The sequence below is a fragment of the Podarcis filfolensis genome (genome assembly GCF_964270895.1).
Source record: "Podarcis filfolensis genome assembly, chromosome: 13".
Taxonomy (NCBI): domain Eukaryota; kingdom Metazoa; phylum Chordata; class Lepidosauria; order Squamata; family Lacertidae; genus Podarcis; species Podarcis filfolensis.
Genome location: NC_139615.1, coordinates 32757318 through 32829406, shown reverse-complemented (window position 1 = coordinate 32829406; position 72089 = coordinate 32757318). Strand labels below are relative to the sequence as shown.

General features: G+C 44.1%; 1 protein-coding gene and 1 long non-coding RNA gene across 6 annotated transcripts; one reads left to right on the top strand and one right to left on the bottom strand.

The window, feature by feature from the left end:
- Positions 1-33363: 33363 nt before the first annotated feature.
- HOXB9 (homeobox B9) lies at positions 33364-70916 on the top strand. Of its 4 annotated transcripts, none has more exons than XM_083583501.1 (3): positions 33366-35045; positions 68423-68521; positions 70432-70916. In XM_083583501.1, the coding sequence occupies exons 1-3, from the start codon at positions 34481-34483 to the stop codon at positions 70665-70667; spliced, it is 900 nt and encodes a 299-aa protein (XP_083439627.1). In that variant the 5' UTR covers positions 33366-34480; the 3' UTR covers positions 70668-70916. The 4 variants fall into 4 exon arrangements, with proteins under 4 accessions (XP_083439629.1, XP_083439627.1, XP_083439630.1 ...); XM_083583502.1 differs by lacking the exon at positions 33366-35045 and adding an exon at positions 65849-66788; XM_083583503.1 differs by lacking the exon at positions 68423-68521 and having other exon boundaries at positions 33364-35045.
- On the bottom strand, positions 34768-58296 carry LOC310748187. Of its 2 annotated transcripts, XR_014541174.1 has the most exons (5): positions 57926-58296; positions 39737-39898; positions 37293-38186; positions 36160-36392; positions 34768-34887 (listed from the first exon to the last, which is right to left on the bottom strand). It is a non-coding gene; the product is annotated as an uncharacterized lncRNA (long non-coding RNA). The 2 variants fall into 2 exon arrangements; XR_014541175.1 differs by lacking the exons at positions 39737-39898; positions 57926-58296 and having other exon boundaries at positions 37293-39003.
- Positions 70917-72089: the final 1173 nt, after the last annotated feature.

Genomic DNA, 72089 nt, shown 5'->3' with positions numbered 1-72089 from the left:
ACCCGCCCCAGGAACCTGGGTCTGCTTGGCAGAATTTTTTTTTTAAATAATAATATAATATTTATTATTTTTTTTCTTTTTTCCTTTATAACAACCAAATAAAATGTCTTCATCACATATATCTTTGCTCAAATTGAGCTTTGACTTCCTCCCGCCCCCCTCCCTAACTTCCATATGTAATCACTTTTATCTTAGCATATCTAAATCACCCTATTTACCTTATCTCCAGATTTAAAAAAACTTCCTTCTAATATTTATAAACAGGTATCAAATCATAACCTAACAAAATATTTTACATCAATCCTGCAAATGTTTTCAAATGTTTACAGTGTTCCTTCATATATTGTACAAATTTACTCCAGTCCTTTTCAAACAGTTCGTCGCGCTGGTTTCGGATTTCCCCCGTCAGTCTTGCCAGCTCGGCATATTCAATCATCTTCATCTGCCGTTCTTCCAACGCTGGAAGTTCCTGCTGTTTCCATTTCTGGGCTAAAAGTATCCTTGCTGCAATGGTAGCATACATAAATATATTTATGTCTTTTTGGCAGAATTTGAGGAACAAACAAACAAAATGAAACATTACAGCCTCCTTTAATAATGTTGATGAATGGTTTTTTTTATAGTTTCTGATATTTCGAATTGCTATGACTTTGTTGAAATGTATTAATCATTTTGATGAATTAGCATACCCTCCAACATTTCTCCAATGAAAATAGGGATGTCCTATTCCATTATTATTATTATTATTATTATTATTATTACTCTTGCACTGCTCCCATTCATTTCAATGAGACAGGTGCAGGGAAATTTCCTAGGGACTCATGCTCCATAATAATGGGGAGGGGAAGAACTTAGATTTCTGGCTCAGATATCAAAATATCATGGACTAGCACCATAGGCGTAGTCAGGATTTATTTTACAGGGGGCAGGCATTATGTTGGGGGGGGGGGCAGAACAGAGTTATCTGAGACACAGTTGGTAAATTAGTTTAATTTTTCTTTTTACTTGATTTGGGGGGACAGTTGCCTCCCCCCCCCCCCCCGCTAAACACACGACTAGCACTGCCTATAGCTAAAGATTTGGCTTCCTTGCCCACAAGACTTCATAGCTTCTGTGCCCTGCCTCCTGAAGCTCCCATCTCACAGCCACCCATCCCAAAGAGGTTTGCTTGAGATAGGTTTTTCTCCCAGCTCAGGAAGTATTTTGCCTTGCCCCCAAAGCAGCTGCCTTTATTGGCAATATTCTATGACCACCCCATCCCTAGAATGTTTATGAGTACTCCCTAACATAGCAGCTCAGCAGCTGGTGATTGCCATGATAGTGGCAGGCAGGCAAGATCTCAGAGGGCCTAGACCTAGTCTATCATCCCATTTCAGTGAATTAAATCAATATGCAGGGGGGAAATTGTGTCTGCAGGTAGATCTGCTGTAATGGGCTCAGGGAAACCTTTTGCAAGGGGGTTGCGCTGGGAGGCAATTTCTAGGACAGGGATAATGTATGAAAAATTCAGTGCATTATTCCATATTAGGGTTTTCCATCAAGCATACCAAGTAGATATTCAGCTGCCTGCTGCTCCCATCAGACTCTGAACTGGAGCCTATGGGAGTATGTAAGGTTTCTTGTTTCTTGTCAAAATGACATAAAAGAATTTCATGTTTACAACTGTTAAAATAACATAGGAATATGTGGTAAGGTAAAGGTAAAGGGACCCCTGACCATTAGGTCCAGTCGAGGCCGACTCTGGGGTTGCGGCGCTCATCTCGCTTTATTGGCCAAGGGAGCTGGCATACAGCTTCCGGGTCATGTGGCCAGCATGACTAAGCCGCTTCTGGCCAACCAGAGCAGCGCACGGAAACGCCGTTTACCTTCCCACCAGAGTGGTACCTATTTCTCTACTTGAACTTTGATGTGCTTTCAAACTGCTAGGTTGGCAGGAGCAGGGACCGAGCAACAGGAGCTCATCCCGTCACGAGGATTTGAACCGCCAACCTTCTGATTGGCAAGTCCTAGGCTCTGTGGTTTAACCCACAGCGCCACCCACGTTCCTGGAATATGTGGTACCTTCATGTTATTGCATATTTAATTGACCACCACCTCCATGGCTCTGGGCAGCTAAAATGCATATTAAAACCACAAAACCCTTTAAAATATTGCAAGGAAGCCCTTATCCCTGCCCACCAAAACCAACTGCATTTTTAAAAAGTATAATATACAGATGATACACAAACCTTTGAAGAAACTCCTGGTGGATGAGTGTGAGAAACATGTGTCCTTTCCACCCTCCTGTCCTTTAATCCTTGGCTCTCTTGATTTATGACCCTCCTGCTGCTGATAGTGGTCAGTTTCTAAGGGCTACAGTTCCAGAGCTTACAACTACCTGCCAGCCACATTCTCTGGCATGGAAACCCCAGCTTTATCCTTAGCTGCAATGTCTTGGAGCAGAGGGAGAAGCAGCCCTAAACCCTGCCACTGGCTTCTCCAGGTTTGAGGGGGCCAAGACAAGGAAACAATATTTCTCAATATAGTTAGCAGTTCAATCATATCTATTCCAGTGGGAGTTATTCCAAAACAACTGCAGCATTCATTAATACAACTGAAAAGAAGGTGGCAATCATTCATTTAATCAAGAGGAATGCCCAGGATCTGGTGCAAGATGTAAGCATTATTGAACTCCTTCGAAACAGTGGTTACAACACTATCAAATTCAAAATGTATGTGGGTGGAAAATTGCCCCAAAATTCCAGCACCATCGTATTTAACTTCAAAGGAGGGGGGGATAAAGGGAGGGGATGGTGGGATTAGTTAAAAGGAAGTTAAAAGGAAGCTGAAAGGTACAATTAAGAGGACAAAATCCCTTTACGACGCTTGAAGGATACTTTATACAAATGCTGTAATAGAAACTCAAATAAACGTGTCACATATTTTTTAATGTGCAAATAAGTCCAAAAGGGTGACCACATTGTAAGATGACAAATGAAATAGCAGAGAGAAAAGAAGGCTATGCCATGCAAGGTAAAGGTAAAGGGACCCCTGACCATTAGGTCCAGTCGTGGCCGACTCTGGGGTTGTGGCGCTCATCTCGCTTTATTGGCCAAGGGAGCCGGCGCACAGCTTCCTGGTCATGTGGCCAGCATGACTAAGCCACTTCTGGCGAACCAGAGCAGTGCACGGAAACGCGATTTACCTTCCCGCCGGAGCGGTACCTATTTATCTACTTGCACTTTGACATGATTTCGAACTGCTAGGTTGGCAGGAGCAGGGACCGAGCAACGGGAGCACACCCCGTCATGGGGATTCGAACCGCCGACCTTCTGATCAGCAAGTCCTAGGCTCTGTGGTTTAACCCACAGCACCACCCACGTCCAAACGACCCCAAATGAGGGAAATATAAATGGCACTAGTTCTTACCATCCAAATGTGAAATAACGAGGAGGCATGCAAAGATGGAATTTGGGAGAAAAACTTTGCTGATTTTTAAAAAAAGTTTTTTTTTTTTTAATTCGAGGGTTGTATCCAGTGCTGGTCTTACTCAAAGCAGGCCCACTGAAATTAACTGATCTAAGTTAAAGGCGGCTGGGCTCAGTGGCAGAGCATCTCCTTCCCACGCAGAAGGGGCCAGATTTGATCCCTGGCATCTCCATGCTCCTGTCTTAAACACTAGAGAGCTGTTGCCAGTCAGTGTAGACAATACAGAGCTAGGTGGATCCTATGCAGTTGGTCGTGTCCATTAATTTTAATGGGTCTGCGCTGAGTAGGACTAGCATTGGCTACCAATCCCAGAGTCCCAGCACTGCACCCCCCTTCAAGTGTTAGTCAGAACATGGGATGCTGCCTTATATCCAGTCTATTTGTCTTCCCCAGTATTGTCTACTCTGGCTGGCAGCAGCTCTGCAGGGTCTTGAGTGGAAAAAGGTAATTCCAATCATCTGCTACCTGATTATCATCATCATCATTGTTGTTGTTTAGTCGTTTAGTCGTGTCCGACTCTTCATGCCCCCATGGACCAGAGCACGCCAGGCACTCCTGTCTTCCACTGCCTCCCGCAGTTTGGTCAAACTCATGCTGGTAGCTTCGAGAACACTGTCCAACCATCTCGCCTCTGTCATCCCCTTCTCCTTGTGCCCTCCATCTTTCCCAACATCAGGGTCTTTTCCAGGGAGTCTTCTCTTCTCATGAGGTGGCCAAAGTATTGGAGCCTCAGCTTCAGGATCTGTCCTTCCAGTGAGCACTCAGGGCTGATTTCCTTCAGAATAGATAGGTTTGATCTTCTTGCAGTCCATGGGACTCTCCAGAGTCTCCACCAGCACCAGAATTCAAAAGCATCAATTCTTCGGCGATCAGCCTTCTTTATGGTCCAGCTTTCACTTTCATACATCACTACTGGGAAAACCATAGCTTTTACTATATGGACCTTTGTTGGCAAGGTGATGTCTCTACTTTTTAAGATGCTGTCTATCAGCATCATTGTTGTTGTTTAGTCGTTTAGTCTTGTCCGACTCTTCGTGACCCCATGGACCAGAGCACGCCAGGCACCCCTATCTTCCACTGCCTCCCGCAGTTTGGTCAGAGTCATCATTAGTAAGAGGTAAAAAGGTAAAGGACCCCTGGACAGTTGAGTTCAGTCAAATGTGGCTATGGGGTTGCAGCGTTCATCTCGCTTTCAGGTCAAGGGAGCCGGTGTTTGTCCACAGACAGCTTTCCAGGTCATGTGGCCAGCATGACTAAACCGCTTCTGGTGCAACAGGACACTGTGACGGAAACCGAAGCGCACGGAAATGCCATTTACCTTCCCACCACAGTGGTACCTAATTATCTACTTGCACTGGCATGCTTTCAAACTGATAGGTTGGTAGTAGATGGGACAGAACAACAGAAGCTCACACCGTCACAGGAATTTTAACCACCGACCTTCTGATCGACAAGCCCAAGAAGCTCAGTGGTTTAGACCACAGCGCCACCTGCGTCCCTTTACCTTTATCATCATTAGTATTATAATATTTACTATTTATTAAATTGGCATACCGCCCTATACCAGTAGATCTCAGGCGGTTCACAACATAGAATCTCAATATTAAAAAAAACCAGAAAATACATAAAAAAACAAAGACAACCCAATAATCCCCCCTTCCACAACACATTTTAGAAGGGCATTGGTTGTCAATTAGCCAAAGGCCTGGTTAAAGGGAATGTTTTCGCTCGGTGCCTAAAGGTGCATAATGAAGGTGCCAGCTGAACCTCCCTGAGGAGCACATTCCACAAAATGGGAGCCACTGCAGAGAAGGCCCCTTCTTCCAGACCTCACCTAATCTTTCTAACTAGCAATTCAGAGGGATGAACCTGAGATATTCTGCATGCAAAGCATTGCTCCTCCCACAACTCCACTCCCCCCCAAAAAACCGCAGGGGGTCCCAACAGCCCATCTTGGAAACCTGAATTCTAGTCCCGCTTCCTGTCTCCAACTGTGGCCTGTCAGATTATCCTGAAGAGCCCACAAGCGGGGCATGAAGACCAGGATTGCTCCCTGTTGCTTCCCTGAGCCCTAGAGGGTTACTTTATTTGTTGTCTGTCCACTTCCACCTCCAATTTCGCATTAAACAGCATCAACACATTCCAGGCTAAAAGGTGTTCTGTGCATCATTCTGTGTAAACGCCCCTGTGCATTTTTCAGTCCGGGGAGGGAAGCTTTATGCCATAGTAAATAAATAAATATGGTTTGTTTTGAAGGTGCCGCCAGACTCTTTTGTTGATTTTGCTGCAATAGCGTTAGCCCTCTGGAAACTGAGTGCTAGGAAGGACGGGGGGGGGGGGCGGGGATTGCTTTTTCCAGTCGTTGTTAAAGCTCATCCTGGAAAAGAAAGATGAATTTCAATGGTTTCCCGCATAATGTTCTGCAAAAACAAGAAGCTACTTATTAAAACATGTGATCAGTCCACGTGCTCCTTTAAAAACTGGAAAAGAAGGGAGATTTTATTCAACTCGTACTGTACTGCCGCCCATCATTTTGTGTAACCTAAAAGTTTCGCTAAGAAGTCGTTTAAGATAGCATTTAGATGCGTCTGTCCCTCATTACCTATTTTCAGAAGAGGGAGGGAGGTGGAGTTTTGTTCGATTTCATGAATCCCTTTGTGGCCACAGAGGGAAGCCGAAGGAAGGGTGTGTGTGTGTGTGTGTGTGTGTGTGTGTGTGTGTGTGTGTGTGAGAGAGAGAGAGAGAGAGAGAGAGAGAGAGAGAGAGAGAGAGAGAAGCGTTTTAAAAGCTCTTTAAAATGTCAATTATTCCTTTTTGCATTGAACAAGTCTCGCCCTTGCCTTTGCCCTTCATTCCTGCCCGCCCGCCCCCACCAGCTGAAATTATGTTTGCAGAGAACATATGGAAAATCAAACCTACAATAATAAAGGAGAAAATTACAAATACAATCTTTCTTTCTTTCTTTCTTTCTTTCTTTCTTTCTTTCTTTCTTTCTTTCCTTTTCTCTTTTTCTTTCTTTCTTTCTTTCTTTCTTTCTTTCTTTCTTTCTTTCTGGTGTCAAAGTGTGACCAAAACTTAAATTATTAGACCCTAAATTCTTACAGCGCTCTCTCCAAAGATGCGGGTCATATTTCTCCTGCAAATCTATTTCTTGATTATGTTTTGAAGGACTTAAATCGTAAATTCAAACCTTCACACATAACATTTTTCCCCACCTTTTTCTGGGAGGAGGGTGGGGGGTAAGAAATGGAGCGCAGGAGATTTATGTTTCCTCGAATAGTTAAATTCCCTGGAAGTTAACTCTAGAAAATGAAATTTTTCAGTGCATGGATTTGGGTTATTAATGAGGGGGAAATCCTCTAGATCATAAATTCATAATTTCAGGCCGATTTACATCTCTCTCTCTTTTTCATTTTTATGGTTTGAAACCTAAGTAGAAGAGATTTCTACTGTAGTTGCACATCAAGAAAGCCTCAACACCATCATTCTCCCTGCCCCTTGGTACTTCTTGCAAAGTCTGCACTTTCTGGTCATTTAAATGCGTGAAAACACTGCATATAAATTGCTTATCTATTATAGAATAGGAAAGAGAAGCTTTTATTCATAGCACCAGACCTTCCCGGAACTCCGTGTTATTGTCCGTAATTCAGAAATAATTAAACTCCTGCTAACTGGTGCCACTTTTGAATTTACGAAGAAAAGAAGCCAGTTGCCGAAAACAGACCAGAAAAAACACCCCTAACAACCCTAGCCCTTCGGTTTTCCCCCACCCCAGCTAGTCATTGAATTAAATATAGTGCAAACCTATGGATGTCTACTCAGAAGTAAGTCTCATTGTGTTCGGCTGCACAGGACTGCAGCAGCTTCCATCTCTCCATATGCGCCTGTGTAAAGTTTGAAACAGTGGCGAATCCATTCCACAACCCATTTAAATCAAAATGTTTGCGTTTACGTCGAGTTAAAACGGTGGTTCAATTGATTTTGAGTCTAAAATCTCACTCCATCTATTGAGATTGGGCTGGAAACTGACCCCCCTTTCCTCCTCCTTTTCTACCCCAGTTTGAAATCCCACTTATTTTCTCTTCTCCCCTTTCCATGCTCCGATTTCTTCCTCTAGAAATGCGGGATTAAGGAACTGTAAATTACTTTACACACACAAAAAGGAACAATAAACTATGGTTTATATAATTTTGTATTTATGGAGAGGCAAGTAAAATGTTTTCCCGTTGTTGTAGTTTCGCTATGATATTTTTGCATGGGGTTTATGATTAATAATTTATTGCAATAAAGTGAGAGGGGAAGGGATAGTATATGGGAGGGGAACTTTTTTCTTTAAAAAGAGAGAGAGAGAGTACAGGCTGTGTGTTAGTATAGACTTAGTAAATGTTTCCGGTCTTTACTAAAAATCAAACTCGTATTCCGAACTTCAGTCTTTGTAACAAGATTAGGTTCTTGACTGTGAATTTATTGATTCTTAAAACGTTAAGGGTTTGTTTGACTAGATATTGGAAGCAAACAGGTTGATTGATGTTTGAGAGCAATATTAGACAGATGATAGATAGATAGATAGATAGATAGATAGATAGATAGATAGATAGATAGATGATGATAGATGATAGATGATAGATAGATATAGATATAGATAGATAGATAGATAGATGATAGATAGATGATAGATAGATGATAATGATAGATAGATAGATAGATAGATAGATAGATAGATAGATAGATAGATGATAGATAGATAGATGATAGACGATAGATAGATATTTGGCTGGTTATTTCTGGATAGACTAGATGAGACCACAAAAATAATTCATTTTCACTGCGGTACAGAAATTTAATAAGTAATAATAACACTTGCAAATAAAACGACAACAAGAGAGTAAAACTGACATGGGAACCCACTCCCCTCAAAAACTGTAAAGTCTGCCTCGTTACTCCGGTATTTAATTATTAAAGCAATATAATTATTATATTATTAAAGCAATATAATTATTAAAGCAATAATTCCTTCCAAGGACATTATTTGAACAAGTTACTTGTTGCCCAAGCCTGGCTTTCCTAAAGATCTCAAAAACATATCCACGCACTTGGAAGCTGTTTGTATCTTCTGGACCCATTTTCATCTCTTTTTAACGGAGGCGTTAAAAACAAATGCAGGGTAAGATAGCGAAGGTCCTCACTGGGATGGAAAAGGCATCTATCCCCTCGGTGTGCCGCGCTCACCTGCGCAGAATTACAAGCTCAGTAGTTTTCCTAAATTTGAACAACGTCGAATTTAAGGACGTGGCGAAATATTTTCCAAATGGCTATTTCGCTTTTGTGGCTCGCTTGCACTACCGATTTATGTCCCTTTTCAGGTTTTTTTGTGTTTTTTTCTGAACTCCCCTCTGTTGCATGTTTGCAGAATGCGATAGCGCTACCTTGGTTTTTGCGCTGTAATTCTACTGCATGGTGAACTTAAACTAGACTCCGTTGGAGGTTCTTGAACAGAGGTTGGGTGGGATTCCTTAGCTGTGATTTCTACATTGCACGGGGTTCGACTACATGGCCTTCGGGTTCCCTTCAAACTTTAAAATTCCATGGTTCTATGAGTTGCATAAAACTCTTACAAAGCCACGCAGCCACTTTCGTCTACCCATCTGCTGATTTCTCTTGTGCCTGCTCAGGAACCTTCTTCGCATACATTTATTTATTTCTCCCTGCATACACCCCTCTCTCCCCACCTCCCCAACTTCTATAAATTTTAGCTGTGCTAACTGAATTTTTAACATCGGTCTGTATTGCGCGTTTTATGGGTCCTTTTAATCTGCATCCTTAGAATTGCATAAACACCAGTAGCATTTTTAATGGTGCTTTTTTCAGTGTGCAAAGTATCCCCGCACACTATCAGTGCTCATAGCAGCCACTCAGTATGGCAGACTAGCGTTAGGCTCCTACCTGGAAGGCGGTGGAGCTCAGGCTACGAAGCCATAGCTTGTTTTGCGAGTTCCGGCAAAGGTGAGGGGGAAAGGCACTTCGAAGGTCACTGCTCATGCTTAGCTTCTGCCCCACATTCTGTATACGGATAATAATACAGTGCACCTATTTTTTTTCTTTTCTAGTACGGTATTATGTGACTGAAAGCTAAATATTTCACCTAATGGAGTTTATATTGCCTGAAAAGATCATTTTGAAATATTCATGTACAGATAGGCACTCTGTTGGCTTCCCACGCTCTAAAACCATATGCGTGTGTTTGTGTATATGTATATATCTACAGAAAGATAGAGATAGATCAATATGAATGAAAAGGGCTATTTTAAAACCACGAACTTATACTAAACAATTCAGCTGAAGACGGGGCTCCATTCATTCATTGCTCAAACAGGATAATGAACCCTTTTAATTACAGATCTTTTTAATAAGCTATAGTGCTGCTCGGGTTTGGTTTCAGAGGGTCTGCTCTGACTATAACTAACATTAGATTATGTGACCTTAGCCAATGATAGATAGATAGATAGATAGATAGATAGATAGATAGATGATAGATAGATAGATATAGATAGATAGTAGCATTTGTCTATGTAACATTGCCTATGTGACACGAGACAAATACATATTATGTATCCTCGCTCAGGTACAATCTTGCTTTGAGAATCATCCCCACTGTATAACTCAAGTTAGGAGACAGCTTGTTAAAAACCATGCTTTCCGCACTATCCGATCTAAAAAATACTCAACTCTGGGCCCCATAACCCTTTGTGGGAATGTTAAGGGAAGTCGGAGAGGATAATAACAATCTATCCTCTCCTACCTTCCTTAACATTCCCACAAGATCATTGCGGAGACAACCTATTATTTGGAGAGTATCCATTACAGTCTTAGCCTTTACTCAGTGAGGAAAGACCTAAGTAAGAGCCCGCAGAAATATTCAGTCACAGCTCTCTTGGCGCTGAGATTCTGGCGTGTGGGTGGGTGCTGTTAAAATTACGTGTTGTGAATCTGAACCGAATCATACATCACGGTCTTTTCCTGGTGTGTATCTCTCCGAGAGGTATAGGAGTTACAGTCACTGGGAGCTGTAGATGTTTGAGGTTTAATAATAAAAAATGCAAGTCGAAGATACAACTCTGGATCCATAATGTTTGTGTATTTAGAAACGCTTATTTGGATTAATTATTATTATTATTATTAATCTGAAGGCAGCCCTGAATCGGGAGGTTTGACGTTTTATTATGTTTTTATATGTGCTGGAAGCCGCCCAGAGTGGCTGGGGAAACCCAGCCAGGCGGGCGGGGTATAAATAATAAAATTATTATTTAAAAAATGATTAAATAAACAAGGCGAGAAGGGAAAGCGATTCTCATACCCAGGACACAACACACATACACTGGCTCCGAGGAATCCTTCGTTTCTTTGGAACTTCTGCGCAAGCCACGTTGCTGCGCGTGGCCTTTGGAAAACCCTTTGCGAACACGACCCTGAAAACGCATTTCAACACTGCAGGGCTAGGAAGGGAGAGGAGTCTTGTCCTCCTCAGTGAGAAAACTGGGTATTTTTTAGCTTGGCCATTTTATGCAGCAGTCAGGAAAAACACCTCCACCTATAAACCCTTCCTTAACCGGTTTTCGGTCAACACAGGCCGTGCTATAGCCTTCTCCTTTTATTTACAGATGTATTACCCTTTTACGGTGTGAAAGTGTTTTCCTTCGCTTTTTGTTTGTACAACGGGTGGAGGGGTTTGGGGTTTTTTTTGCATGAAAGCTCTCTCGCTCCCGCTCCCTTTCTTTGGCCAAGGTAGTGGGGGAAAGATGATGAAACGCACGTAACTTTTGACTGACGGCTCGAACGACCAGGTCATGCTTAGTGCAGACAAAGGGCCTCCGAGCCAAGGTTGCCTCGAGAAGTTCCGAGGGGTGTGGGGAGACAGGAATAACTTTCACCCACGATAAGGGGAGAGGAAGGTAGACTCCAGCTGCCCTTGAGACTGACGATTTCAGGTTGACGCCCTCCCAGTTCATTCGCGGACGCTGCTCGGATGAAAGGGAGGTTTGCAATCCTGGGAATTAACGAGAGATTCCAGATCGATGTTCGCTATGTTAATGTGAATTTTATGACCTGGTTCCACACCTTGACATTGGCCACCAAATTTCTACACCTACATTTCTGGGTTGTACCCCAGCTTGGTTTGCTTTGGTTTATTAGACGTATATATAGTTTTATACTGTTTTGAAAAGTCTCGACGCGATTTTCAGTGTAAAATAACATGTAATAAAACATGTGTTCCTAAAGCTTTGCAAGGAACCGGTGTTGCTTTGTTTTAAAATCTGCTTATAGCTTATTATGCAACCCCTCAAAAAAAAAAATAAATCAGTGGGTTGCACTCAGTGCTAGTCCTGCCCAGAGTAAAAAGTTAAGTTAATGAACAAGATGAACTTATATTCATTCAGTTCAATGGGTAGGACTAGCCAATGCTGCTTTATGGCATTTCAGTTCAGCAAAGAATTCCTTTCCCCTTCCCCTGGTGATGCTGGCCAATAATCTTCCCGTGTTGACCTTATTTTTTGCTATTTGTGTTTTGTTCTGCCTTATATGAATCGGCTCTTCCTTGAATCAATCATTCATCTGGTGGCTGCATGACTTGTAACCCACTAAGGTGAATTAAGCTCACTAGCAGCACTGGATTGAAAGGATCAGCTTGACTCTAAAGTCTTGTACACCAAATTAAATTACATGGCTTCTCCATAGTTTTTCTCCTTCCTGAATCCTCACTCAGTTAAGCATGTTTTAAAGAGGGGATTCATAGTGTTGCTATCCAATCTGGTCCATGGGCTGTTACCAATAATAAGATGGCCCTTGGTATGCTGTGATCAAATATAAATCTGAGTCTGTGTCCCTTGAAGCTTATCTCTCATCCTCCTCTTATAACAGTTTGACTCAGCTCAGAATGCAGTGAATGCAAAATTGGTGCTTTTTCCCAGGAAAAGGAGTTGTTTCCATCATCTCTTCTTTCCGGAATCAACTGTTCACCATACAGTGTTGGCTAGTGTGAGAGAGAGACTGGTGATTGAACACACAATGAGACTGTAGCTCCATCACCACCAGACATATCCTTTGAGTTGAATCAGGAGGCCATGAAATGCAACAGATAAATACTGGGGCTTTCACAAGTCCAGTCATCAAGGGCCATAAAGCAAAACTTAGGTATATTAAGCCTCACCCTCTTGTCACCCTATCAAAGTGTCCAGATAAATCTGGGGTACGTTTTTTTCACCTCAAAACCCACATTCTCTTCTGGAGAACCTTCCAGGAGCCACATCTCAGTGGTGGACAAATCCAGAGGCAAAAGTAGAAGGGGCGATGAATGTAAATTTCACCTTTGCATACTAGGGTAGTTTCTACACACAATCACACACCCCTCTCTCTCCTCCATCAAAGCAAGCAAGAGGCATGGTAAGAGCTAAAGAACACATCCCATCCAGGCAAAGAAGAAGAAGAAGAGTTTGGATTTGATATCCCGCCTTTCACTCCCTTTAAGGAGTCTCAAAGCGGCTAACATTCTCCTTTCCCTTCCTCCCCCACAACAAACACTCTGTGAGGTGAGTGGGGCTGAGAGACTTCAGAGAAGTGTGACTAGCCCAAGGTCACCCAGCAGCTGCATGTGGGGGAGCGGAGACGCGAACCTGGTTCCCCAGATTATGAGTCTACCGCTCTTAACCACTACACCACACTGGCTCTCAAACACTCAAGGAGAGTTTGAAGTAGGGTCTGGAATTGGGTGTGGCTGGGGAGAGCCCTGGGGGCCATAGAGGTAGTCTTGAGGGGCTGCATTCTGCCCCTGGGCCTGATGTTCCCCTGTGATCAATCATCCCCAACCTCTGTATTTTAAACATTTCAAGTAAGTGCCAATGTACGCTCCCCAAGTCATTTAGCTGTACAGTGTGGTATGATGCTTGTGGGATGCTGTGGTGGTTCGTGGACCAAGCTAGTGACCGCTATTGTACAGCCACCCTAAAAACAGAGAGATTCAGAACAAACTACCATTCATTCCTGTTCATGGTTACCTGGCAGTAAGCACCACTGAACTCAGTGGTGCTTATTTCTGCTGCCTAGGTAGAACTTGTAAAACACATTTGGTTCCAACGAAAGATATGCAGACAACTGAAATGCAAGCTTTCACTTTTAATTAACTGTGTGGAACACAGGGCTTTTTTTCAGGGGAAACTCACAGGAACTCAGTTCTGGCACCTCTCAGATGGGGGCCATTGCCATTCTAAGAGAATGAGGGCGATGTTCGTGGTGAGTTCCGGCACCTCTTTTTCTAAAAACATAGCACTGGGTGTTACCTAATGATTAAATAATCTCCCTGCAAAGAGAAAAAGGGACTGTTATGGCTGGCAGAAAACATGCTCTTTCCTCCCTTTATTGGCCACTGCATGCAATACAGGAAAACGTCAAGACTCTACAGCTTCCTTCCCTTGTCAGTCATCCCAGTGCTATTCAGCAGCCAAAAGATCGGAAGGTGGGAACAGGTTATGGAGCAGCTGGGAATCAACACTGCCAGCACTGCATATGTAAGCACTAGAGATACCGATTTATTTAATTTTTCATGCAGAGGCTCCTTCCCTTGACTCATGGTCATTTCTGCATGGAAGGCTTTTTTAAGTTAGACACTAAGGAGATCTGCAGCCCCTGCATCTTTCCATGTTTGTTCTCTCCAAGTAACTGCTCCTTCTACCCATCTTCTTGCTGATATTCCTTCTGGACCAACAACAGGGTTTATGTTACCAATCCTCTTGAAAAGTAGGAGTTGATGGAAATGTTTCATCGTCTCCCCTCCTAAAATAAGCTGCTTCATGCTCACCTTTCTGCAAGGAAATTTTATAGAGGAAGAAGCTTCTTCTGGAGGAATGACCATTGGGGTCTTTGTGTGCAAAATACAGGCATCCCCATGACATGGAGGCAAGGAGGACTCTGGAAGAACCTCAGGAGGGGAAGAACCTCAGGCCCGGTAGCTGAATGCAAGATTTGAGGCATCTATTAAAACTCTTCCCAGGCCACACTGCTCACTGTCTGTGCTTAACACCCAGAGTGTTTTTACTTGGCTGAGAGATATCCTTGAACCCTGATGCTTCTTTCTTGCATGGGTAGAAGACAGAAAGGGGTATGTAAATGTGTGTAGAAACTAGCCAATTGTACAAAGCCTCTGCCTGCTTTTCCCTTTGGATCACTGGCATGTGTGGCCCCCAGAAAGTTGCCCAGAAGGGAATGAGGCCCTTGGGATGGAAAAAGGTTAGCTGATGTCATGGACTGGCTGGACATAGAGGAATGATGGGAGGCACCAGCTGGGAACCACCAAGGCTCAGAACCCAGGGATTGAGGGTGGGATGACAAAGGGAGAAGAGGGAGATGACTGGGAGGAGGAGGTGTCGGAAGTTGAAAGAGGTAACAGGGTTTAGTGAGCAGGGAGGGTCTGTAGCAGAAAGAATTCCAGAAGCAGCAGCAGAAGCAAGAGAGGAGGGAGGCCAAGAGGCACAGGGGAGTCAGGCTGGTGAAGAAGCCAGGGTGTCTTCTCCTCCTGCTGTGACAAGTCCCACTGGTCTCCCAGGACTAGGAGAGGTATGAAGCAGGAGAAGCAAAGACAGATGTGCCACTGTAGTCTCAGATTGCTTGGGAAAGACTGCCTCATAGGGACCCTATTCTTTCCAGAAGATTTGAAGGGTGCTGTTAATTCACTCAGGGTGCACATACAAGGCAACAATGAAGTCCAAGCCCTAGCACCCCTTGCAGAAAGGGTGCCAGTCAGTAACCCATATGCCATTCCACACCCACACCCACACACACACACACACACACACACACACACACACCATTGATACATTTCTGAGAGTTCTTAGGAACATAGACAGAAATCAAAATGCTTGAATCAAGCCTTTTCACTCTGCAAGCAATTGCCCATTGATGCTAAGAGTGGCCAGGTCCTGAAATTTGATCTAAACTTCCAGATTGCAGGATGTGTTTGCTTATTCTGCATGCCGGATCACCAGGCAAATGAGTAAAATATTGTGTGAGGACAATAGCTTTTTGACCTTCAGTGCCCAAACAGATGTTTCTTCACCATTCTAGAGAGGGTTTTGTAACGGGCATCTGAATTATAAAGGGCATGCAACAGCATGTTCCCTTTGCTGTTTGCTTTCATCCCTGCCTTCTGACCCACTGCACATAACAGACTCTTCCCCCGATTCACTAAGTGCCAAGCCTACTGAGACTTGTACTCCTTGCCCTGCCAGGCCCCACCCCTGAGCTTCTTGCTGTGACTCTGTCCCCGGCTCTGAAACTCAGGAGACTAAGCAATTCCAGTTAGTGTCCATTGTTTCCCACTAAGGACCAATGCCAAAAGGCAACCTAATGAAGATGACACAACACAGAGCAACCTGGAGCACAACAGTATATATGCTAACATAAAGCAGGCCCAACATCAGCAGGTGGCAAACTTGGAACACACAGCCACTTTCTCGGCTATTGAGGCTGGTAGGATGGAAGGTAGGGAGGCCAACAGTAGGGGGAGCCAGAGCCAATGGTTGGTGGAGCTAGAACCTAAGATAGGGGGAGCCAACTACTTCCTGTTTTGTCCCTGTTCTCTTCTCTGTTACATTCTATAGAGCCATTCTAGATAGCCAATGTGGTGTAGTGGTTAAGAGCAGTAGATTTGTAATCTGGGGAACCGGTTCGCGTCTCCGCTCCTCCACATGCAGCTGCTGGGTGACTTTGGGCTAGTCACACTTCTCTGAAGTCTCTCAGCCCCACTCACCTCACAGAGTGTTTGTTGTGGGGAGGAAGGGAAAGGAGATTGTTAGCCGCTTTGAGACTCCTTCTGGTAGTGATAAAGCGGGATATCAAATCCAAACTCCTCTTCTTCTATAAGGGCTACACTGAGACTAAGGAAGAGGAGGCTGACCACCAGTACCCTGGACTGGTTGTAAATAAGGAGGACTGGTTGACAACAGGCTGAACTTGATGGAGCAGTGCTCCATATGCCCATATACATTAGCCTCTGTTGTTTCCACTGCTACAAATCTCGTTGTTGCCTGCCATGGGTAAGCAGCAGCCAGCCACTGGCAGCCGGCCTGCTGGTACTAGAGTGGGTTGACAGCAATGCACTGCTGAGCAGAATTCTGGGCCCACATCTTAATTACTGGCTTGGTGACATCATAATAACAACAGTGACTCACCCTTGATATGTGGCGGTTAGACTGTTGGTACAAGAACCTAGGAAGCATGGTTTCAAGTTCCCACTCAGCCTAGCCTACCTCACAGGGTTATTGAGAGGATAAAATGGGGAGATGTGTGTACATCACCATTGAGTTTCTTGGATGAAAGATGGGGTATACAGTGGTACCTCAGGTTACATATGCTTCAGGTTACAGACGCTTCAGGTTACAGACGCTTCAGGTTACAGACTCCGCTAACCCAGAAATAATGCTTCAGGTTAAGAACTTTGCTTCAGGATGAGAACAGAAATTGTGCTTCGGTGGTTTGGCAGCAGCGAGAGGCCCCATTAGCTAAAGTGGTGTTTCTGGTTAAGAACAGTTTGAGGTTAAGTACGGACCTCCGGAACAAATTAAGTACTTAACCCGAGGTACCACTGTAAAGGTAACAAATAATAATAACATCAGGGTCTGGAGTTGACAGTCATGCATGAGTCTGAAGCTCAACACAAGCCAAAACAACCAACCTCAGAGCCAGAGAATAAAGTTTTTTTGCCACTATTTCCACCTTTCTGATTGGCCACTAATGATGTCCTGGAAATTGCATAAAGCACCAACACACGGCTATCTCTGCTCTAACTCTAATGCACTCAGAATAAACATACACATTTTGTGCTTTTTTATTTAAAAAGACATGATTCAGAAGAGGATATTGCATTACATATATTGCATGATATTTATCATAGTAAGATTGGCGTGTGATGTAGCAGTATGTTTGAATACAGGAAAATGAAGTAAAAAGCAATCTCTGTGTGTGTGTTCACCTCCTCCCCACTCTTCCCCCTTTTTTATGTCCGTGTCCTCTACCACAGTAACTTGAGCTCTATCTTTGAGCAGCGTATGAGAAAAGAAACAGAGTGCATATTTTCTGCCAAACGCTTTCCACCTACAGATGCGGTAAAATTCATACGCAATTAGAGAGTGCCCCCTGCTGGAATTGAGAGGTCATAACACCCCACGTTCTTTCAATCCACGCATAGTGTTTTCCCTCCTCGATTCTGCTACACACCCGGACGTAGCTCCCCTTTGGGTCTCTTAATGGGTTAATTCTTTTACAACCATTTGGCAAGAGATCGTCCTTTAATAGTGACTCAGGATTTAAATGCCCTCAAGTTTCATTTCTGCTGATCCCGTAAGAATAAAAGTGCGCTCGGAGACTTGGAATGCAGAAGGCAGCACAGGAAGGAACAGTTTCGTGGGGGCACAAGAATTTCAGGAAGGAAGCATGGCCGGAAGTCAACGTGTTTATCTGAGTGTGGGGATCTTGCCTATTGTGTTCCTTTTAGTCCCCTATGTTTGGAACATTGCTTCCTGGGAGATGTAGTCTCCGCGTACTGAACGGGCGGAAGGAGAGGTCGGAAGTAAACAGCTCTTTTGGAGCTTCAAAGCGTTTCGAATGCGGTATTATTAATAATAATATTTCTCAGGCGCCTTTTCAAAAAAACGACTCAAGGCGAATTACAAAACAAATGGATCATATGCAAAAGTGAAAGCAAAAACAATGTTTTTCAAAATGGGACAAAACAACTACTTCCCCACAAAGATTTGCACCCAACATCAGTACAAATCAGAATCTCTGTATCCCACACATCAACCTTGTAAGGTTGGTCAGAATCATCCGCATTTTGCTGATGAAGGGCTAAGACAGAAACGTGTGTCCTTTTCTCTTTGTGTGAACTTGACCTTAGTCTGTCACAAGTGGGCTGGACCTGCAGCCAGCTTGTAGCTGTGTGTCCCCCCTCTCTAAACAGGAGTGCTCAGCTCCTGCTCAGGGTTCTAGTCAGTCATTCTTTCCCAACAGGGCTTCTCCATCTTATCCCGCCTGGCCTTGATCCATCTTTTCCCCACCTGAACAATCTACATTCTGTGCCTGCTGAACATACTCAATTCTCATTAATCTGCTGCTTATTTCCTTGTTGGTTTGGTTTTGCCCCTTTAAGTTTTCTTAAAGATTCTTTTATACCTCTGCAAACCTTAGGCTTCCTGGGCATGATTCTTCTCATCCCTGTTTTGGGTACAATCTTGTTGGCACTCACCACCTGAATTCCCTATTAGAGGGAGTCATTATTGGATGTAACATTATGTGTTAAACTGCAAGGTTATATTTTGTTTCGTTGCTTTATAGTAAAATCACTGACTAGCTACCAGGCAAGTTGTGCTTTCTGTAGTTTTTTACACCCAGAAAGCTATGTGTAAAACCCCCCATCGTTCAGCCCAGACACTGAAATCCAGCTCCAAAGGCCTTCTGGCAGTTCTCTCACTGCAATAAGTGACGCTGCAGGGAACCAGGCAGAGGGCCTTCTCGGTAGTGGCACCTAACCTGTGGAACATCCTCCCATCAGGTGTCAAGGAGATGAGTAACTATATAACCGTTAGAAGACATCTGAAGGCAACCCTATATAGGAAAGCTTTTTGATGTATAATGTTTTATTATGTTTTTATATATGTTGGAAGCTGCCCAGAATGGCTGGGGCAACCCAGTCAGATGGGCAGGATATTATTATTATTATTATTATTATTATTATTATTATTATTAATAGACTGGAGTTGGAACTAGAGTCTGACCCACATATTGGCCCATTTCTGGTCAGCACATTTTGAGCTATGCAGCATCTGTTTGTTTTAAGTATGTCAGCAAATTTTAGAATTTAATTGCCTGGGAATGGAGGCGATCATAGAATTGTAAAGTTGGAAAGGACCCAAAGGGTCGTGTGCTCCAACCTCCTGCAATGCAGTAATCACAGCCGAAGATGCTCATTACAGAGCCTTTCAGTGCTCAGGTTCAAGGGCAGCCAAGTACCATGTAGAAGGCCAGAGACAGGTAGTAGGCCAGAGGTAGAAGAAGAAGAAGAGTTTGGATTTGATATCCCGCTTTATCACAACCCGAAGGAGTCTCAAAGCGGCTAACATTCTCCTTTCCCTTCCTCCCCCACAACAAACACTCTGTGAGGTGAGTGAGGCCGAGAGACTTCAGAGAAGTGTGACTAGCCCAAGGTCACCCAGCAGCTGCATGTGGAGGAGCGGAGACGCGAACCCGGTTCCCCAGATTACGAGTCCACCGCTCTTAACCACTACACCACACTGGCACCAAGTAGCACAGACCTGGTGGCTTCTCTCAGTAACAGATTGTCCAGATGGAAGAAAGGTAGCAACACAGAGAGCTTTATATCAGCCAGTGGTCTCAAAATGGTCCTTTAGTGTCACTGGATTATGGGCCATGGTGTGAATGCTGTAGCTAAACAGTAGGCACCTGTGTCTCTGAAGAAGTTGTTGGATTCCAGCTCCAGTCAGTCCCAGCTGGCACAGCCAATGGTCAGGAATGATGGAAGTTGGAGTCCAGCAACATCTTGAAGGTCACCCATTTCCTAGCAGCAACTGTCAATAAGTCCCTCCTGTGACCATTGTCTCAAATCGTGAAAGGGATCCCTGTTTCTGATCTACGGGGCTCCTAGCTCAACCTCTGTGGTGCCTGACAGTATCCAGCTGTGGCCCTGAATGAAGACCTTGATCAAAACTAAGAAACTATCCCCCATTGCACAGCATAAATTTCCCCCCACTGTCTCCTCACCTCTCCAGGGCATTTCTCTCAGCAGCTATAAGATGAGGTGGCTTCCAGATGGAGGCATTCATATCCTCTAGCATTTCCAGTAAACGATTATCGGAACTGAGTCATTAACTGAGGCCTTAATCAAACTAGGCTTACAAAGGGTATATCTGATGCTGCGTTTATACTCCTGCGGGGAACTGACATTTGCTAGTGCAGCAGTCTTTCCACACTAGCTATGTGCTCTCTTGAGAGCCCTTGAAACCTTGGCTGCATATACACAGGGCTGTCTTTACCAGGGGTGCAAGGGGTGTGGGGCACCCAGGTGATGAATTCTGGGGGGCGCCAGGCGCCCACCACTGAAGCCGCCTAAGGCTAACCAGGGGTCAGCAAAGTTTTTCAGCAGGGGGCCGGTACACTGTCCCTCAGACTTTGTGGGGGGCCGGACTATATTTTGGGGGGGGGAAGAATGAATTCCTATGCCCCACAAATAACTCAGATATCCATTTTAAATAAAAGCACACATTCTACTCATGTAAAAACACCAGGCAGGCCCCACAAATAACCCAGAGATGCATTTTAAATAAAAGGACACGTTCTACTCATGTACAAACACTGATTCCCAGACCTTCCACTAGCCAGATTTAGAAGGCGATTGGGCCAGATCTGGCCCCCGGACCTTAGTTTGCCTACCCATGGGCTAAGCTCTTAACTATCTACCTGTTATGAAATAATAAATAATTTTGATCAAGCTAGAAAAACAAAATACATATATACCTAGGTATTACCAAAATGTATACCTACTGTTTCACTAAAGGACTTTCGACTTTGTTCGCTCATTTACCAAAGACGCACCACGCTAGTGGCGGCACTTGTCATTCACAGCAGCGGTGCTTGTCATTCACAACGGCGCCTTCACATGAAATTAACACTTACATCAAAATATTATGTTACATATTATATTGAGCTGCTGTGCGGCAGCGGGGTCAGCAGCACCTTTGACACGACTGTTGTTTCTCCTAAGTAGGTGCCTAAACAATACTTATAAGTTTAAGTGTGGTGGTGTTGTATACTTAAGTATAAATGTATTGTAACGAAACGAGCAAATAAAAAAGTTTGTTTCTTTTTCCTCCCTTCTTTCATAAAAGAGAGATAAGGCATAAGCGTGGTGTCTGACATAAGCATAATAAAAGTTAATTTGGGGGTTAAACTAAATTTGGGGGGGAAGGTGCTGGGAAGATCTTTGCACCCTGGCGGCGCATATGCTAAAAACAGCACTGCATATACACACCATGTGTTTTTATGCACACACCAGCACCAAAGATTCCTGGGAACTATAGTTTGTTGCGGGTGTTGGGAATTATAGCTCTGTGGGGGGTGAATTGCGGTTCCCAGCATTATTTGAGAGACATTGTGTGCTTTTAATGTGTGCTTGCAGCCCGAGTAAATTTTCAGACACTTTGGTTAGGATGTTTTCACCATCATTAGAGTGCAGTGAAGTTTTTTTCCCCACTGGTGCATTACACAGCTCTTAGTTGTTCACATCTGCATAGCTTCACTGGTGTCAGATTTGCTTCTGTTTGTATTCAAACCAGGGGAATTGATGGGTCAGTGAAGGCTTAGCCAGAACGCCATCCTTTTTCCTACTGGATCTCAGTCCTTATTTCACTCTATGATTTGACAATCTAATGTGTATGGGATGACTTAGGAGCTACCGTATTTTTTGCTCTATAAGACTCACTTTTTCCGTCCTAAAAAGTAAGGGGAAATGTGTGTGCGTCTTATGGAGTGAATGCAGGCTGCGCAGCTATCCCAGAAGCCAGAACAGCAAGAGGGATTGCTGCTTTCACTGTGCAGCGATCCCTCTTGCTGTTCTGGCTTCTGAGATTCAGATTTTTTTCTTGTTTTCCTCCTCCAAAAATTAGGTGCGTCTTGTGGTCTGGTGCATCTTACAGAGCAAAAAATACGGTATGTCTGTCTTGCTGGGTTAAAACCAGATTCCCCCCACAGGAGTTTCTTCTCTCTCTCTCTCTCTCTCTCTCTCTCTCTCTCTCTCTCTCTCTCTCTCTCTCCCCCCCATCTGGCACCACTCATTTTTTTCAAGAAAAGCTGTTGTTGTTGTTTTCAAAGCAGAATGTATTGTTTGAACCAAGGCAAGTAGCTATAACGGAGCCCAAGATTCCAGTAAGTGACATCCTCTGCTATTGACCATTAGACTGATATGGATGAGGTCATGTACTTATCTCTACACACACACGCAAACACACAGAGTTACTGCTATAAAGGCACCATCAAGAGAAGGAGTTTATTTCTCTCCAGACTTCTCTCAGGCTGCCAAATGGTGCTTCAAAAAACTCCACTGAGCTGAATTAACACCACTAAAGGGGAAGATTAGAAGCCCCTTTAAAATGGCTCCTGGGAAACTTTTCCAGCCTCATCTGTCTGCACCCTTGACAGAATATAAAGTTCCCAAATAATTTGAGTGTTGTAAAGTCATAAACATGGCCAGGCTTGGGTTTTAAATTAACAAGAATGTTATTTACTCCTGGGTTACTGGAGTCAGTGCAGTGATTGCCAAGCCATTTCCATTAATTTAAGTGCAGGTTCTTTTTATTAAAAGGGTGGGGAAGCGCTGGCCTTCATCCAGGGAACCACAGGCACCGCAGAAGGCTGCAAGGATGTTGCTGCACCTGTGAGTGATCACATGTCCCATGCGTGGCACAGGTTTCACCAGGGCCGGCCCACCCACAAGGCCAGGTAAGGCGACTGCCTCAGGCAGCAGGATGCCCAGGAGCAGCAGTTCCTGATGTCAATCTTCCTTCACCCCTTCTTCCTTGATAAGGTTGCCATTTTGGGTGCCGCCTCAGGTGCTTAAATGTCTTGGGCCTCTCCGGGGTTTCACGTGCATTACTATGGTTGTAATGTTTACACACAGGCAGTGGCGTAGCGTGGGTTGTCAGCACCCGGGGCAAGGCAAGTAATTTGCGCCCCCTAACCCATGGATTTGCGCCCCCTAACCCGTGGATTTGCCCTAACCCCCAGATGTTGCGCCCGGTGCAGCCGGCCCCCCTGCACCCCCCACGCTACGCCACTGCACACAGGCACTTGCACTTCATATATTCTATACCACCCTTCGTCCAAGGATCACAGGGCAGTTTACAATAAAGTGGTACCTTGGGTTACAGACGCTTCAGGTTACATACACTTCAGGTTACAGATGCCGCTAACCCAGAAATAGTACCTCAGGTTAAGAACTTTGCTTCAGGATGAGAACAGAAATTGTGCCGCCGCGGCACAGCAGCAGCGGGAGGCCCCATTAGCCAGTGGCGTAGCGTGGGTTGTCAGCACCCGGGGCAAGGCAAGTAATTTGCGCCCCCTAAACCGTGGATTTTAGCACTCGAGTCTCTTCCACTAGATTGCGAGTGTGAGCGCGCCCCCCCCAGATGTTGCGCCCGGTGCGGCCGGCCCCCCCTGCACCCCCCACGCTACGCCACTGCCATTAGCTGAAGTGGTACCTCAGGTTAAGAACAGTTTCAGGTTAAGAACAGACCTCCAGAACAAATTAAGTTCTTAAGCCGAGGTACCACTGTATAAAAACAGAAAAATGCATAGCATAGTAACAAACAAAAACAACAACTCCGCCACACAGATTAAAAGGCCAGATATTGCTTAATCAGCCAAAGGCCTGGGAGAACAGGAATGTTCTTACCTGTCTCCTGAAGATATATAATGAAGGAGCAAATGAGCCTCCTTGGGGAGAGCATTCCACAAACAGGGAGCCACCACAGAAAAGGCCAGTTCTTGTGTTGCCACCCTCTGGACCTCTTGCAGAAGAGGCACACAAGAAGGGTTTCAGGTGATGATTGCAGGATCCAGGTCAGTTCATACATAGCCTGTGTCATGGGAGGGTGCCATCTTCCCCTTTGCTTCAGGCGGCAAAATGTGTTTGGCTGCTCCAGCATTTGACACTACTTGAGTGAACAAAGTGATGAGTGTGGTGGCCTTTAGACCTTTGGACAGGGTTCAGTCTGACTCCTTTTCACTTTGTATAAGAACAAGCAGGAAGGAAACCTCTCACCAGCCGACTCACAGGTCCTTATAATATCAGTGGAAACAGTTGGTCCTGGTGAGTATTAACCGCTTTCAATTTTAACCTAAGGATTGTCATTTGTCCAGTTTTAATTTTAATTTATTTGAATTAATTCTGGGGTGCATTTTAATCGATTGAGTGCTTGTTTTTATGCATATTGTATTATTTATATGATGTTAGCCGCTCTGAGCCCCGCTCTAGCTGGGGAGGGCGGGGTACAAATAAAAATTTATTATTACAGTGGTACCTCAGGTTACATACGCTTCAGGTTACATACGCTTCAGGTTACATACGCTCAGTGGCGTAGCATGGGTTGTCAGCACCCGGGGCAAGGCAAGTAATTTGCGTCCCTAACCCGTGGATTTGCGCCCCCTAACCCTAACCCCCAAATGTTGCGCCCGGTGCGGCCGGCCCCCCCTGCACCCCCCACGCTACGCCACTGCATACGCTTCAGGTTACAGACTCTGCTAACCCAGAAATAGTGCTTCAGGTTAAGAACTTTGCTTCAGAATGAGAACAGAAATCGTGCTCCAGCGGCACGGCAGCAGCAGGAGGCCCCATTAGCTAAAGTGGTGCTTCAGGTTAAGAACAGTTTCAGGTTAAGAACGGACCTCCGGAATGAATTAAGTACTTAACCCGAGGTACCACTGTATGTGGAGCAAAGTATATGCCAGCTTAGAAAAGCTCTTTGCCCCTTCTCTGTCTCCTAATGCTTCCCCTCCCCTAGTGCTGCTGCCAAACACTTTCTCAGCTCAGTTTAGTTTCTGGACTCCTTTCAGCTGTGCGACGTGAATCAAATATTTACTTGTGCCTTCTGACAAAGTTCTTAACTCCCATGTTTTAAATAGAGAGGCATAAGTTTCCTAATACAGTGGTACCTCGGGTTAAGTACTTAATTCGTTCTAGAGGTCCGTTCTTAACCTGAAACTGTTCTTAACCTGAAGCACCACTTTAGCTAATGGGGCCTTCTGCTGCTGCCGCGCCGCCGGAGCACAATTTCTGTATTTATCCTGAAGCAAAGTTCTTAACCTGAGGTACTATTTCTGAGTTAGCGGAGTCTGTAACCTGAAGCGTATGTAACCTGAAGCGTATGTAACCCGAGGTACCACTGTATGTGGGAGTCATTTATTTACATGGATGGAAAGCTTACTCCTCCTTGTTTCCCCATTTCCTGTCACCTATGTAAGTTCTTTTTTTCTGAGTTTGCTTCTGAGCCAGAAGGAATCCTGCCAGAGTTAGGGAATAAAACTGATCTTAGGGCTCCCTCTAGCGTTGGCCTTTTGTGAAATGCGCAAATATTAACATCAATTTGCTCCTGCAGCTCAGCAAGGAAAAAAGAAAGGAACTTTGGGCTCCTCCAGGCTGTTTTCTTATTGTGGGGGTACAATGGCAACCGGTTCATGATGCAATAATAGTGCATTTATTCTGCTTTGGTATGTTCTGCAATGTTTCCCCAACACTACCAAATTATTGTGTCTGGAGGGGCTATAGCACAACAAAAGCGAGGTAAAAAACAAACCCAAACGTTTGTGGTATTAAAAATTATGGGATTTCAGCAGGAAGTTATGGGATATGCACTGACTGAAAATGAAGCAGTGCGGCCACCCCAAAACCTTTCCAGGCACAAACTGTATGGAAAATGACCGACACAATAGCATCATGAACAAAAAAATAATCATGGACATGCAATAAAAATGATGTCATCATCCCAGGCAAAAATTGAAGGCTTGCTCAAAGGAAAATTAACTGGGCAGGCAACTACCAGCTTTAGACAGTCTGTCACAACTGTTGTAAAATTAATGAGTGCTAAAATGTCATGGGTAATGTAAAACAAAATTGCAGTGATAAATAATTGGGTAAGAGAAAAAGGATTAAAGAAAGTGAATTATAAGTAATTGGAATTAGGGGTTGCTGAAAAAGTTTAAAATAGGGATGCAGAAAAGGGAGGTATGGGGAAGTCGTTGAAATAAGGTTTAAGAAAAAGAGGTTATGAAATTATACGTGTTTATATGTTTGTCTGTCTATGTATTGTCAGTTGTATTGTGTTTTAATTTATGTTGGAAAATTAATAAAAATTTATTAAAAAAAAATAGACAGTCTGTCACATCCTGATGTGAAGGGTCCCAATAATGCCCTCTTTGGTATGGGCTAGATTTCTGGTATTGGCGGAGGGTTGGACTAGATGATATTTGGGGAGACAGCTGGTCATGTTCCACTTTATATGCCCATTAAGTGTGACTTTGCAATGAAATAAGATGAGGCATTTGCTTCTGGCTGTGGGTTTGGGGCACTGACCTTAAGCACAACTGAGCGGGTGACACAAGCAATATACACCCCATGGGGACATCATGTACTGGGAAGTCCTCAGGAGCCCCACTGGGTCCATGTAATGAATGAAGCTCCTATCCTCTTCAATGAATCTTATGCAGTATAATTTCTGGGAAAGAGGATTCTGACATCATGTAATGGGAGGAGGCACCACTTGGAATTTTCTCTGTAGGCACCAAAATACCTTGGGCCAGCCCACTGAAGCCATTGACAAATCCTTCTAGAAACAGCCAAGAAACAATCTCTTTTGTGTACTGTGTTATCTTCATTTCCTGATTTCCACCGCATTCCAGCAAAACAGCCCACTCCCCTATTCCCACATTGCATATTCAAGGCAATGACATTTGACCTTTAAGGTCAAACAACTTTAATCCAGAGAACAATGTTTTCCTAACCAACAAGGGATGTTGTCCGCTCTCTCCTTATCAGGATGGCCACTCGCCACTTTACCCCAAAGCTAAGAAAATCATAAAAATAATATATGATGAAAATTGGACTTTGGGATGAATGAGGGGGGGGCATCAGATACACAAGCTAGCACGAAGGTGTGAGTGGACTCCTTTGCCTAATAGGAAATCAGATAGGTCCAGCAAAGTTCCTACAGATATTTGTCTAGGGGCAAATGTGATGCACTAATTAAGGCTAAAACCCTAAACACACTAAGGAATAAACCCCATTAAACAAATTACTTCCGAGTGGACATGCATAAGCTTTACACTGCACAATTCCCCCCACACTTTGTCTTATCCGATTGTTTTGGAGAAAGGACATCAGTCTACATCGCAACAACTTGGTGGCGGTGCAAGAGAAAGGGAGGGAAAGATGAAGGAGGGAAACAGATATGGCCAAGTTTAGCTGTTCTTGCGTAGTACAATAGTGAATTGGGAGGGGAGGGGAGAGAGAGAGAGGGAGGCCATTTTCAACAGAGATGTGGGAGACTTTGACACTGCCCAGGAAAACACCATAAAACCATTTGAGGGGAAAGTCTGGAGACCAAGGAGAGAGAGAACTTCAGATCTCTTGGCTTTAAAGTCTCCTTTATCCGAGAGAGAGAGAGAGTGTTGGGGGGTGCTACTCTTTCTTCCTTTTCTGATGAGTTTCCGGAGATTGCTCTCCAACCTCGTTTTCTTTTCTTCCTCCTCTTCCCCTGCATCAAACCAACCATTCAAACTTTTTGTTTATTTGTTTTTTGAGTGCAACATTTTTAATGGAACGTCATCTGTGAATGTTCTCCTGCTGTGGGGGGGGGGGGGTCGCAGGGCCCTTTATTCCCCTTCCTTAACGACATGAAATGAACCAATTCCATCAACCAACCCTATTTTTTTCTCAGATACAAAGCTGACTTTTGGAACTTTCACACCGCCGTCCCAAAACTGGTACCCCGGGATGTCCAGTTGTTGAAATCCTTGAGAGATTGGACGAATTGAGTTATATCCTTTCCCCAGCCCACCCTAACCCCGAGGACAAATGCGCATGTTTCAAACTCAGCCCTGGACAAAGCGGTTTCCCCAGAGCTTTCGTCCTTACAAGGTTAGGGCGCTGAAATTCATAGCTCAAATTCACACGTTAATTTGTAAAGAATTGCAGCCACATCACTTAAGGTATCAACATAATCCTTTGCCTTCACATATGGGCCTTCCTGAGGGAGAAAAAAGCATCTGCACCTGAAATTGGGAAATACATGAAATTCCGACTGTAAAACGTAACGTTGCCTCCACGTGTGAATTGTCGCCCTCCTCCGCCAGCACAATGTTGCATTTCGCTTTTCCTTCTTTAAAACAACAACAACAACTCTGGATCACTAGTTTCAGAGAGTCTAATTCGGTTCAACAGCAGCAGGGGACACTGAAAAGATCTGGTAGAAATTGGGCGGCGAACTCTATTAAAGGTAAGTCTGTGGACCTAGATATAGTAACGCTCATTGTTTAACAATGTACAATTGTTAATTTTAAGTAAATATATTTTAAAAATCGGTAGTTCCAAGACCTGCGGGTGGGGTGGGAGGTGGGGGGTGGGCGTGAGCAACCACACGTGCACAGAAAGGAAAAGCATGTTCTATATCAAAATAAACAGAGCAAATAAAATTTCCTCCCCTCCCTCTTCCATTTGACGCTTTCCTAATAAGAGCCATAGAAAAGAGTAGACTAGTTACGTGTTCTCATACCCCAGCAGAAATCGGACAGATTAAACGTCTATTTACGTTTTGCTCTAGAAATGTAAGTTTGTAGACGCAAGAATTCAGAGACTTATTGAGGCTTTGTAACAGAGTATCCCAGAACCCTCCTCTCGCTCCCTGTGGTTTTCAAAAAATAAAAATAAATAAATATGCTTTGCAGACTTGTACGCATCTGATTATGTCATCTGATTCTTACAGATCTTAAATATAAAACAACTCGACCTCGCTTCAGTTTAAGAGCCTCCACAGGTGGGGGACCAGAGAGAGATTGGGAACAAATCCAGCGGCCACATTTGCTATGGACTCACAATAAGGTCGCGCTGCATCCACCTGAGAGTAGAATCACAGGACTGTAGAGTTGGAAGGGAGGGACCCCGAGGACCCACAAAAACTCACACGGGGCTTTCTTTTGACTAAACATTTACAGGATTGTGCTGCGTGTTTACGACCTTCAGAAACACATGACCTCAAGGGAAATGGGTCGCGGCGTCTCCTCACCATTCCCTTATTCCCCTGAAGGTCGCGTTGGCGGCTTCCAAGATGCTTCCTCGCTGGGTCGTCCCTTTCTCTCGTTTCCGACCCCTAGATAGCCGCCTTTTCCATGTTTTGAACCCTTCCCGGGCAGAAAACAGGCCCAAGTTGAAGTTGCCGAGACACAGGTTTGCCACAAGTGGGGAAAGGCCTCGAATGGAAAGTCTGTAGCTGTTGGCTCCCCCACACAAATACCGTGGTAAGTTTATTATATCCTCTTGAAACTGCACGGCGTTATTATCCTTAGCCGTCCTATACCGTTACGACTTGCTGCTGGGAAAAGGGGATGAGAACATCAACATGCGCTTGCTTTTTAATCTGTTGCGCGCATTGCCTGAGTTTTGCGGGCAGAGAAATTTGGCCGCATCCAGACCCCTTTGCGTATTTACGCGGATTTCAATCTCACTGAGGTCCGTGGGCAGCTGTGTGCAAGAAGGGCAGCCTGACATGTCTACTCAGAAGTCAGCCCAACTGAGTTCAGTGGGACTTACTCGCAGGTAAGTGTGTGCAGTGTAGGGTAGCATCCATAAGGTACCAAGAGAGAAAGAATAGTCGGCTCCAGAATATCCTCAAAGGACGCATGAGTTGAGGGTTGTGAGGGGAGCAAGATAAGTCTTCATCCGGTGTGGATCGGGGCTTAATGTAAACAGATCAGTGCTCAGTCCGGTACTTTTTCATCCCCAAGGTCTTAGTTTGAGAAGTGATTGTAAGAAGGGCCATGCGAAGTAAATAATGCCCAAGTGAGCGTGGGGGAAATAGACAAAGGCACAAACTGATGGGATGAAGAATAAGGAAAAAGAAAGAGATTTAAACTTATATGTGGAGGGTGTATTTCTGAGCTCAAAGTATACAGGCAGTAAAATACTGCGCATGTTGACTCGGAAGCAGGCCCCGCTGCGTTCGGTAGGTCTCTCCCTTGTAATTGTGTTTAGGATTGCAGACTGCATCTCAGTCGGAAACCTGTTTGGAGAAAACCTTGCCACGAAATCCATGGGAGAGTCTTCCAATTTAGGGCCGCAGCCTTCGGTAACGGGTAACCCCTTCCTCACTATGTTTAGTAGGAGTTAAGTCCTCCTGATTAACTCGGTGTGCGTATTTCCGAGGCGTCTTAGCAAGGGCTGGACCCAAAGTCTGCACCCCCTCTTAGCACCTAGGGTAAGCTAACAGGGTTAGGATCGGGGTATAACTACTGTATGCTTGTTCCATTGGGCTGCTGTAGAATCTAGGGGTGCCGCGCGCACTGGCTGGGTCACCCTTCTGTAATTTCGCCCTTTGGGCACCATCCGCAGAGAAGATCACCTCCGCAAATCCTTTCGAGCAAAACGAGCACGGCAGAGCTCTTGCGCAGCACCCCTTTCATTTCAGCAAGGGTTGCGCAGGAGAACTGCTAGGGGGTTGTGTGTAGTTAGTTACCCTTTCTCTGCTCCAGCTTCTGCGGAAGAGTGCTCTTCGAGCGCATTCGCTTTCGTCTGCAGCTGGAAAGAACTAAAGGGTCTTTGTCTGAGACGCTTACCGCACAAACCTGTCTACTCAGAGGCAAGCCCCATTGAGTTGTGGTAGCTGTGTAGAGAAAGGATCGCAGCCCAGGGTCCCACCCCCCCAAGGTCTTCAAGCTTAATTTATATTTGAAAGTAAAGATTATATCCCAAGTCCATGTGCCTTGGCAGTATAGTAGACCCCATTGTAAACTAGGATTTGGCTACTAAATTCGCGGAGAAATGAGTTACACACACCGCTTCCATGTGATAAAATTTATGTGGGAAGGTAGAATTTATAAAGTTAATTTCCCTCCAGGAGAAGTGAAACTTAAAAGGCTCTTTGTTCCTAAAAATTGTGTAGGGGTTAAAAAAGTAGGTGAGATCATAAAGCCTATTCTGAATTAGTCTTCGAAGTTTCCATTGTGTTGGTAGTAGCTATGACTGTGACCTCTAGCAGGATACTTTTCTCTCCATTCATAAGATCTCTTGTGATTTCAACATGACCACTCTCAAATATGTGCCACGATCACCTTTTAATGGGTTGTGCAGTGGAATTATACACTGAGAATCTATCTGAGCTCTGTGGAACTTATTCCCTCTTTACACACTTTTCTGAGAATGTCCCATTGAACTCAATGAGACTTATTTCTGAGTTGGTGTGTATAGGATTGCAGTGTTGGTGAATTTAGCACTTTGGCCTTCAAAAGCGATGGCCAGAAACACTCAGCGGCCATTCTCAGTCCAGGTCAAGTCAATGAGCACAATCCGGAGAGAAGGTCTCCTGCGCAAAAGTACAGTCCGCTCATTCTTTTCCATTGCAGTTTCGCAGGAGAATTTCCCACAGGCCTGTGCACAGACAGCGGCAAGTCTTGCCCACGGTTTCCTATCCAACTTCAGCCTTGAGTCGAGGTCAAATCAACAACAAACCTCAAGAGAAAATGTCAAAAATGTCGAGAAGAACGTATTCAGAATTATAGGGCTGGCCCGTAGTATTTTGGTGCCTGAAAATTCAAACGCTACCACTGCAGAAAAGAACTGTTACAATAAGTTAAATCTTCTACATCCTCACTCTTATCTAATGGTAGGGCCGGGCACTAGAAATCAATGCGTGTTTCCCTCACTCCCACCCACTTCTTTGGGGTTCTTTTTGGGGGGACTTGTTGCTGTGGAATTCCATCCTTTTTAATCTTAGTCCGCTGGGATAATATTGACAGCTTCTAAGCATTTCAAGCACAATTCAATTCATTTCAGTGGTCCTCGGACCTAATAATACCCTTTGGCCATAATCTACCCGTTTTGGTAAATATAAGTCTCTCTGACCTCCGTGGAACTTGCTTCAGCAGAAAGTTTACTTAGGATTCAGTTGTTATTGTTCCGGATGCGGACGATAGAAAGTTCTGTAGGGAAGTTCGGGCCCTCTTCCAACAGTAACATCTGCAAGATGGAACAGTCGTTTTCTCAAGCCGCAGACAATAAGGAGGGGAAACCGGTCAGAGCTCCTTAATTGCTGTTGCCCGGCTTAGGCCAAAACTTTCCAAAGGCTTTCTTATTCCTGGCGTTCCTAATTGCGTTGTGCATATTTGGGGCATATTTTGTAATAAAGGCTTTATAAAGGTCTCAAACCTCCTGCACTCCAAATCATGCTGAAACATGCGCTTAGCAGAGTGTAGATCTCTCCCGAACCCATCAGGAGGGTCTCCTCTCTCAACCCCATTAAACATGAACGAGACCCTTGCGCGCGTCTATTATATATATATAGCAATCACCCACATATGTACAAATCCGCCTATGTCTGTGTTTAAAACCTTGTTTGGATGTTTTACCATGGCTGGTGCGTGGGAGAGACTACAAAACTTTCCTGCTGCACAGAACTCTTCTGTTAGGTCCTAAAATGAAATAAAAGGGTAGTGGTGGGGGAGATATGGTGATTTCGCTGAGACTTTTCCTCAGGAGAAACGGGAGGCTGGAGCAGGCACCGCCTTAATTAAACGGTACATAGCTAAGCCGTGCTGGGAGGATAATTATAAAAGCCCTCTAGAGACAAAACAGTGAGATATAAATATATATATCCACAAATACACGCACACATATCTATTTCACGGCTTTGTCTCTAGAGGGCAACTTGAATCCTCCCCGATACACCCATTAGGAGTAAGAGGCGGGCTAATTTAAAAAGAGCATTAACCAGAAATCAGCTGAAGTCAACTGTGGTGTGATGGTTAGAGTGTTGGACCTGGGAGTCCAGAGTTCGACTCCCCCACGCAGCCGTGAAGTTCACTGGGTGACCTTCCTCCAGTCACCATCTCTCAACCTAACCTACCTCACAGCGCTGTTGTGAGGATGAAATGGGGAGGAGGAGGAGAACCATGTACGTACACCACCTTAGGACAAGGTGTAACGTCATCATTGAAAGTATCAAGTCCTGGTCCAAGGATGTGGGCCGCCTCTTCTCTGAAAGAACAGCTCTGCTTCTCAAGATTGTGGGAGATTTGAGTGACAGAACTGGGCGACTGCCTTTATTTTAAAAAAACACAAAACCATACAACAATATGTAGTTTTTGCAATATGTATGGGATGAATTTAGATCTAACTGGCTGCAAACATGCACACTCACATCCATAGTGCTTCACGCCTGATGACCTACTGCATTCGTATATATTCTCTTGTTTGTATATGAATACATAGCCATATGATGGCGCAGTACATTATAAGAAAGTGGCTTTCAAATTTTCCAGGGAACACAGTTTATTGTAAGCCAATATTTTAGCCGGGGGTGCCGGTTTATCGTTAGTTAAAAGCAGAAATTTGGTGTGTTTGTGCATGAGATTGACGTGCCCTAAGTTTTTTCAAGTATGGAGGCAGAGCGGGCCCAGCGATTCCAGCTAGGCTCTCCTCCCGAATATTGTAAAAAAATAAAAATAAATCCGGCCTTTTCTCCGTAGCGAGGCGCAGCAGTGAGTAAGACACTGCAAAGAGGCACAAGCAAGAAGACTGTAAATCGGCAGACGCGCACAAATCATTAGCATTATTATTATCGTTTGCTTTTTCAGGGTTCAAAGGGCTTTCCAATTCTCATCTTCCCCTTTGTCGCAGACGGATTTTATTTCGGAGGAGTGGGTGGGGGGAGGAGGGAGTGGCGTGAAGTGAATGGATTTGTAGCTACAGATGTCTGCGCCGAAGATTTTCTTTCGTTCCTTTAAAAAAAAAAGATGAGTCCCTCCGCAAACCAGTAAAGTTTGCCATTAAAATTGACACCAGGGGATGTCCGTAGAAGCCATGTCCATCTGGGATTGGCTAGCCCGCCGGAAGTGGCTCGGCGGACGCATTTTCTAACAGATAAGTCCATTGCTCGAGACCTTTTCCCTTAAACATTCTCTCTCTCTCGCACACGCACACACAGTGGCTCGGTATATTCCATCATTTTTTTCGCCAAGCTCCTGCCTGGAGGGTGTTATCTTCGCAACTTTCCTGTAAACCCGCACACCCTATAGGATAATAGGTGGGTTTCAGAACCCCATATATACACTCTCCTTGCCAAAGCCTCACACTGCAATTTGGGTTGGCTTGAGGCGAGGAGGGAGCAGTGGACAGTGGTTCTATGGGGGAAGAGGCATGAACAGCCACCAGTCCGGACTGCGGTTCCTTCCACCTCCTTCCCACCATCCAGGTTGGAGAGGTCACCATCCCCACCATGAGTTCCTCCCTCCGAAGATCAGCTCGTCTTGCTTGTACGCTTCGAGGAGAAAAGACCAGGAATCCTCTTGCTTGGAATTTGAGGCCGAGAAATTTCCTCCGACCCCTCTGCAGCCAGAAGTTCCTCCTCTCCCCGGGCTGGGGATGAAAGAACCGCCTTTCTCCGTCCGCCAAGGCGGTCCTCCGCAGCCAGCCTTCGCGGCCAATTCCCTTCCACAGCCGTCTTTGGGCATCTTTCCTCCGCCGTCACCTTGCGAAGAATTAACTTCCGCCGCCGCCGCCAACGGGACTCTACACCGCGGGAGTCCTTCACCTTCTCCTCCTGCCTTCGTGGACAAAAGAGAGTACGAGGTGTCTATCCTATTGAAACCTAACTATGGACCAGGGGAGAGCAAAGGAGAAGCAGGGGAGGAAGCGGAGGAGAAAATTTTATTGCAGAAAGCTTCGTCTTTAGATCTATCTAAAAGAGACAAAACTTCACCAGGTGGGTCAATTGCGCTGAGGTTGGCGGGGAGGAGAAAGCAGAGGGCTATTATTTGGGAGAGGGAAGCATGACAAAATCTTGTAAAGTGTTTCCTAAGCTAATAATAAAATAATAATAATAATAATAATAATAATAATAATAATAATAATAATAAATGCAGTACTTTAAAATATTCCTCCTATGCCTCGATCCTGTTAAAATCAGAATCATTAAATTTAAAAGAAAAAGATGTATGGGGCGGAAGGGAAATGAAAGGAAACGAATGCGCTGGGGAAAATATTTTCCTGGTTCAAGTTAAATCCCATCGGATTGTAACAAGTGGTTGGAGGGGGAAGATGGCGTTGTGAACCTGGACCTCAACGTTAGGGAGTTAAAAATTCACACATAGGTCAACTGAATCCCAAAATGTTGGGGCGTGATTACGCTGATGATAGGAGTGAGATGAGATTAAGAATTAATTGCGGGAACTTTAAAGAACTGGGGAGCGGGGGTGGAGAGAAGAGTCACCACAGTCAGCTGCGACAGAAAAGAACAGCAACCGAATTCATGGTGGCATCCCAAGTTTGATTTAAAAACCCAGCGCCGGGTTGCAGGATATGCTTTTAAAAACGACAACAACATATCTGTATTGCTAATGAGCGAATCACAAAGGCCCTAGCGCGGAAGGCGGGGGTGGGGTGGGGAGTTCTCCTGCGCAAGCTCAGCCCTAATGCCTTGCAGCAATCCGGTTAGGAGCATGGTAGTTTTGCACTTGTTGGGGGGTACGGAGCACCTGTGCGTCTTTACGCGTCTGTGCCTCCCCAAACAGCCCCTTTCCACTCATGTTGTTCTTTTTAAATCGCCACATTGCTCCTAACTTTAAAGGAAAATTGTGGAGCTGAGATTTCTTTCTCGCCCCTCGCTATAAGGGAACAGTCTCTCAGGGAGAAGGAAGGCATGAACAGACACTAAAATACGTTTCGAAATTAATAAAGGAAAGGTACGGCACGTCAACCCAGCACACCTCTTATTCTTTAAGTAGCAGAACTATTGTAATGACAAAAACCGAAATGATTCTGAAATATTAAAGAAGGGGGGTGGGAATAAGCTGTCACTTAATAAGTTGCTTTCCTACCCGTGGCTGAGGTCAAATGGAAAACCAAGCGACCAAGGGAAAGGCATTGATCCTACCCAAGCTCAAGTGAAGGACGACCTTCCCGTGGAGGGGCGCAGCGATCGCCCAAGGCCCAAGTGTACGCCGACGTCGGAATGGAGCAGTTCAACATCAAAGAGAATTCCTAATTGGTGCACGCGCGATTGAGAGGGAGACATTTCTCCCGCTCCTGGGCGCCATTAAATGGAATTTTCCTGCACAAGTAGAGCCAATAAGAAAGCGTTAACTTGGAATTGCATTTGGGACGTACTATCTCTTTCCTTGCAAGGGGTGTGCGTGTTTATATATAGAGAGGGGCTGTTTTGAAGTAGTGGGAATGCAAAGCGTTTCCTCTTTTAAAAAAACATATTTCCTTCCTTTTATCTATATAAACCTTACAGACCCAGTTTACTAAGGGCTTTCCATATAAAGAATTGGTTGCTAAAGATTTACGTGCCTAATTTCTTCCTATTATCTCCTGCCCTATCCGTTGGCATGCAAATGCGTCTCTTAGCCTTAAATCCACAGGGATATTGCAACGGAACAGGCCAGTCCATTGCTTATTTTTGCCTGGGAACCCCGACAGCCCGATTCTTAGCGTATGGGACAGGATCTATTTTTTTATTTTTTTACAGCAAGGCCCTATGCCCATGATCTCTAAAATAAGTCTCACTGAGTTCAATGGCAGTAATTCCTAAGTAACCGTGTATAGGATTGCAGTCTAATTTAGGTCCAGCTTGCTTCTCCAGTCGGAAGTTCCACAGGCAGAAGAAATAGGGGATTGAGAAGGGGGGAATGGTGAATTAAAGCGGATGAATAGGATCCCTTTAGCTTCGGAGAAAAAGAGGCGAGGCACACGCTCTCTAGGAAAGAGTTGAGCTGCAATCCTATTCACACTCAACTTAGAAATAAGCATCATTGGATTTAGGGGGCGATTTGTCTGTTTTTAATCAGAATAAACATGCCTTGAATCGGTCTGCACCAAACCTTTCGCTTCTTGGCTCCATAAAGCCAGAGACTGCAGGCAAAGAGAAAGAACGTGAGATAGGAGCAGGCAGGATAGAAGACGGAGGGTTATTCTAGGGCGAGGGGGGAGAAACAAAATTGCACCATACCTACGGTCCGTCTGCTTCGGTTTAGATTTCTCTTTCGGCTCCTTCGCTTAGGCCCTTTCTTCCAGCGGGTTCTGCTTTCCCCACCCGCTTTTCCTCCCGTAAACATGACCAAAGAAATAAAGAGAAGTGGTGGGGAAAGAGCAAGATAGATTGTAAGCGATTGAAAAGCAACAGCTACCACATCTGAGAATATAAAGTGGCATTTCAGAAGCTGAAAACCTGGAGGACTCGCCTGCCGAAGTTAGACACCTGTGAGCTCAGGGAATTACCTCGAGGGCGATTTAAGCTCCAGGCTTAATTCTCCTCTGGAAATCTCTTTCACTCTCTCTTTTAATGCTTAACTTTTTGGCCGGATCGTGCTCTTGCATTGTTTAAAAGGCAAGTTTCAAATGAAAAGCCTTTCAAGTGACTGAAATGACCCGCGTTTTACAAAACCTCCTGCGCTAGAGGCTGTCGTTAATGACGCCAACAACCTTTGATCTTGACTGAATCCAAGAATACCCCCCCCTCAACTTACTCCCCATGAAGAGAAATGTGTAAGTTTGCTGTTCATTACTAATGTACATCACCCAGGTTTGTGTGTCAGCTTAGAGGAATCGTAATGTGTTCCCCGACCTCGAATCTGCAGGAATTAAACTTGTTCGTTTCTTATAATCTGTCTTCCCTTGTGGGCATTAGGCTCTCCAAACGAAGATCTTTACTCACCGGTATTATTGCGAACATTAACAAACCTGAAATAACCTTAGAATGCGCTGCGGTTCTGCTCCGCTGGCGAAAAACAAAACAAAAAAAACCCTCGGAAAATAAGTCCTCTGGAGACCTAAACAGACTGGAAATAAGTTCTTCCGCTAAGGCTCCTCGAAGCTATTTGTGACTCAGCCATCCTTTCTTTTCCTTTAAAAAAAAAATCCAATTTAGAAAAGTTTAAAATGCGCCCGTACATATGGAGAGCTCATTGGCTTCGTCCAACGGGTCTCTGGAAAACGTTTTGCCAATTTATGGCAAATGGAGGGGGGTGGGACATTCAAAGAAGCGATCTTGCTTATTCTCTACCTGCTGTTAAACGACGTTTCTTTTTTAAAGATAAGGTTTTGCCCTTAACCATTTTGCTCAAGAAAAAATCCAAACAGCCCCACTCGTGCTAATTAAAGAAAGGCTTAATTGCTCGAATCACTAACTCCGAAGCATATGCGGAAACCAATTTAAGAGGGTAGTTTTAAAAAACAAAACAAAACCCCAAGAGACGCAGCACCGCCGTGAACTTTGGTTGACGTATAATTTCCTCTGCTTTAAAGGGTTGGTCTTTGCAAAACCTTGACACGTGTTGAATGAAATGTTTTCGTGGATCGATCGGCTAAAAGTTCTGTTTTGAGCATTTATAGCAGCTGACGGGAAAGCATTATTCCCGTTCGAAGAGGAGTATAGTTTATGATCTAGTGTCTAATGACTCCTCTAAGCAGGAGTAATAACAGGCTTCAACGTTTGCATAGTTGTAATCTAACTCAATCATGCTCTTTAAAATAAATAAATAAATAACTGCATGTTTAAAATACCTTAACTTTAAATGACCTTTGGATTAGAGTTCTTAATCTTTTCAGAACTGATATCCACATTTGGCCCAAGCAGGTATTTGGAGGCCGCCTTCTTTCTTTCTTTATTTTTAATTATGTTAACCGCGTATTTCTTTTGTGGTAATGGTGTTGTTCAAACCCAGTTTAGTAGGTCAAGCTGGGACGCAGCAGTCGCGACCCGCCAACTGAAGACCGGTTGTGCTATGAAAATCTAATCCTATGAATATTTTCCCAATGGTAAGAGTTCAGTTGGAGTTACCTGAACAACACATATCACGGGACTGCAACTCTCAGGCGTGATCCGGGCAAAGCTAAGCACTTCTGACACCCGTGGTCCTCAGTGGAAGAGTTCGATTTCTTTGAGATCAGAATGGTTTTTCAAAGAGCTTGGATGCGCATGATGCTCACATGGGCATCGTTGTGGTGGGCTGCGTTTCCTAGCCATGCACAACCACAGCTTCCTGCCCTTGCAGTCTTCTCTAAAATGCTACATTCGTCAGACTTTTCGGGAGGTAAAACTTAGCGTTGCCCTTAGTGAAGTACAACTCCAGGAACAGCCGTGGCGCATTATCAATCATCGATAAAACATTATGATAACTCCCTTGTCTCCATCACGTCTTCCTAAGCAATGCTATCTATTTTCACAGTGCAATCCTATGCACGTGCACTCACCTGGGAGCCAGCCTCACTGAACTTAACAGGGCTTACTTGTAAGTAGGGTTCAGATTACCGATTTAGCCATTCCTAATCTTGCTTTCTTTCTATTTGGGCACCCTAACCCCAAACTAAAAAAAAAATACATTACATTACTTTAAAATGGAATTCAGCTGAAATACTTCATTCCAAGGGAGGTGTGTGTTCAGGGGGGCTTACATAGGATTGCAGCCTCACAGTCCTGCGCATTTTTACTCAGAAGTCAGGCTGCCTTGGAATGGGTCTTTCTTCCATGTAATCGGGCATAGAATTTGAGCCTGCCAGTGCATTCCTATGCGCAGAAGTCAGCCCGGTTTCGGCGGTGGAGCGGGGGTGGCGGCTCTGGAGTAACAATGGGGCGAAGGAAGAGTATACATTCCCGTTAATAAATGGAACCGAACTACAAACTTGCTTAGTTTAAATTTAATGTCTGCGTTGCCATATCTTGTGGCTGGTCGCTGCTGGCGACAGTGTGCCAAATTAGGTCTGAACCAGAAAAACAGTTTTTGTACTGTGAATACGCTGACTTCTCAGAGGCTGCTTTTGAAAAGAGCAATTCAGTATTTTTCCCCTTCGTTTTTTATTAGGGAGCTGAATTAGCCTTGCAGTTGATTCTGATGAACAATTTTGAAAGAGATTTCTATTGTCCCAGGTCACTCTCCCAAAATATGTTCCTCTTTCCGGCCTCTTTCTCACTCACGTTTAATTTTGAATCGCGTTTAGTTCTCCTGCATCTAGGGGGGTTAACAGGAATTTTGCAAGCGAAAAAAAACAGACCCTCTCCCAATTCAGCTCGAAAGAAGCACAAGAAAAAGCGCTAAGTATAAAAACAGGGAGCTTAGATAAAAATGACTAGGTTGCAATCTCATGCATACTTAATACTGTTTTTTTTTTACCTCAGTGAGTCTTATTTCTGAGTCCACAGGTATAAGATTGCGCTTTCACACCCCGATCCTAGGCATTTGAAATAAAACCCAGCATCCACACACACACCCCACACGTCAGTGGTTTGATCCATCCACTCACCCTCCTCTGGTTTTTAAAACAATATTCGTAGCACCGTTTCAAATACCTTATACAGTAATAAAAAGATGGGGCAATCCCTGTTTTACTACCAGTACAGTACAGTACTACTTTTTCATGCGTAAAGAACATTCCCTTTCCTTTTCCGCCCCCTTAAAATAGTTTAAATTCTTATATCCAGTTCATGCGACTGACGGGAATGAAATGATAGAGCAACGTATAACTGAACCACGTCTCTGTAAAAATTAATTCTTTTTAATTCTTAAAAAACCCAGATATGAATTTGACGAAACAGCTCCGCCTAGAGGCCACCTGAAGGGTTAACCAGGACTCTGGCTTTACAGACAATCGGAAGAAACAACTGGTCGAAGGCTAGAGGTCAGCCTCCTGAATTAACATCTCAGTTATCATTAGGACACGTATGTCAGTATGACATCAAATGATAAGTGGGCAGCGATTATAAACTCGTTGGCTTCCCGGAGACTTACGCGTTTGTTAAATGGCTTCAGTCTGCAAGCCTCGAATATAGCCAGAGAAAAAGGAAATTGAGCTGGAGGTGGCGATAATACTAAGGAAACACTCATTCATTTTTATGCATCTCGTTGCCATGGGTGTTACAATTTTACCCTCCACCTCCTCCTCCAAAATTATGCTTTATTTCCTTGTTAAACAATACGCCCACCTAATTTTTTTTTTTAATGTTCTGCAGTGGGGTGTATTTTTAAAAAACAAAGTATAGTGCATTAACTCTGCTATAATTACCCACTGAAATCTTCTCTGAAATGGAAGTCGTACAGTAATTTTATTTAACTTTAAAACCTATAAGTGCCACCTATTTGCAGCATATCCCACCCTTCCAGCTAAGGAGCGGAGGCAATCTTAAAGGACCCACATCACATACACAAAACCAGCATCTTTTTTCTCGCTGTATAGTGCGGCCTAAACACAGCTGCTTTATCGGTGCAAGCCTATGCATGTCTGCTCAGAATAAAGTCCTGTTCAGTTCAACAGAGCTTACACACAGGCTAACAAGTTACAGGGAACCAGGGAGAGGGCCTTCTCGGTAGTGGCGCCTTCCCTGTGGAACGCCCTCCCACCAGATGTCAAGGAGAACAACAACTACCAGACTTTTAGAAGACATCTGAAGGCAGCCCTGTTTAGGGAAGCTTTTAATGTTTGATGTATTATAGTATTTTAATATTTTTTTGGAAGCCGCCCACAGCCAGATGGGCGGGGTATAAATAAATTATTATTATTATTATTATTATTATTATTATTATTATTATTACAAATACAGGATCACAGCCTTCATAATACGGTCAGGAAGCAAGCAACTGCTTATAAAAGTATTACCTTTCAAGAAAAGGGAAGGGGTAATCAATTAATCAATATTTTTTAAAGCACACGGGGGGCGGGGAATCCTCCCAAGTACATATGTAAATATTCATTTTCAGCTTGTAATATGTAGTTTCTATGGAAATATGTAGATTTCCATAGGGTATACCTGAGAAGTTATGCTTTTAACTAAGTTCATTTTCTCATGAGTAGGTGTCACTGAATGAGCTGGGGCTTGTGGAAACCTTGACATCTTGGGGCTTAGCTGTAGTATGAGATCATTCCTGACTGTGTGTCAAAGTACCACTCATCCCCATCTATTCAAAAGCTGTGGTTACATTTTAGGAAGAATAGTGCTAGGTTTGAGGGCCTGCAGATCATGCTCCTTGACCCTGAAGCCCTTCCACTTAATTACAGATATGTAGGTCATTGTTATAAGATGGCAAGGTGTGATCCCTTTCTCTCTTAATACTTCTTGAAAAATCCCAGAATAACCCATGTCTATAACTTAGCTCTGGCTCCCTCCAAGGCTGCCTAAAGTATGTGGCAGCCCTGTTTAGGGAAGTTTCTAAGGATGGATGTTTTTATTATGTTTTTAGATATATTGTAAGCCAGCCAAAGTGGCTGGGGAAACCCAGCCAGATGGGTGGGGTATTATTATTATTAATAATAATAATAATAATAGGATACCTCTGAAGTCACACGTATTAGACTTAAGAAAGCTCTCCAGCCCAAACCCTCTTAGAGTATCAAAGTTCTTTAGAGTTTAGACAAGGAAGTAAAAATGGTTCTATTTAATGTGCAAAATTAAAGTTCCATATTATGTTGTTATCCTGCTATAGTACCAGCTCTGTTTATAATGTCATTGCTATGGACTGGTTTCATTGCGCCCTTTTTAGTAAGTTAATATGCAGTCCACTCTTCGTACAAACAACAGCTGTCAAATGCTAAACACCATTGCATGGAAACTATTCAAATAATTATATCAGTGTTTAATTGTATTTTAAAGATTGAGTCTCATCAGGGGAAAAGGTGAGGTATAAATAAATAAAATAATAGTAACAGGAATCGTAATAAATACAGTCCCATACTGTGAAGTATGAATTAATGAAATCAAAGTATGATATATTGTTGGATGTCAAATGCTGACATTGCATATTAAATATTCAGTGACTAACACCAAATCAGAATTCTCACAAAATAATTTCTAGGTGGAATTAAGAGGGAGGTCAAGTTCAGCTGTTGTGGCTCTAGGGGTCAAATCCTCATGCACAGGAGAATTTTTTTCAACAAAACTTAGAATGCTGGCAGTGTTGCACTAGTGTTGCTGACTTGTGCTTCCTTGCATACACACTAAAAACAACAACAGTTATTAGCAATAGCTTTAGCCACTCTGGTTCATGGGAGGCTTATACCTCCAGTAGTGGGAGGGTATAATGGGAATTTAAACACAAACATTCTGCACTTGTCATAGTGTTGACTCCCAGAAGTGGGTAGGATTGAGAGCCTGCCAGGGGCATAATTACTGATTATTGCCGTAGCAGTTTCCTATTCTGAAAACCAGTGTGAGGCAGTGGTAAGAGAGTTGGACTAGGACTTAGGCCAGACAGCACCTGCAGCATTTGAACCAGGGTGATGATAGAGAGAAACGATTGCTGCAGTTTGGTGGCAAAACTGCTAGGCTAAGCCAGCTTCAGGTCCCTAGGGGATGGCTTGGACCAGTCACTATGTCTCAAACTAATCTACCTCACAGGGTTGCTATGAGGATAAAATGGGAGGCAGGAAAGGTATGTAGGCAGCACTGAACTCTTCAGAGGAAAGGCACCATGTAAAAGAAATAAATAGTAATCATCCTATTTTTATCCATTAAGTGGTACTATAGCATTTCTAAAATATTCCTCTGAAAGAGTGTACAAAAACACTAACAACAACATAAAGGCACCTGTGTTCATGTGTTCATGCTGCCAATACCATTTGCTCAGTTTGCCGCTATAATAGGAAGCACTGTTTCCTTACATGAATTCACAAGTAAGATCTGCAACAAAATGTTGTTGTCTGCTCCTGTTCACTTTTCCAGCCAGCCATACCTTCTTCCATGATACTTCACTGCCCCTCTCCAGTTTTCTGTTTTGTTCTGCCCAATGGTTGGTCACCATTCTGGGGCTACTGAGCATGCACAGTCTTCATTGGTCTGATTTGACCGTTTCCCTTTATGTTTCTTTTCCCCTGGCAATTATTTTCTGCATCTGCAAAACCCCAAGCCTCCTGACATCCATATCTGAACATCAGAAACAGAGGGAATTATATAAGAGGTGGTATAAAACTCACTAGCAGCAAAATGCATTCTGATACCATTTCCCTGTAGGATATAGGCAGACGTCCCCATACCTCCCAAAAATGCTCTTGACTTTGTCTACATTTCCAGGTGTAACAAGAATACATGAATTAATGTATGTGTTACGCTGCACCTGATACTTTATAGTACGAATCCTTGATTGCTCCTACATACACAGCCAAATATCTCAGTTGTAATTGGACATCATTGTCTTTTGATTCTGTGATTGCCTCGGGTTGCTGCAGGTGCAAAACTAGACCACCTCTCCTTTCTGGAGTACTGGAGTTCAGAGGCTGTTTATGTGACACTCTTTTCTATAGGGAATGAGTGAGATCATGGATGGGAAATGTCCTGGCTTCAGTTGTGTTTTTGAGAAACCATGCTTTCTACATATTTTATATATATATATATTTATTTAAAAATCATATTACCCTCCCTTTCTGTGATGAGTAGCAGCCAAGCTAGCTAACCAGTTCAAATTAAAACAATATAAAACAACAACGAGCATATGAAAAGGAATTGGAATATGAGCAGCTAGCTTGAAAAACAAAGCAACAAAAAGCATCAGCAGAATGCCATCTGCTACATAGTACTCACTTGCCCTGTCTTCCTAAAGACAATTGAAATAGTGAAATTTGCTGGAATCGATGGAGCCAGGTGCGTCTTAAAAACCTACATTAGAGGCTCCACTGCACACTTACTTATTTCAGAATAACAAAATTAGAATCTCGTGGTTCAAATTAAATTTGTGACCAAAGATGAGTGTGTTTTTGACAGGCACAGATATATCCCTGACTACCGCTTTTATAGTAGTACAGTGGTACCTCAGGTTAAGTACTTAATTCGTTCCGGAGGTCCGTACTTAACCTGAAACTGTTCTTAACCTGAAGCACCACTTTAGCTAATGGGGCCTCCTGCTGCTGCCGCACCGCCGGAGCCCGATTTCTGTTCTCATCCTGAAGCAAAGTTCTTAACCTGAAGCACTATTTCCGGGTTAGCGGAGTCTGTAACCTGAAGCGTATGTAACCCAAGGTACCACTGTATGGTGTTCTTGAAAGAGTACGACATGAAGCAGGGCCTCTAAAAATTACGTGAGCCTTCAGGTAAGGTACATGAGACAATTCTTGGGGTTTTTTTCTTTCATCTACTCAGGGAAATATCAAAAAGATTAATATACTCCCAGAACAAACAGAAAAATGATGTTTGGCATAGTCAAAGCACAGCATGTCATGATTACTTGCATACCGTACCAATGGGAATGTTTATAGCTCCTTTAAAAAAACCTCATGTTATGGAGCCTGGTTCTTAACGTAAGCAAGCACTCAAGGAAATAGCATACAAAGGTGCAGGTGCTGGAAGTTCTCCATTCCCATAATGGGACAATCCATAAAGAATGTCAGGATTCAAAGAGAGCAAGAGTTGTCACATGTGATGAGTTAGAATATGAGCTATAACTGGGCAAATTATGGTGGCAGGTAGTGACATTCATTAAAGCAGAGGTGGAAGTCTTTTTCAGCCTGAGGGCTGCATTTGCTCCTAAGGAGCCTTCCAGAGGCCACATACCAGTGGTGAGTAGGGCCAGATCCAAAGTGGGCTGGAGCAATGGGAACCTTTGTACATTAGGCTTCATTGCAGCCATGTAAAAGGCAGAGATATACGCTTCTCTCCACCCAAGCAAGCAAAGAAACATTATTTCAATTCAAGGACACATTCTCGCCTGACAAAAGCACTCAAGAAGGATGCAGAGCCGGGTCACAGGGGAGTGTGACCTGGAGAGGTGATGTGGCCTAGGAAGAGTCCAGGGGACCCAATGGAAGGTTGCATTTGTCCACTATAAATAATGGTTTGCATAATGTGACATGCGTTCTCATATGGAGGTAGTTGAGTGTATATAGCCATGCTTGGTATTGCTTGATAGATTGACTCAAATTTTAGGCAATTTCTAGTAGTTGTAACAGCCATCATGTATTTACATAGGAAAGGGACGCGGGTGGCACTGTGCGTTAAATCACAGAGCCTAGGGCTTGCCGATCAGAAGGTCGGTGGTTCGAATCCCCGCGACAGGGTGAGCTCCCGTTGCTCAGTCCCTGCTCCTGCCAACCTAGCAGTTCGAAAGTACGTCAAAGTACAAGTAGATAAATAGGTACCGCTCCGGTGGGAACGTAAACGGCGTTTCTGTGCGCTGCTCTGGTTCACCAGAAGTGGCTTAGTCATGCTGGCCACATGACCCGGAAGCTGTACGCCGGCTCCCTTGGCCAATAAAGCGAGATGAGCGCCGCAACCCCAGAGTCGGTCATGACTGGACCTAATGGTCAGGGGTCCCTTTACCTTTTATTTACATAGGAACACAGGAAGCTGCCTTATTCAGAGTCAGACCCTTGGTTCATCTAACTCAGTACTGTCTACAATGGCTGGCAGCAGCTCTTCAGGATTTCAGACAAGGGATCTTTTTCAGCCCTAGCTGGGTCTTCTGCATGCAAAGCAGATGCTCTACCACTGAGCTACAGTCCTTTCTCAAATACACTTAATGAGTGCATACAGCAGACATTTTGGCACCTGTGGCTGACCACAAAATGCTGTCCCCCTCCGTCAGGGAAGAAGGGATGGGTGAAGATCTACAACAGGAACGAGGGGGGGGGATAAAGACTTACCACCCCTGTGGATCCTGCCACCTCGGGTGGTCACCTTAGCTTGCCTCATGGGTGCACCAGTCCTGTTGGTGGGTAACCTTATTTCTTATGTGGGCTGCATTCACTCAGGGGTAATATGTTGATGGATAGGGCTGCATGCTGGCAATAGGTGTGTCAGAGCCAAAAGTGGGCATGGTCATCTCTTTGTCCATTCCACTTGCTACTACCCCTTGTCTCTTCCACCCTGCTGTGGGCTGTGGAGTGGAAGGACGTACCCTTCTTCCCAGAAGTAGTAGTAGTAGTAATAGTAATAGTAATAATAATAATAATATATTTATACCCCGCCCATCTGGCTGGGCTTCCCCAGCCACTCTGGGCGGCTTCCAAAAAAATATTAAAATACTGTAATACATCAAACATTAAAAGCTTCTCTAAACAGGGCTGCCTTCAGATGTCTTCTAAAAGCCTGGTAGTTGTGGTTCTCTTTGACATCTGGTGGGAGGGCGTTCCACAGGGAGGGCGCCACTACTGAGAAGGCCCTCTGCCTGGTTCCCTGTATCTTGACTTCTCTCAGTGAGGGAACCGCCAGAAGGCCCTCGGTGCTGGACCTCAGTGTCCGGGCAGAACGATGGGGGTGGAGACGCTCCTTCACATATACTGGACCGAGGCCGTTTAGGGCTTTAAAGGTCAGCACCAACACTTTTAATTGTGCCCGGAAACGTACTGGGAGCCATTGTAGGTCTTTCAAGACCGGTGTTATATGGTCTCGGTGGCCACTCCCAGTCTGAACTGATAGCTTATAAAGGGCTTCTGAAATTATGCAAGGGCCACAGGTTTCCCAGCTGTGGTATACCCACACAGCCATGTGCATTTCAGAATTATATGATAATGATAAGCACAGATTTTTATTTTTATTTTTGGATTCAGAAACTCTGCAATCTTTGCTGCCCAAAATTGCATTCAGAATTCACTGTCTCTAGTCCATGATCAGACTGGCCTTGCTCCACTGACTCCCCCCGCCCCCATTTACTATACTGTTGCTTTTTATTCCTTCACCAATCAGTCCTACAGGGAGATATATAGTAAGGTCAATGGGCCTATGGGCATTTCCAGATTACCTGTTTATTGAGCCTGATTTGTTTGCAGAGATATTCAATGACACTGGCTATTTAATAAGCATTTGTTTTTATTTGCTCACAGAGAGATGAGATGATGTTGCAAAAACCAAATGTTTATCCCACACATTTCAGTGTGTTTACTTTCCTTATGGAAAAAAAAATCTGATTTTTTGTGAAGTGGGTTTGTTGTGCAAGCCCTCCCAGTCAATTGTAACTGTACAACCTGAATTTGCTGGAATGTAATTGAATCCCACCTGAAAGTAGTGAAAGTCTTGCTGCGAAAATTTTAAGGTTGGCCAGTTAGCACTTGTGCAGACAACAAAAGCCCATTATTTAAAAGTGTTATATTTGCCTAGGCATTATATCTCTTTTGTTTTCTATACCCTAGCCCCCTCCCCATAATTGTGATGTTTATCTTGACATTTCAACATGGACATTCAGTGGAGAACTGACTTCAAATTCTTCAAAGGGGCAACTGCATCATTTCCTTTGTTTACTATTTTGGCTCCAGGGATCTGTTATGCAATGGAATAATGTTTAAAAGAGAGCACCATGATACAGGGTTGAAAGCTTCTCCACAGAAGACTCACAAGGGCTGAGATGCAATAAATTACAACAATAAATATATAGTCTGTATCAGCATAGGCATCTTTAAGACAAGCCTCTAGTTAGCTTGTAATGAAAATGCTAATATTTTGAATAACTGACTGGTTGTGATCAATTAACAAGCTTGGGTCTTTGACAGAGCTCTCTTTTAGGTGAAAAGGTTTGTTTAATCTCCCACTATAATTTGAATTAATGAAATATATATTTTTAATCTTCTCTCTGTGAACACATAGGCATCTTTTGGACTGTTACTAGTAGTTGTTCAGAGGCCTGCAGGACAGTCCCAAACCCATCTACTCAGATGTAAGTTCTACTTAGTTCAATGGAACTTGCTTTCTGCTAAGTGTATTTAGGACAGCCAATTTTTAAAAATAGTGCAGGCTTGTTATAGACATTGCTTTATGCCAGGTGTGGACCTCCAGGTGTTACTGGACTACAAATTCCATCATCCCTAGCTATTAGCCATGCTGGCTGGGGCTGATGGGAGCTATAGTCCAGCAACATCTGGCGGGCCACAGGTTAACTAACCCTATGCTTTCTTTAAAAGCATTATTTTGCCTTGGGGGGCAAAAATCAAATGTTGTGAGGAGAATTATTAATTTAAATTATTAATTTAATGACTATGCAGTTATGCATCAAAAAAATTCAACCAATATTTCCTCAGCAGTATTTGGAAGCCAGTCTTAATGTGGCTCCTCTATCCTAAACATTCAATGGGGCTGCAATTCCAATTAATTTTAAAGGAACTCACTCCAAGTAAGTATACGGAGTTATTTCCCTATCTTCCTGTTAAATGTGTCATTAGGGAGGGGGGAGTTCACACATGCATGTAGATGTGTGGATATCTCAACCCTTGATGAGAACTGTTGAATGTAAGAACTGATTCCACTGAGAAGCTTTGTGTAGATGATAACCTGAGGTGACAGGAAATCTGTAATGCTTCTGATAAGCATGAATGTGAATTAGCTTTCTGTACCAAGTAATATCCCAGTCTAAAACCCCAGGGAAGCCAGTCCGACTCAGCATTCACGCCTTCCAAAATAACAGGGCTATAATCATGCTGCTAAACTTGATCCTGTAGCAAAATTGTATGTTTGATGTATTCTACAGGTATAAATATGTCTCTGGCTGCCACTCTTAGAATAGTGTTATTGAATTTGTCAACATAACTCAAAAGGTTCGATGCAGAAAGAATTACATCATTTTAGGCTAATATAGACAGGCAAGCTTTTCAGTTTCACAGGACTCTTCGTCAGGCTGAAATGAAAGGTATCATAGGAGCACACACATGCACACCCACATAACACAAGAATTTTTTTTAGCCTGAGGCAGTAAAAAGGCACACAGTCCAGTTGGCATCATAAATAACCCAGATGATATTCAATGAGAAGTTATTATGTGTAAAGGTGAGACCATTGAGAAGAATGGGAGTTGTAAATGCTTTTGAAGGAACTTCCATGGGAATTTGAGCAAGAAAAAAAATCTGACCCAATGGGGTAATTTACTGTGGCTTGGGTTTTCATACTCAGTAACCTGCTGCATTGTTTAATAATAAAAAACACCCCACTTCTTTTACCCTGGACCTAAGTGCTGGAGCTAAAAAGATCTGGGTCTAGACAGGACCTGGATAGGTAGTGTTCTACTTTCCTGCTTTGGGTTCCATAATGGCAGAAAGGGGAGATTTAATGTTCTAAATAGATAAAGAGTAAATGGGAGAGAGTATGATATCCTCAGACTACAGAAATTCATATCATAGGTGGCAATGGCAGGGATTTAATGCATAATCACAATATAATTTGCCTTTGTTGGAACATCTAAGCATGAATCCTCATCCCTCTGATAGGGTATGTATGAGAGAGACCTGCACCTAGAATCCTTATTTAACCAAGAGGTAGTCAGGGCTCAGTCCTGATTATTGCTTTCATTTCAAAGGGCGGGGGGAGTATGAATTAACAATAAAAGAAAAATGCCTCTGAGCAGGTGCAGAGTGCTTTCTCCCCCAGCAAGTGACCACCACCTCCCCTCGCAACCTCATGATTAAAGAGCAGGGCCTCCTATATCACAGTATCACAACATTCAGATAGGGCAAGTTTAAATGCCAGCAACTGCCTGCCTCTCTCCTTCCCTGCTTTCACTCCCAAAGAAATTCAAAGGGTGAGCATTTTGTGAGTTCACTGGGCTTTTTCCTGAGCAAGTCCCTTTAAGGGAAGAGGGCAGGGTGGGGTTGTTTTTTAGTCGGTATTTCAAATGCAATCAACATTTTAATACTGGTAACCTTTTAAAAATACTTGTCAAGGAATTGTTCCTAGGAAGAAAAGGCTACAGATGAGTACAGTGTTTAAGTTTTCAGAGACTTAAGCCCTATTGAATTAAATGGGGTTTACTCCCAGGTAAGTGAGGTTAGGATAGCAGCCTAAAAAAATAGAGCAAAGGCAGAATCCAAGTTGTTCTTACCATGGGCGCAGCCAGAATTTTTGTTAGGGGGGGGCATGCCTTTTGTTGGGGTGGGAAGAACCTCAGTTAGCCATGTATTTTTATTGATTTTTTTAATGATGGGGGGAGCTGCCCCTGCCCTTTGCTACGCCCACGGTTCTTACTCGGATCTCCTTCGTTTCAATGGGGCTTGTGCAGGTGAACTTTCCTGAGTTGTGTTCTGATTGTGTAGTTCGTTGTAGTTCGAACTGTATTACATGCGCGTTCTGGAAAGGAACCCTATTCCCCCCCCAACCCGTTTCTTAAACTGCCAAATCCACTCTCTGTCTGAACTCTATATAAAAACACTTTTCGCTGACTCCCTCTCCCTCCCCTTTTAACTTTAGGACCCGAAAATAGCGTGCTGTTTTTCAAAGTCAACGGCATTTTTAGTGTCTCCCCCTGGTGCGTTTGCCCTCCGCTTTGTAAAGTCCTGCAGGACAGATCCGTTTTAACACACCACGCACAGGAAAGAATTTGAATAGTAGTTTTCGGGAAATGGTGGGGTGTTGTGTTTTTTGTTTTGTTTTTTAATTTGGCTTTTGAATAGAGTCCTTTTGTGGCGTTTGTTCCCTAGCAACGCTTTCCTATTAAGGCGGGAGAGAGCGAGTAAGCCAGCGCCCGCGCCTATGTGAGGCCCAACAAAATGGCCGCTCTGAGGGCTTTTCCTGGAGCCTCGTTAGCCTTTGACACACACACAGGAATGAACTAGAACTGCTTGGTGAATTAGGTAGTTTCACGTTGTTGGGAATTCGTTTTTAACACACAAGAACATAAAACTACCTGATTTACTCCAGTTTATTCGCCTCGACTTATTATTTTTTATTATTATTATTTCGCTTGCTTGCTCTGTGTGTTGGGGGGGGGAGATAATTCTGACGGTTTCCGGTGACAGCCGTTCTCGGCCTACAAAGCGCCGCGCCAACTGTCCAGGGGGGACGGGGAGGCCGCGAGAGAGGCCTAGCGCCGGATTTACGGCGCAGCGGAAGGCCGCGCGGCAAATCTTGGAAGCAAACAAGGCCGCTGTGAAGCTCCACCCCCGGCCTCGCTCTAGATTTACGCCAGATGAAGTTGCAAAGCATTTTACTGTGGTTTGTGAGTGCGCACTAGGGCCTGTTAATTAAAAATGTCTCTCGCACGGCAGTGAATTCGCGGGAGAGAGAGAGAGAGAGAGGCTAAAAAGGAAGTCTCTGGCAATTTCCAGCTCAGCAGCAGTCAAGCAGAAGCGCAGAGGACCCTAGAAACTTGGGCGTCGATGCGCTGAGAGAGGAAGGCGAATCAATCTAGCGGGAAGTTCTCCTGCGCATAGCAGCCAACTCCTACGAGCCGAGGGGACCCCCAAAAAAAGTTGATGGGCATTGCCAATCAAATAGTGTGCACCATGTCATGCGATCGATTATGCGGGTTTACCTGCCCCCCCCGAATACTCCATTTGGCACCCCTGCTCCTGCGCAAGCCTCGTTGAAGTGAATGGGGGCTCATCACTTCTCCAAGGCGTGGCTTGCGCAGGAGAACGACCCTCTTGCTCCGGGGAGGAGGAGGAGACCATGCTTTTAATCAAGGGCTCTTGGGTTGAAACCGGATTGAGGGCATAAGTGATTCCAAACGTTTTAGGCTCCCTTCTTTTGATTTTCATAATCTGGGGCATGAAAAAAAAATAATCACCTGCACATCTGCGATTATGCTTAAAACCCAAGCAATCTCTCTTCCCCCACCCCGCCTCCCTCTTGCTTCCTTCTTTCCCACACCGGAGAACATTTCCAAGTTCCTCATTTCCCTCCACTCGCCGCCACACAACTCAGATCTTTCCCCCCCTCCCCGTCCTCTTTCTCGGTAACTAAGATAACCGTACATTGGAAACACCCAATTGGCAAAGATCTGCAATCTGTGTATCTGTCTCGTTTACAGAGATCCCCACCATAAAGACAGGAAGAGCGCTTAAAGGGCTTGCTCCTTTATTGTGGCAGGATCTTTGGCAGGCAATACAGTCCATTTCCTCGTACGCCGGAAGTGCTCCTTTCAAGTATTCCAGTCATTCCCCTTAACTTTATGGGAGTCTTTTGTTAGCTCAGTTTTATCAAGGGACCTCCCACCCCCCCCCACCCCGTGGGTAAAATCTGTCGGGAAGATCTCCTGCGCAAGCATGGCACTACAGCACTCTTGCCGGCTGCCTTCATTTCAGGGAAGTTTGATAAAGGACGATTTCCCGGCGGGATACGTAGATAGATCCTCCTGCTTGTCTGCTTTTTTACCTTTTGTCGGCCAGGAAGGGCTAATCCAGAAAAGCTCCCCTCTAAACTAAATGAGCAATGTACAAAGCTACTTCAGGTTTCCCCTTTGCTGCTCCTCAATAAATTACCCCCCAACTCTGGACCCCGTTTCCGTGGAACTTACTTCTGAGTAAGTATATATGATGCTTCAGATGTCAGCCCCGACTTCTTCTTCCTTCTCCCACCGTACGCAGAGCTTTGGGGCAGCCCAGCATCACTACTAAATATTTTGACTATTTTACAAATGATACAATTTATCTGGACTTTGCCACACTTTGCTTCTTAAAAGGAGAGAATTGAATTTCGAACCATTTGTATGGAAACACGGGGGTGGGGTTGTTTAGTTTTTAAGGAATAGGAAGGTCTCCTGCGTAAGACCGCCGCTACTTCCACAAAAAAAGTAAAGAGAAGGGCACAAGGGCACTACATTTGTACAGGTTTCGTTCATCGCAGTCAAGCTTGTGTAGGAGAATTTTCCGAGTGGATTTCGATTTTGCAACCAAAACGAACGTTTTCGTACCTAGGCCATTGTATATATATATATATGGTTTTGAAAGTCGACTTTGATGAACTTTTAAAGAGAACAACCATCAAACGTGAAGTCTTGTTCTTTAATTTTACGGCAATGATATGATATAAACCTTCAACGCTTTTACATCTGTAGTAATCTGCTGCAACCTTAAGTCTTAAAATATTTAAAAGACTCAAATAAGAATAATAAACATCCAGAGTTGCAGACTGAAGGCACCAGTTGAATAAGAAACCCCGACTCCTCCGCATGGAAAAATATCTGCAGTCCTCACCCACCCAATATCACTTAAAATTAGCCAGCCTCTCATACAAACAGTTTTGGGCTGCCAGAAATGTCCATTCCTCTTTATTCAGGTGTTTCATACTTAATTATTTTCCTTTTCTGTACGATCCTCCGGTATTAATTAGCATTACTGTTCATACAAACAGAAGTTTTGCCCCTTACCTCAGGCTATCACTTCCTTTTGCTATCATAAACCATCCCATCCTAAACCAGGATTTATTCTGGATCAGGGAGAGTTTAGCCCTATAATCTATTCTTCTAACAAACACTTATTTAGCTACATAAGCATTAACTGGCACTCCATTCACGCAACCTAACCACGAGAGATAGAGGGACTCTGAACATGTGCAGGCTGCTTTTCCCTTCTCTGCGTGTAAACAATGGTATTCCTCACAAAACTACGATTTTAGGGCAGGACTTCCAGTTCACAGCAAGTATCCAAGAGACACATTTGCGCCCCGACACCGCTCCACTTGTTACGTAAACATGGAATTAAGTTAAAACTATTGGGTGTACTTCTTAATAAAAGAAGTTTTCCTGCGCCAGCCCTACCTATTGACAATGTAAGCTCCTAGCCGCTTTGAGTCTCGGTTTTGGGAGAAAGGCGAGGTGGTAGGAGTAGGAGTAGTAGTAACAGCAACAGCAACAGCAACAGCAACAGCAACTGTATTAAGGTGGGCTTAGTCTGGGGTAAGTGTGTGTATAGGATTGCCACCTAAATGTGTGCTTCAGCTTCAATATGGCTTGTAGAATAGGATTTCCTAGTGGATTGTGCCCAGTATGTTACCATTCAGGGGGATGCGTTAGGAAATTGGATTAATTTCCTTTGATATAAATAGCGCTTATTTCCAACAAATCTGTTTACAATTGGCCGGCAATCTACGCAACAGTAGAATATATCCGAGTGGGGGTGAAAATCATAGGCAGAAGTTTTCCACCCAGTAAAAAAAAAGTTCTCAATGCAGTTAGGCAGAAGTACTTAGCTTTAAGACAATTTGAACCCTGATGAGACCAGAATGCTTTAATTTCGGGAGTTTCGGATTACCTGTGGTCTATAGATATTGGGTATGTCGACAGACCTAAACGAAAGTGAAGGGAAACGAATGACACAATGTCGTTCTCACACTTACGTGAGAAGTAAGATCCATTGGGGCTATTGGCGGTGACGCAGCAGAAGGTCGAAGCTGTGCGCTTTTTTGCACGGTGTCTAAACGATGCAAGCAGAAGCTTAAACAGGTTATATTAACAGTAGCTGAAGGGTTTCGCCACGCGTGACACTAAGGTCTTCTGGAACGGTGTCTTTTGAGGTTCAGTCGAGTTACTCTAGAATTAGTCTAGAATGAGATTGTAAACTCTAGCTACGTACATTCGTTTTTCTTCTTCTGCGCTAACAACACCCACATATGGTACGGAGAACTCAAAGGCACTTTTAATTGTCTCGTATGAAAACACAGGTCATCTAGGAAGTAGACCTCTGGTGCAAGTAGCATCTGAATCGTGCTCTTGCACAGTTTCCCGAACAGTTCAACCAGATATCCGAACCAGTTCAACCAGATAATTTTCCAGCCGGATTCGTGACCTCTGTGTTAAACACTTCTCCTGGGCCTTCCAGGATAATTTTGGTAGGACTTTAACTGTTGGGTTGGGACTTTATTGCTAACATTGTTGCTGAGATCGCGTAAGAATGGCTCAGAGGAGGAATGAGTCTGGCGATCCACTATATCACTACCTGAGAGGGGCATCTAGCTGACCACTGTTGGAAACAGGGAGCAAGGAAGGACACCATTTTATGTTAATGGAGGCAAACTTCAAATGCGGGACAGGAAGCATAGCAAAGTTCAAAGACCTGCTTTCCTATATGCTCAAGATTAAACTGCAAAAAAGCAAGACAAAGCAACAACAACCCAAGACTGCATTTGAAGAGTATTTGTTGAGAGAGAGAGTGTGTGTCTACCTATCTGTCTTCGGAGATATACAGTGCTCCTGAGAAATTATCACACGTAGCCTGAAATTAGGGCCCGGGGAAGGCAAATGCTCCCCGGCCTCTGTAAATGGCACTCTGGAGAGCTGGCCCAGATGGACCTTTGCTCTGATCCACCCTTCCAAGGGATTCTCAGCACATGTGCTCCGAAGCAAAACCATTAGAGCATCAGAAAGGCTGCAGTCCTCTCTCCACTTACCTGGGAGTGTGCCCTCATTGTGTTGAGTGGAACTTCCTTTTCTAGTGAGCCTAGACTCTCCTTTGCCGCTTTCATGGAACTAAGTTCCATTTTAATACTGTGCGGCTTCTTTCCTCCGAAGTCTGTTCCGAATCTGGATCTATGTGTGCCCCTTGGGTGTTCTTCCAAAACAGGACAGAGCCTCGCTTGCATGCTGACATGGTAGGAGTTTCCCCAAAACATCTTAATTCAAAACATCTGATTCTGTCGTGTGAATCGAGAGAAAGGGGGACGTTTCTGCTGCTTTATCGGCCCCCCTAATCTGACTTGATTCCACCACCCCCACCACCTGCCCGTTCTGCTTTTCTAAGGCCCTGTAACGGATATTTATACTCAGCAAAAAGGCAACGAACTAACTGTGCCAGAAAGTTTATGCCTTGGCATTTGGCAGCAGTTCCCGATTGAGAGGAAGAGGTCAGGAAGTTTGGAAGGGGAGAAACGCTGCAAGAAAACCACGTTTACCCTTCCACATTTTGTGTTGGGCAAATTGTGTGTTGTTTCGTTTATTACAGCTGGGTCCGGAGCGTACTACCTATAGAATGATGTTCTGGATGGTATGCAACTAAATTTTACTCAGAGTAGACCCATTGAATTGAATGAACATGACTAAGCGGGGTCCTTTAATTTCAGTGGGTCTACTTGGAGTAAACTTTCGTTACTGTCATGAGACTTGCTCCCAAATAATCATGCCAAGCCTTTAAAATCAGGAATGTGATCGTTTTAGAAACGAGTGATGCTGAAATCTGTGGAGCTTACCTTTGGGGATATTTACTGTAAAATATTTTTTGTTTTTCTTTTAATCCCGTCAAAACTTACTTAGGATCGCCGGGCCTAGCAGCAGGCTTACCCGGAAGCGAATGACACTGAAATCAATGGGATTTATTTCCAAACCAACATGCTTAATATTGGGGTTGTAAATCTATGAATGGATATTGGCCGCAATTAACAATTCACTCCGGAACAGTCCAATTAGCTAGAGCAGGACTTTAAATAGATTGTGGATTGCAGCGCTGGTATTTGAATAACAACAGTAACGCGTTCGCACAGATTAATTCTAATAAATAAACATATCCATGGTTGACGTACAGCGCACGGCAACCCAGTTCAGTCCGAGGAGCTGGATTTCGGCAGTTGGGGTGGACTCCTAGAACATAACCACATGTACACCACTAGTTTCAGTGGGACTTCCTCGCAGATGACTTCTGGAGAACGGCACCCTTAAACTGACTTGGGTAATAAGCACTTCGGCTGAAACTAGGTTTGTGGTATTTGTGCGAATTGGGGGAAACTCTTACACTCTTAGGTTTCCTGGCTGCCAAAACTTATCTTTTAAATGTAATTCCAAAGTAAGCGTAGCAGAGAATTGGAAATAAACCGAAATTCTACATGATTGCTGGGGGAGGTGGGGTGTTTGAAAAGGTGCTGCTGTGATCTACTCCAAGTTTACTTTTTTCCTCTCTCCAGTCTGTTGCTTTGTGTTTATGGGTGCTTGCTTTTTTCCCCTGACCATCCCAAAGAAAGAAAGAAAAAGTTAAGATCGTTCTTACCTGGAGCCGAGTCCCGCGTCTTTGCGAAGCGCAACATAAATGCATAAACGCATGTCTTTGCAAAATGAAAACAAAAACACCACGCACACCCATGCTGGGCCAACTGAGGGTTTTGCCCCCCGTGCCCCCCCCTTCCACACACACATATGAAAGACAACGAATAGCCACTTTGGGCAGATTCCGTCTCTGGAATTCACGGTTCCCCTCCTCACACCTACCCAACCCCAATCTTCCTTGTTCTCTTTCTTTGGGGACCAAGTTCCTTCGTATTGAGGGATGTTAACATATTTCTACAAATGTAATACAGCGTGAAAAGAGCAGTCTGTCTGTGTCTGTGTCTCTGTCTCTTCCCCGCCCCCTTTAAAAAGCAATGCTTCCTGCTACAGATTATATGGAAGCATTACTTGAGAAATTTAAGTGCATTAGTTAGTGTGTGTGTGTGTGTGTGTCCTTTCTGGGGTCACACCCCAACCACCACATTTCACGGTTTGTTAATCCGACTCTTCGCATAATAAAGTTTTAAATAATGTCTGGGCGCTCGGTGACACATACACATCTAAGGCGATACTAGAAAGTTTACTCTGATGCCTTCCTAAGCATCGTTGCCCAAATCATCCAGATACATACACCCAACTTTTTAAAATAATGTTATTGGCAGATGGCAATGGGAAGTAAAGTATCACTTTACTTTGAACTTTCGTTTATGTAGGATCGCGGCCCTCCGACAATTCCCATTGCTGTTAAAGGGATGAGTTGCTCCGCACACAACCGAGTTGAACAACAGCAGCTGGTTGTTGTGGTTGTTGAATACCAGCCGTCGATGACAACCAATAAGAGCGATATTGCATTAGACCATTGGCATCCTTATCCTAAGCTCATTTATTTTTTTGGGGGGGGGGGAGTCTCTCATCACTGATTTCAGTAAAAGGGATGCTAACTTTATGGACAGATACAATGGGGTATGCGCAGGAGTGTGAACTTGGAAGTTCCATTGGAATCAATAACATTTATTTGCGAGTAGATAGCTTTAAAGTTTGTGCGCGCGCGCGTTTGTGTGCAAGATAACTATTGCCTAATGGAACTGATTAACCTGTCTTAGACACAAAATTAGAGTGATACTGCAGAGAACATCCACAATAGATATGACTTCCTTTGTTCCTTAAATTAAGTTCGTTAGTCACTCAAAAGTTTATTCCATACATATTCCACACTATCACTCTCCCCAAGCTCCCGTGGATTTTCTTGACAGTTAAATGCCACCCGTTTCCACTGAATTTACTCTTAAGCAAATGAGATGAATCCCACACAACCTTCAGGCCCATTGTCTTGCATCTAAGCTAGCCAATGTAGCAACCCTACTACCAGCAATAATATACTGAAGTTGTTCGGTGCTGGGACTATTTCGATTTGTATCTCAGGGTGGTATTCAACGAAGTGTTTGCCCACACAAGACCCACTGAAACGAATGGGCATGACTAAGTTAGGTCCATTTATTTCAGTGCGTCTACTCTGAGTAAAACCTAGTTGAATACCATCCCCAGTTTCGGATTTAGGTTTTATCTCTCCTCTAATTTCGACTATACTCTCTGGGAATCTTAACCCTAAAGGTCGAACATCTTGGTTCCCAGACAGCTAATATTATTAAATGTATGATCCCTCCCTCAATTCCCTGGTTTTCCTTTATTGGGGTTCCTTTTTGTAACTCACACTGGCTTCTAACTTTACAAGGGATCTCTAACTGGTTTACTAACTGCTAAGATTATAAATGCCGCTTGGAATTGTGTTTTTAAAGTTAGGTCTAGTTTCTGGTCCGGGAGTATTAGCTACATGTGTAAACTGTTTTGCTTCCCTCCAGAGAAGGAATTTTCTCACTCTCCCCTCCCCTCCCTCCATTCCTCCACTTACTTAAAAGGAGGGGGGACTCTTAAAAAACTCCAAACGGTAGCATTCATAACCCTGGGTTAGCACAGGAAATGGAGAAAGGTAGAGTTCTTCTTGTTTCTTTTCTTTTTTCTTTTTTACCCCATAAAGGTTACAAAAACATATTTGATTTAAAACAAAATAAAGTTTTCAAATGCAGGACTCTCCCCGCCCATCTCCCCCAGCCCCCAACCTCAGAACTAAAGTTTCTTTCATAACCTGTAAGAGGCTGTCCAAGTTTGTTTTCTGTGCCCTGGTCTTGGGGGTTTTGATGGGTTTTTTTTTAATAGAAATAAAAGTGTGTGCGATGTTCTTGAGTTGTAAATTAACAACAGCAAATGTTAGGAGTTGGAGGAATCCTGAGAGGCGTATTTGAGGCTACCACGAGGTAGACTCATAAAATCTACCACCATTCGCCCTTTAAAACAGTTCGATCCACAACGTGGGATTCTCTGGCTTGTCCCACGCCTCTCTAACTTAAGCAGCTCTGCTTCCGAGTAAAGAAAGAGAAATGAATGAAACTTTCTACTAAATAAATGCTCTTAGGAGGTCAGTGTTAAACCGACCCCTGTATACACGTTTTCTTGAAAGTAAGATTTCAGTGAGTCTTCAAGGACACCCACGCCTTGAACGAAGCTATCGCCTCTGTTCAAAACCTTTTCCACTGGAAATCCACTAGGGCTCACGATTCAGCTCCCAGGCCATCCAAAGTAGCCCTTGGCTAACCAATCAGACTACTCAGTAGGATTTGGGTGTTGGCTTTAGGATTACAGCCTAAACTCACTTACTTGAAAGTCACATCAGAGGTAATCAGACGGACTTAACTTGCTATCAAATGCTGTTGGCCAAAGTGTTCGTTTCAATTAAAGTCGTTTGGGCTTAATCCTGTATCCGATTTCAAAAGAGTTGTCCTTCTAAGGCTTAGAAGTCATCTTGCTCAGCGTCTGTGGTACTGAAATAGCCTTAAAGTTGATGAAACTATTTGTGGGACCCACTCTAGAAGCCTGAAGGTGGACCTCTCGAACCAAAAGTTTTCCAAAGCTGGATAGCAGTCAATGAGTCTATTCTGTTCGAAGACTGTTGACCTACTGGCAAAGTGCCTGTGCAGGGGGACCAGCTTTGCCCCACATGTTAGGTCCTTAAACTAGAGATAGAGATAGAGAGATAGAGGAGACAGGTGAGGGGGCCCTCCTTATCTGGGTAGGGTGTCTTACTGCCCTAGCTCTCCCTCTGGTACTGCCTGTGGAAGCTTGCAATCTTTTTTAAAAAGAAAAGGCTACTTGCTATTTGTCATTCCTCTCACTTTCCCCCGAAAGCTATAGGGATCCAAGCCTACCCTCTGAAACACTTTTCCCGGTGAAATAGGACTCACACAAAATTTGGACCCCAGAGATTTTATCATTCAGCCAGAAGATAAAATTGTGAGAGGGAAACACTTCGTTTTAAAGGAGTTACGTCTGCTGCACATTAAATAAATTTACTGGATTTTTCTCTCTCTCCAAAAGGAATTGTTTTCAGCATGCAAAACATCAGACCGAAGGTTAGCGTGTGAACGTGCGATTTGGCAATAAATTTCCATAAGAAATGTTCTTTGGACTCCACCCCCCCCCCCGCCACCAGTCGAAAACAATGAAGATGTTTTTGAGCAGTCCACTGCAGTCTACTTTAATAATAAAAATATTAATGGAAGAAGCCCGTTTAGCTGGTTGGCTATAGACGTTCCATTTATTTTGTAGATATATCACAGGTCTTTAAAGCCATTTAAGCAATTAATGGAACATAATCTCATTTTATCTTTGAAATCTACTACCTGAGCTAACGGTATTTGTCTAACTTACTCCATCCAGTCCACAAACCAGAACATATCCGTACTACGACCCCAAAGCCAAGCATTTAGAGCTATAAAGTCCCGTTGATATAACTCCAGGTACTCCAGTTTAAATGGGTTGATGACTGGGAAGTTTGGAGGTCTATCTGGTGACCGCTACCTCATAGCTGTAATCTTGTTGAAGACCCTGTTGTGTTCTTAGTAAATTGCCCTTTAGAAATATTGAGGGTTGGGGAAAACTCTTTCCCTTTTGCTTAACTGTTTTCCGAGCATGCATGCATCTCCATTTGGTATTTAATTTTCAACAAAAATAATAATATGTAATTATTGGTATATACTTCCTTTAAGGAAATAATATCCCCCCAAAAAGGCAAAATAATTGCCTCCCTCCGATATAGAATCATCCAAATGGACCTGGTATTTAGCCTCCCGCAAGAGAACGCGAGGAGTTGACCTGCATGGCAGTGCATATTTTTTAAAAAGGAGAAGAAATGAAAATTGATGCATCCCTGGATGCAACTCCAGTGGATGAGAAGGCAAATGACTTTTGCAGGTCTTCTTGTGTGGTTTACTTCGCTGGGGAATCCCTCAAAGCCCTGGGTTCTACTTCAGGGTAACTCTCCTGAAGTCATTTTGGTATGAATTTATATACTCAAGAAAATTATATACTCGGCTGCTGACATGCCTCATAATTATTTATAGGAGGTGCCTGAGGATTTTCCAATAATATATTTATTACAGGTAAAACATGGACAATTTATCTTGCAAAACACTGAACAGGTGTTTCCTTTCAATTAATGTTCAGTAAATTTCATCGCTATTTAATTTTTTAACCCCTTCCCCAAGAACAGCTAAAAAATGTCTGTTTATCCATTGCTTGTCTAAACCGCCCCGTCAGTCAACAAGCTGGCCTTTCCCTTTCCACAATGCCTTTAAATCATCTCTCTTACGTTTTTCTTTCGCTCTAAAATCTAGAGAGCGGCCCCAAAACAGAATGATTAAAAAACAACAACCCAGTAATTTCTGGAATACCATAAAACAGAACGCATGCTTGATTTCCAGTTTTAATTACACTGGGGGCCTTTTTCATCCCGAAAGGGGGTGGGCGTCTCTAAGTCTTGAATACATATATATGAAATTAGGAAAATTAAACAAGAGGTTGATTTAAGGAATTATTTTTGTGTTGTGATTCTCTCCCCCCCCCACCCCAATATTGCTCTAGAGATTCAAAGTAATGGCACCAAGCAGTGATGCAGTCTTACAGGAAAAGCCTATAGTTCTAGGTAAAAGCAAACAGAATTCGGATCTCATTGAAGGCCATAATAATTATGCAACTGACCACACAACTTACCCCAAATGCCACCACGATTCATTTTACATACTATGGCTACCAAATCGTGGGAGCATGATCCAGACAACGTTAAACACATTTGAAGGTTCCACCAGTTTCAGTGGGAGTGTGAGGCACTAGTTTAGCTCTCCGACTGAAACCAATAGGCCAAAAAACGTTCTAAGTTTGACTTGGGGTGCTTAAGACTGCAGACTCTCTTGGAGGTAAATCCCATGGAACTTGCTACTACTTACTGCTGAATAAACATGCATAGCATCCGGCTATAACATTTCTTTCTTTCTTTCGTCCCAGAGGAAAGAGAATCTCGAGGTAGATAGGATGGAAGCAGTGATCTAGATATTGGTTTCAGGTGTTTTTGAAACCTTCAAGCGCAAAAGAACTTTAGTCTGTCTAATCCTCTATCTATGCCCCTGAATGCATCTGCTATCCACCAAGTCAACTATCTTTTCTGTTTCCTTATTGACTCCCTGCCTCTATCACAACACTAAACATATTTTACTCTGAAGTAGGTTTCATTGGTCCCAAAGGAACTTACTTCCAAATAAGTATTCTTTATATTGCATTCTCTTTATCTTTCTCTCTCTGGCTTCTTTTAATTATTTTTAAAAACCTGTACCAGTCTATCTGTCTGTCTTGTCTTTCCTTCAATCTCTTTCTATCCATTTTTGTCTCTCGATACGACCCTTCATCCATCTCAGATCTGTTCTGCTACCTACCAACACAGCACCTTGGTGTGCAACACACAGACAAACATCATCTCCATCCTTTTGAGAAAATTACTTGAGGAAAATGAAGCCTTCTTTTAGACGTGACGTTGTTGCTGATCTTGGGCTAATTTTCTTCACGGCCCAGAATTATGCTCTATAAGAATGAGTGGTTCTCTCAAGGAGAGCAACCGCTTAATCGAACCCTTCTGTCCTCGCAGAATTTCCCCTGCACCAGTATTGAACAATTACTCCGCGCTGCATTTTGGACCAAGGGTGTTGGACAACCCTTGGGTGTGAGAACTCGGGGTCTTTTTCACCCTCTCTGTCTCTCTCCAGTGCCGGAAAGGTTATGGGGCTGTGTCCAGTTAAAACCTCTCTCGAGCACTTCCTGCTCTGCTAGAAGGAAAACTGAACCCACCGCGTTGCAAAAGACGAATTTACGATAGGGCATTGTGTGAGATCCTTGACAGAGACAGACAGCTCGATCTGCAAGACTGTTAAGCCGAAGCTCGTTGGGATATTTTGGTCATTTTAGTCCTATTGGGCACGCCCTACGGCTCTAAATCTACTTACTTGGAAGTAATTCCCACTGAGATAAGTGGACATAAACTCTCACATGAATATACTTAGGGTCTGGGTTGTCAGCCTACACGCCACAGCGGTTGGCTTGGACATAACTGCTCCGGAGCAAATGCGCTGTGAGATGTTGTAGTGGGATCATTGATTGAAACATACAAGGCTTCTGCTTAACTGGATTGGATCTGGAGCATCAAAAAGGTTGAGAAGGAAGAGGGGATGGAGGGAGACGTGCGCTGATATGTTCAAGACACCCCTTGGGCTCCCCCCCTAAACACCCTCCTTTTCCACAGGCAGTAAATTCAAGGCTATAAAAATCAGAGAAAGCTAATGTAAGTTTTATTCAACTATTTAACCGTCTCAAGTCTAACGCCTTCTGTAAGGAAACAAAGAGGATCAGTACCGGATTGGACATTTTACAAGGGTAGTAAAATTAAAGTGCGTGTATATGGCGGGGAGGGAAGGGAGAGAGAGAGAGAGAGAGAGAGGAGTGTGTTGATTTCAGCGATGCAACTCAGCCTCTCCCCCCCCCCCCACCCTCCGTTGCTTTCAAAACAAACCGGGCTATTGCAGTAGAGACCCTACAGATCATCGATCTGTTTATCTGAATCTTGAAATGCACTCATATAGACGAACAAAACATTGAAACCTATAGCTTCTCTTTCTGTATATGTGTCTATATATATGCATACCACATATATGGAGAGAGAGAGAGAAAGAGAGCGAGAGATCTGCCTATACACATATGCATATGTGGCGAGACTTGATTTTTTTTTTAATTATAAGCTTATCATGTGCTATGGGCTTCACTTACAGGAGACAGATTTCACTCAGGCATGCATATTGCATATGCAGATGCACACCCGTGTATACACACACACACACACACCGAGGCATACATAATACACACACGGCAGTGTTTAATATATAATGCACACAGACATTACTCTATACACACCCTTGACAGTTACGTTTAACCAGGGAAAGGAAGGCAACAAGATCAGGAAGTCATCCGATACAAAAAAAAAAGAGTCTACTAATATTTTACTTCCAATCCACAATCCACCCATAACGATCATCGCCATCTCCCGTACATACATTTCAAAGCCCTCCATTGTAACCCATGCGAAAGGTATCACCTCCCTCTTTTAGAAAACTTTAGAGGAAAGCCAGCGCAATTTATATTGCCTTGTCCCCCACCCTCCCTCAGCTGAACAACACGGGCACCTCGAAGGAGAGTGAGCGGAGTCTAGAATTACACAGTTTATAGACGTGGGGGGGGGTGGAGGGACGCGCGGGGGGGGGGCGGTGCACGGAAAGAGAGAATTTTCCCCAGAAGAGTGTTAGTGAAGGCAAAGAGAGGGCAAAACACAGCATTTTTCTTTCATGTTTCAGAAGGGGATTTTAAAGAGAGAGAGAGAGAGAGAGAGAGGAGGGGGGAATCTATTAACCCCCACCCCCACCCCACGCCACCTCCTCCCCTCCCCACCGGCGTTTGCACTGTACGTTTCGCGCTTTCTGAACTCCCGACGTTTTGCAACATTGCATCAACATAACACAATCCATCCTTGATATGGAATGCAGAGGGCGGTTTGACAGCCCAGCGCAACCCCCTCCGCTAGGATTGATTTACGCCTGCCCTGACGCTTTATCAGCCTGACGAAAAAAGTTTGACCAATCATTTTGCTGGAAGCTCCCAACCCGGCAGTCCCGACTGTACTTTTTCTTGGCTAGGAAGTTGATGCTGGAGGAGAAAAGGGGGTTAAAGGCAGAGTGTCGCCTGTGGTTTCTTTCTTTTTTCTTTTTTCCCCTTCTTTTTAATTTTTTTTTAAAATGCTTCCCCTCTATATACCCTAATACTTATAGAGCCTGCTTAACTACAGATCTACTCCTCTCTCTCTTTTTTTATTATTGCTTGCTTGCTTTTTCCCCTTCACTGAACCGTGGGGCTCGTATGATGTCCAAGAATGTCCATTTCTGGAACTCTTAGCAATTATTATGTCGACTCCATTATAAGTCATGACAGCGAAGACTCTCCCGCCGCCAAATTCTCTTCCGGGCAGTATTCAAACTCCAGACAAACTAGCCACAGTGAACACCTCGAGTTCCCCTCTTGTAGTTTCCAGCCCAAATCCTCCGTTTTCAGCGCTTCCTGGACGCCACTGACGCCACACACGGCTGCTACCCTTCCTTCGGTCTACCATCCTTACATCCAGCATCAAAACGTCCCTACCTCCGAGAGCAGGTATCTACGGAGCTGGCTGGACCCCGTGCCCCGAGCAGAGAGCATAGCAGCCGGGCAGGGACCAGTTAAAACAGAGCCGCTGCTGGGACACCCCGGGGAGATCCGTAAACAGGGGACACAGGAGTACCATTTAGAAACTTCTGCTGGAAGGGAAGGGATCGCTTCCAATCAAAGGCCCAGCTTCGAGGACAATAAAGTTTGCGAAGGAAGCGAGGACAAAAGCAGGCCAGATCAAAGTAAGTTATAAAAAGTGAGGAAGTGAACAGCATAAAAACCTAAGAGGGGGTGTCATAAAACGGCACAATGGGCGAGGGAAGCTTTAAAAAAAATATAACCAGGTCTTAAAAGAGAAATCTCTCCCTTCCCCCAGCCCTACTACGCCACCCCCCCAAAAAAATCCCACTAGCGCTGTTCTAGCATTGGAGGGGTGTGGGGGTGGCAAAGATTTATCTGCTGCTTATTGCGATATGTATTTATTTTTAAGTCAATGGAATATCATGCAAAAGGGGGAAACGAGATTCGATCTTCCTCTCCCAGTGGTTTGAAGAAGGGCAAGTCACAATGTTTGTCTTGACTATATAGGAAAATGAGCAGCGGGGGAAAGTGAACCGGGAAAGACCGTCGTGTGTGTGTGTGTGTGTGTGTGTGTGTGTGTGTGTCTCTGCGGTTTTTATCCATCTACGTTATACTCAAAGCAGGGCCATTAAAATGAATGGACGCCCGGCATTCATGTCCATTATTTCCAATGGGTCTACTCTGAGTAGGACTATCGTGGATCTTTGGGTGGGGGAGGGGGGCGAGACCTGGGAAAAGATATTTGTTTTGTTTTTAAAAGGGGCCGAAAGAAGTTCACGTGGAGGAATGAGGAGGGGGCTTTGTTACTCTGTGCCCTTGTTTACCTTGAAAGACCCCCGGTTCCCTCCGCCGTGCTTTCTTCTGTCACTCTCTCTCTTCCTGATTGTTGATTGTTGTTTGTTTATGAAATGCACCCGACATGCGTATGAATATTTCAGAGCCCAAAGCCGCCGCCCTCTCCCCCCCCCTCAACAAAACAGTAAAATGGGGAACGAGCTTAATTGGGTCTTTTATTTCCTAAAGGGGAACAGACTGGCAAACTCTTAAACTTAATCGTGTGCTTCATTTTGCAACCTGGTGGTGGGTGGTGGCTATTATCTCCCTTTCCTGCTCCACCACCCCACCCCTACGCGGAAAAATATATATATATAGCGAAAAGAGTTTGGCGAGGGATGGAGGTACAATAAAATATAATAGGAATCATGTTTGCCTCTTACGTATTCTTCAAGGTAAAGAAAGAGGATGCTCTGAAGGCTGTCTCCACCGCCTTCCCCCCTGTGTGAGACGTTTCAAACAGCCGAAGAGCTCGATTCAGTATTTTGGTTGGTGGGGAAAGTATGACTTAGATGGTTTAAAATCTCAGCGCAAGTCATTCATCCGAGGCGATGGCTTCCTGGCATTCTTGCGGGGGGCCGGGGGGTGGAATGCAACCTATCGATTTGTCACTATCTTTTCTCAACTGATTTTTTATTTTATTTTTTTTAAAGCTTTATTATTATTATTTTAAAAATGTAAGTTCCCAGTCCGGTGGAGTGGGGGATGAAACAGCGAGAATTTTGAACGGGCTGTTGGGGCAGTTCTGTACGTCTTCGTCGCATTTCACTCAGCCTTGCACAGCGGGAGGGGGGCGAATAAGGGAGTTTTTTTGTGTACTGTGTTTGTTGGGACGCTGGCAGGATATCTGGATCAGCGGCTGAAGAGAACGGTAGAGAAGAAGTAGAAGGGTGCTTAAAAATAAAAAAAAAGCTTATGTGCCCCCCTTTACCCTCCTCCCCACCCCCATCTTTCTCCCCAGCCCCGGGACTGAAGATAGATAAAAATCTTACCCAAGAACCCTGCTCGATTCCAGAGGCCCAGGCTGCCCAAGGGCGTCCTGTGCAATCTAGCTTAGAAGGTATGTTTGGTCTGATATGGAGAGAATGCTATAAAAAGAAGAAGATGGAGGGAAGGAAGAAGGAGGAAAAAGTCCGTGGCAGAAGCAGAAGTTAATGTCTGACACTTGCCATGCCCTTCTTTCCCATTCGGAAAGCATTGCGCTTTTGAGAATCCACACTCTTCGAGAAGGTCTAATTTGTATATATATAAATGTGTGCCATTTTGGGTTGTGTGTGGGATGGTGGGAGAGTAGCGTGCCAAGCGAACATTTCTCTCTTCCTTTTTTTTTTGTTTTTTTGTTTCCTGTTTGGGGAATAGTGTGAAATGAAAGATAAACTTGTTTTCCTGTGGCAGACGTCATGTTTCCTTGAAATGCCAAGAAATCACGCACATACATACACACACACACCACTAAAAGGAGGGCCATTGGTGGAGATTTCATCCAAATGCCATTAAAAGATAGGTAGCGGTATTAATTATTAACAGCATGCCTCTTTAATATTTAATTCTGCCTATTAGAGCCAGTCACTTCTGTTGTGGAATCGGCTGCTCGGATTTGTAAGACGGGGGGAGCTAAACCTGGTTTAAAAAACAACTCCGAATGCATTTCATTTTGTAACTTGCAAGGAAATGGCATCGGTGCACCTCCTGCACCACTTAAAACGATCCCTAAGTAAGACAGAAGTTTGGCTTTGGACTATAAAACTCCCCGTTTGATTATCAACAAGAGTTTCAGTACTGACCAGCCGGCGCAGCTCAAATGTATTCTAGGTTTCTTTTGTCAAATATTCCGTCACAACGAGGTTTCTTTAATCTTGAATAGACCTATTACAATATAAATATATTCTCTCTCTCTGGGTGGGTGTGCGTTCCTATCTCCTTACGCAGAAATGGATTCTATCCACACTCTTGTTTCTGCCATGACTCGTGCAGAGAGGGATCCTAACCCTCATGAAGTTGTTTCTTGAATTACTATTCGGGCTAAATAAATAAATAACCCCCCCCCCAAACACTGGGAGCGATGCACAGTCCGCTGGGCAGGTCTTACTATGTTTCTTGCGCAGGATAGCTTCCTGGTGAATTGTGGCCTGTCTTCATGGTCACCCTGTGCTTCTCCAGAGTCTTTTGCGGTGCTTAGGAGGACCGTGATGTAAACACCTCTTTCCGGACAACACATACAGGCAACAACAAGCAATTGGTTTTCCCGCTGGCAGGGGTAGCTAGGGTGTCACAGGTCTTCTTTTTTTAAAAAAGTAAATTATAAGAAAGCAGAAGAGAAGGAGGGAGTGCTAAATTATGCATAGTTTTATATGAATCAATTTGTATATATGACACTTCGCTAGAAAGGCAATCTGCGCGCCACGATCCTCCAAAGATGCGCAGGAAATAAAGAATACTGTAGAATACTATGGCATCTTCCCATAGTGTTCATCTGACAATAGACCCTTCCTTCCTTACTTCCATCCATAACCTCCCATCTATCTATATATAGAGAAACAGATGGACACTCTGTATGTGTGTGTAAATATATTTCATCCTTCCTTCCTTTCCATTCAACCAATAGCTGCATCATTTACTATAGTCTCTAACCACCTTCCAGTGTCAGAAAAAGGCTCCGTTAACTTTCCCTTTTTAGTATCAGTTTCTGCCCCAGACATATATCCAACCTTGCACATAAATGTTCAAATATTAGTAGGCATTCTTTCTACAACTGTTCGCTTGTTGCTTTTCAAAGGTGGCTTTCATTTATAACCTGTAATGTACTTGAAGGGTGCCCCTCTTTTACGTGGGTGCTCATCTGCTCCCAGCTCAAAAGTTGACCAAGAGTCCCTTCTTCTGAGGAAGCGGTATGTGTGTTTGGGTTGTGTGTCTCTGTGGATTCCAGTGGCGCTTGTCTGACGGGGCCTCCTCGCTGTCTTTCTCTTCCAGGTAACCCTGCAGCCAACTGGTTGCACGCTCGCTCTTCCCGGAAGAAACGATGCCCCTACACCAAGTACCAGACCTTGGAACTGGAGAAGGAGTTTCTGTTCAATATGTACCTCACCAGGGACCGTAGACACGAAGTGGCCAGGCTCCTCAACCTGAGCGAGAGACAAGTCAAAATCTGGTTTCAGAACCGAAGGATGAAGATGAAGAAAATGAACAAGGAGCAAGGGAAAGAATGATGTTTTCCTTCTCCCTTTCCACACCCCTCCCTCTTCTCACCCCCAATTTTGCCCCCGTCTCGAAACTTATATGCTGTATATTTATGGGCACTGACTTCCCAGCGGTGCTTCAGATAGCAACGAAACCACGCCAAACCCGAACAGACCACCGTGGTTTTGCATGCAAAGGGTGCCCATAATAGGAATGCACCTGTTTTCATCCCGTTGAGTCTTTCTCACTGTTAAAGATTATTGACGAGGTAACGCCAATTTGGGGCACATTGTTTGTTTGTTTGTTTGTTTGTTTGTTTCCCCTTTGGGTGCATGTGTTCCTTCTACCGAGATAACTGAGAGGGTCCCATCTATGCACATAAGTCGTTCTTTCGGATAGTCCTTATCGAGCCCCTCAGCTGTTCCCTCCAATGAAAATAAGCATCTACATCTGACAAGTGCTCTGTCCCGAACACAAGGTACCTTCCAACCTGGGGTTCCTCTGGGCAAACTGCTTAGAAATGAACGGAGGAGTTCCACGGCAACAGTGGAGAGTCCTGGGACCGGGGGAATTGTGCCTCTCAATACCTTCCCCCATCTTATATTCCTTTTCCTATGGAGGGGAGATGGCCACATCGCTCTCCACGGAGCAAAAAGCGAATCCGATAAGGAATATCAAGTGAAGGGAACCAGTTAAACTCACCAACTTTTCGAGGACTTCGCCTCCATTTCTTGAGGGTCAGAAAAAGTCCCATTGCGCAGGGAACCCGCACCCCCCCTTCCTTCACATATATTCAAATGGGGCAGGAGAGAGGTTTATTACTGAGACAGGGATGCCATTTTCACAAATGAAGCCCACCGCCTAATCAAGGGTGCAAGGGAACCATCCCAAGGCCAAACAGTGCGCAGGGCTTTTGCGAGGCCTCCCCTTCCTTGCGCAGGAGAACTTCCCCACAGCCACCACCGCGTTGTGCTTCTCCTTTCCCACGAAGTTTGGTTTTAACTTTTAAAGAGACGAGCCATGTTGAGTTTGGGGGAAGGGGCGCACGCTAACTTTGCAAAAGTGAAGAGAAGGCTGTTCCCACCTGTGCTCGATTCTTTATCATTTGCAGTGGAAATGAATTTCCGTGAAACTGTTCAAGGGCCAAGTGTGGGATGGGGGTCCCTGGGTCTTCCTTTCCCCCCACTCGCCCATCCACCCTCTCTTTCTCCTTCATCCAGACTTCTGCTGAGAAGTTTTGATACTTGAATGTTTCAAGGGATGTTTTCCCTTATACCCCATTGCTCCTGGAAGACATATATAAATCCATCTTTCATGTTCACATGAAAAAGAACTCTTGAGTGGCATAAAAAGGTCGCTATGGCATTTGGGGTGGGGACTGCCCCACAGATAGACATCCTCACTGTTTACAAAAAGGGGACAAAGATAGAACTCCCATTTCATACTCGGAA

Bases quoted from the DNA above. Each gene is read 5' to 3' on its own strand.
- HOXB9 (XM_083583501.1), top strand. From the start codon at position 34,481: ATGAACAGCCACCAGTCCGGACTGCGGTTCCTTCCACCTCCTTCCCAC. The intron at 35,046-68,422 runs GTGGGTCAATTG...CTTTCTCCCCAG, and splicing joins AAGAGACAAAACTTCACCAG to CCCCGGGACTGAAGATAGAT. The intron at 68,522-70,431 runs GTATGTTTGGTC...TTTCTCTTCCAG, and splicing joins TGTGCAATCTAGCTTAGAAG to GTAACCCTGCAGCCAACTGG.